General features: G+C 27.8%; 3 protein-coding genes across 4 annotated transcripts; 1 reads left to right on the top strand and 2 right to left on the bottom strand.

The window, feature by feature from the left end:
* The first annotated feature begins 17,953 nt into the window (after positions 1-17,953).
* On the top strand, positions 17,954-29,172 carry LOC119681156 (1-phosphatidylinositol 3-phosphate 5-kinase-like). Of its 2 annotated transcripts, none has more exons than XM_038094264.1 (3): positions 17,954-18,000; positions 26,579-27,289; positions 27,345-29,172. In XM_038094264.1, exons 2-3 carry the CDS (start codon positions 26,602-26,604, stop codon positions 28,859-28,861), a joined length of 2,205 nt encoding a protein of 734 aa, XP_037950192.1. In that variant the 5' UTR covers positions 17,954-18,000; positions 26,579-26,601; the 3' UTR covers positions 28,862-29,172. The 2 variants fall into 2 exon arrangements, with proteins under 2 accessions (XP_037950192.1, XP_037950191.1); XM_038094263.1 differs by lacking the exon at positions 17,954-18,000 and adding an exon at positions 23,027-23,200 and having other exon boundaries at positions 27,345-29,171.
* A 6,128-nt stretch (positions 29,173-35,300) lies between these two features.
* On the bottom strand, positions 35,301-45,402 carry LOC119681155 (cysteine-rich hydrophobic domain-containing protein 2). Its single transcript, XM_038094262.1, has 3 exons — positions 44,701-45,402; positions 36,075-36,285; positions 35,301-35,592 (listed from the first exon to the last, which is right to left on the bottom strand). Exons 1-3 carry the CDS (start codon positions 44,820-44,822, stop codon positions 35,425-35,427), a joined length of 501 nt encoding a protein of 166 aa, XP_037950190.1. The 5' UTR covers positions 44,823-45,402; the 3' UTR covers positions 35,301-35,424.
* A 5,881-nt stretch (positions 45,403-51,283) lies between these two features.
* LOC119681154 (short coiled-coil protein B-like) lies at positions 51,284-52,143 on the bottom strand. The gene is made up of 2 exons (XM_038094260.1): positions 51,920-52,143; positions 51,284-51,854 (listed from the first exon to the last, which is right to left on the bottom strand). Exons 1-2 carry the CDS (start codon positions 51,975-51,977, stop codon positions 51,511-51,513), a joined length of 402 nt encoding a protein of 133 aa, XP_037950188.1. The 5' UTR covers positions 51,978-52,143; the 3' UTR covers positions 51,284-51,510.
* Between the last annotated feature and the right edge of the window lie 2,524 nt (positions 52,144-54,667).

Raw genomic sequence — 54,667 nt, 5'->3', positions numbered from 1 at the left:
TAAACTAAGATTCAATCCACCTACATGACAACACGGTTTACTCAAAAATCATCAAACCTTTAATATTCGACAAGTTTGAATAGCTTAGGATGTACTTAGCGAAGATAATTTGTGTTTATCATACCTTTTATTCTATAATAATTCACGAAATTGCAACTTAAATTGTTGTCATTCACTTTACAAAGTATCGGGAGTTTTAATATAAAACACCAAAAAATAGTAACCAATCAAAATTTATTTAGTAAAGCAAATCTCATCAATGCAATACGACAATTTCATTGCTTAAAGCAATCCCCTACGCCATTTTCGTCGGCTGATTGAATTATAGTAGTCTTGAACTACTTCCGCAAATTTTCTATTATGTTCGCAATCGACTCGAAGTTGTAATTTCACCTTCTTGGCCAGGACGAAGTCTATCACATCTTTCTAAATTGTTTGCCAATAACTGTTACTAAGCGTTGTATTTTTATGTATGTTTAAAGAATTATAATTTCTGGATAATTCTTATATATTTATACATATATATTTTTGCACAATTTACAGCAGGTCTATAACAAACACAAATCATTTCACTTATAAATGAAATACAGTTTATAATCAGTTTATAATTTAGATATATAATTACACCAATTTGTTATTTAAATACATATGTTCCATTTTAGGAAATCTTTTGTAATTCTTTTTTAATTTTTAGGAAAACTATATATAAAGGAAAAAACATAATCTGCTTCTAAAAGATATTTTTACGCTGGATACTTTATACATTCAATAGGTTCAGCTTCACACTTATATTTGAGTACAATTCCTTCATTGTTTTCTTACCTATAACTAAACTATGTAATTTCAGCGATATAGCAATTCAAGCTAAAGGCAATAACAAGGCAATAATAAGGCAAGATATACACAAATAACCTATTACAACTCAATGATATCATTAAATATTAAAGTCTACGCAAATTCTTTCCAAAACTTATTTCAATAGAATATAATTATTTTTAAAAAGACATTATTTTTTAATAAACTATTACAAAAACGGTATTTAAGATTTAGGATACACCTATTGACAACTGTAATCACTTTAAAATTGGAAGGAAGAGCCGATATGCATTAACAAACAACTGTTATAACTTCGTGTGCTGTCCTTGTTAAGTCATTTGTTCTTTTATCCACTGATCTCCTAAAGTTAAGAAAATCCAATACGTCCACCTTCATTATATCCAGCATTTCAATGAAGAAATAGTCTCTTGACTATAGCACGTCAGTAACTACACGAACTGCAGATTTACTGAAGATGTTTAGTTTTTTTTTCCTATAAACTCGTGTAAGTGGGATTTGAATCAGATCCCAGTTTTCATGATTAATCCATTATTCATTAAATTTTTCCACAAATCTATATACAAAGAAACTTTTAATGTAAATGAACACTCATATAATGTATATATTTTAATAAAATTTCAATTTCAGAATTCATTTTATATTAAAATCTACTAAAATCAACCGATTTTATATATTTATTGACAGCCATTATCGGGACTCACACAAAGTTCCTGTGCAAACATACACGCTATTCACTCTAACAACGAAAGACTATTTTGTCGGTATTCAGAGAGACTGTTTTACTTTATTAAACTGATCATTAAGATACATGCACATATATAGTTCATATGATCTTGAATGTGTTGTCTACTCTGCGTTACAAAGATCATGCCGCATCTAATATACTCCTTGTTCTTTATTATTTGTATGAAGGGTATTAAAATAAAAAAATTTTTACAATTAGATAAGTAATTTATTAAAAAAAATACTTTATTATTATAATAGAACAAGCACAAAACTTGCTTAAATTAATAAGAGTTTGATGCAGATCAGTTAAGACCTTCATAGAGTATAGGGTATATGTATACTAAAATCGACGAAGGTTAACAACATTTTTATTTTTATGAAGTTTTTGAACTTGTGAGTTAATGAATTAAATTTTCTAGTCTCTATCTATTACCAAAATAAAATGAAAGAGATATAATTAAACTATTTATAAGAAACAATTTTTGTTCAAAAAATTGTATTGCATATAATTTTTTCTTAAATCTGCTATAGATTACATTTGAAACAATAGATTGTAAAAACATACATATCTAAGTACAGTTTCTCTATTTTTATTATTCTGCTAATTTTTGAATATTTTTAAAATATTTTATTATTCCATCAATATTAAACACAAATATCAATTATTTTAAATGAGATATTTTTATATGTGAATATATTTGATTGTCTAACTTCCAGCCGCACTTGGAGTATCTCAAACTCACATTTGGTATGAACTTTAGAACGTTCACAGCATGTGAAAAATTTTGCAATTTATTTTTGTATTTATTTATTTTGTTTCTATATTCTAATATTTAAAATGAAAACATTTAGAAACTAATATAAATTTTATAAATCGGCAAATTATATGTTTGTATAGAATTTTTGATTTCAATTTTATCAGCCCATAAAAAATAATTTGATGTTTCTGTTAAGTGCTTTTAAGTGCTAAGATATGTACAAGCCGATATTTCTATAAAATATTAACAAAAATATATTAATCAAAAATTTTTGTATTTTTTACACCAATATACAAACATTGTATGTTTCTTTTTATATATTTTTCTAATTTTTAAGTGATTACTGAAGAATGAGAAATTATTTTCATTATATTTCTTAAATTTAAACCAGCAATCTTTTAATAATTTTTATGACTGTATCTTAAAAAAATATTTTGAGATACACATACATACATCACAGTTCATTATAAATATCGTCAGTGGAATAAATTTCCAAAGTAATAAGACTTTTTTCCACAATTAAACTAAAAATTATACTATGAATCATTTTACCAATAGGAAATTATGGAAATTATATAGTAAAACCTTCAGTGGGTTTTTTTTGTATCATCAAAGAGGTTATAATTAAGTTCCCACATATTTTAAAACTAAAAGTTGAAGAGCTTGGAACTTGCCGTCCAAAACATTGACGCATCGCATCACAGTGATTTGCAACTGATAACGGCAATACACTACACTCAAATCTATAACTCTAAAATTAAAGATAACTGTATGCTAGCTCGGTTAGTTTGGAGTTTGGTATTAATGGCCTATTGGATTTTGTCCAGCAAAAGAAAATTAGACTGAAAGTTGGTATTTCCATCTAATACTACAATAATATTTCTTAACGAGAAACATTCTGATCTTTAAATAAAAGAAAGTTATTACTATAAAAGATCGGTAGATGCAGTGCATCATTTAATGGGAAGGAGCACAACACCATGTCTATTCACCTTATATTTATTGGTAACTGAACACTGGTATTGTAAACCCGGTCTTTAATTTCGTAATTTTATAAACAATAATTAATTAGCCGTTAAGATAGTACTATTATATTCCAAAAAGAACCAAATGCTTGACTAACGTAATAAAATTGCAACGCATTACTCGACATATATTTTGTTGTCGCTGCGTTGCATTTTTAATACATTACTCGGTTACCGAGCGCGTTACTCGAACTCGTGAATAACCCAATTTTAAATTTTTATTCAATTCTATAATTTTCCCTAAAATATATGTTTTTGAAAAAGAACAACGAGATGAAAGAAAAAAGAAAAGAAAAAAACCAAAAAAAAAGTTACGTTAAACTTACTACATTATCTATCTAATTATCTAACATTATCTTTATTCATAAATTTTATCTAATAAATATAAATATTTTGCTAAAAGCAAATCATTTTACGTATCTTTGTTTGGTTTTAGTAACGCTAGAGCTTGCTTTTCTCTGCAAATACTACATTGGTGATAGTTTAATACCACACACCCGGTCATGAAAATCCTAGTTTTAAAACCAACATCTGTGTTTGATAAAGGAGACTATTTATTGAAGGACTATTATTGGGAATAGCCTTTAACCTCATTAACTTGTTCACTATAGGTAAGATAGGTAAAGTGGAAAAACGAATCCTCCTCAATTATCTAAAAATACTGTTTAATTCCACATTCCTCGGAATTATGGGACGAAAGGCATTGGTAAAGTATCTGTCCAATACCAATGTACCTTAAACCTCGTTAAGTTTGGATAAATCAGATATAAACACCAAGACTTCCAGAGTGAAAGATCTTAATTTTGTCGAGCCTGTTCATTTACAAATAAAGTGTTGTTCAGTTACTTTTTTACTTTTTCTCTCTGAATGCTAACTCGAGACGCAAAAAAAATTTTTTAGAGATAATGAGTTGGAGAAACATATGTATATTATAAACTTAAAGCGCATAGAAATTAAACACCCTGTATATGTTACAGAAATGTTTACTATGTTTTTCAATTTCCAATTAATTACATATAATTTCAACTAAATTCAGACTTTTCTCCAAATAACTAGTACACCTTTATTCTAGTATCATAATAATTCTAAAAAGACAAGTAGCCATCAGTCCATATAGTTAATTAACGTAATGGTTAAAAATCTTATTTTTTGTATTGAAAATGGAGGAATTTAGCGAGGGACTTACTATTCATCACACTGATGAAACCAAACCCAAACCCAACTTAACTTAGTCCTCACTTTAACTTAAATACATATATATAAAGCGAAATTAACAACAGTCAAAGTGCCACCTAACAACACTAAAAGGCGGAAAAATAAAAACTAGTAGTTAACTGTACTAAAAACACAAAATAAAAATTTAAAATATTTTCTTTAGAAAATCAGAATGTTAGCAATTTCAATGTTAAGAGATAAAAAAGATTAACATTTATTTTCTTCGGAAATGAGTCAATGAAAAAAAAAATTTTTTACAAAAAATCTAACAAAAATAAATTGTTTCATTCGTTTTTCTTATCAATTTGTCTGCCATATCTGAGCAGTAAGAGCAACTCTCTAAATTGTTAGTTTATTTTTAAATTTCTGTAGAAATTTATGAAGTGATATTTTAGATAAAATAAATGCTATTAATCATTAAGAACTTCAAACCGACAATTTTGAGTTTTGAAGTTAGTGAGGACTTAAAATAAAATACTCACATCAATAATGATCTTTAAAGAATTGTTCCGTTCCAGTTACAAAGAAACACTTGATATAAAAGTTACATTTTTAGACGATTTATTCAAAGCACTGTATATTAATTAATTAATTCATTTTTACTATTTAATTTCAATTAATTAATGTTGTAATTACTATGATTCATCAATCATGGTAAGAACGTTAAATACAAAAGTTTTTAGAACTATTGTCTACTGACTACAGTATTTCATTTAAAAAAAACACCAAGGACAGAATAAAGTTATATTGAATAAATAAAACAGTTAATTACTTTTCACAATGAATTTTTTAATTGCAAAAAATTATTGAACTGCACTAAATTACGGTTAAATTCTGGTTTCAAGTTTCAATATTTTTCATTAAAGTCATTCGATCCATACACTTAAGAGTATATATCTTTTATAGCACAATTCTAACTATGTTCACATCTACACACACTTCAGATACTTTAGTTTGTCTAAGTTTAATTTTCGGGCATTTCGATTTACATAGCAAGAAATGCAACTATTTTATTTCGTTCAGAGAACTACGCGATAAAATCTTATCCAACACTTCATCACATGTTCACTTCAAGGAAGGAATTTTAGTTATGTGGACTCCAAGTAAGTTTTTCAAAATAGTTGCATTCGTTTGAATTTATTTGTAGTCGATATCCACATACACGCTACGCAACATGTTTGATTTGCCGCCAAGACTCGAACATGTATGGAACATGTATGAAGTGGGACATTTGTTGCATTAAAAATCCTAAAGTTTGTTGAGAAAATGTGGAAAGCGAAATAAAAAAATCCCAAACAAATTTCTGGGAATAATGCGAAAACAAATAATAAAAACAAAATACACAAGCAGCAATACGAATCGGCTACGCAGAAAATATCTTATCACATATCTGCAAAACAAAATTTTATCGTTTGCGAACAAACATATACAGGGTGTTTTCCAATCACATTAATAAAAGGTTGGATGATTTTTTGGTTAAAAAATTTTGCGCGATTTTCATGCTTAGAATTAATGGAGATACTTGATGTTAATTGAAAACATACGAAAATGTAAATAAAAGTTAAATAATGAGGAGTAAAGCACACATTGCACATTCAGTAGTAAAGACGGTAGTGAAAACAAAACTTAATTAATATATTACTATAACATTATACAATATAATATCTATAACATATATCTATAACATAGGTGTATTTCTATAAATAGGTAAATTAAGATGGTAAATTGAGGGAAATAGTAAATTATGTCTGTATGGCACCGAACGTTGGTACTTAACAGAATTTCGAGCAGGGTAAATTAGATAACAATTAGGTAAATAAGGTATTACCATTGTGAAAATTTTATAAGATGTTTAATAAATAAATAAGTAATAAATAAATAAGTAAATATTTACATAAGTGCAGTGCAAAAAATCCCTAAGAAATTTCAATTTATTTAACCTCAAATTCGCACACGACCATAATATTCCTATAACAGAATAAGATTTTCTATCATAAATCTTTCAATATCTCAAAAGACTTCAGTTTAACAACTTTCGTTATATATCAATGTTTTGCCCATATGAAAGGATTTAATGTATGATATAATCTGAGCTATCTCAATTAATAGTTTTTAAGATAATTAGATTTTTAAGAATAAAGATCTCTTTATATGAAGTTTTATGGATGCTGGATCTAAGTTAATAAGAAAAAGCATACCATGATTTTTTCATCCAATTAATTTTTTTTCTCAAACTTTACAATTATCTCTCATTTTAATATGGTTTTCATGGGACAGCATTTATGTGATCTTCAGGATAATATCGATTACTAGAAATTTTATATATCAGAAATTTTAATTTAATCATTGAATTTAAGATAAATACCATTTAGCTGTTTCTTTTCCAATTGTTTAGAAAATTTCAGTAAAAACATATATGAATTAAAAATAACTGATATATTGGATAATAATAAAAAAATAATTTAAATTAAATAAAATATGTTTTTCATATATATTACTTGATTCTATCAAAAACAATGAACATCATAATTCAGCAAAAATAATTACATATATAAGGACTTTATTTTATTATGTTTAGTTGTATTATATGTAATGCATATATATAATTAAAAGAAACTGTTAAACGTTATTGCTCATGCAAAAACTCGAATACAACTCGACTCGAACTAGAGCGGCGCCCATAAAAGCTGAGTTGTCAAGTTGTCAATTAATAGTATTTAGCTCGATATCTTTAATCATCTAAAAGTTCTAAAATTTTGACAATACAAAGTGAAGGATCCAATTTAATAGCACTTGGCACTTTTACATTGAAAAATTTACTACAAAAACCTTTTCAAGAAAATAATTTTTTGATTCAAAAGCACTTTATCATTTGTATTTACATTGAATACAATATAAACACCTTCACTTCACATAAGCAAACAGTCACTACCACTTGTGGCCCTAACAAAAATATTAAAATGCTTAAAATCAGAACGTTAAGATGCTTAAAATTACGTATTTGTCAGCAGATATATTTTTTATCTTTTTTTTTTTAATTAGCTTTAACTTTCCTATTCTATATTTCTATTAAATTTTATATTGAATGCGATTCGCACATTAAATTACAGTAAAATATTATATGTAATAAAATTTTCGGTTTTGAGTTTCTGTTGAAAGCTGAATGTAGAGGATTCAGTAAATTGAATTTTGTTCTACGTGTTACATCCATGTTTATATTGTCATAATAACACTGTTTTCAAGCACTGTCATGCTATCTAAAAGCACTTTCCTAGATTCGTAACTATAAATATAGACATTTAATGTATAAAGTGTGAATTGATACTCTTAGGAGTATTTGTCTATATATCTATATTAATATAACTTGTGGAATGTTTTTGTCATTGATCATCCATTAATGGAGTACGGTTCCTTACTATAATATAACATACTTTTTGTGCTGTAAGTAGCTGAAAGAATTAAGGCTTATTATTGCAACGTGAATCTGCGATTAATCTTTTCTCAATTGTACCACACACAAATGAGTAACAAATGAGTTTACAATATTTATGCTACAATTATTAGAAATGTATTGAAGAGATGTATCGATAAAACTAATGGAAAAACTAATTTTTTGAAATTTAAGTCCAGCAATTTGAATGCAGCTGACTCTTAAAATTGTTAATAAATTAAATTGATTGATTGGTGCTCAATGTTCATTCGATTTGTTCTTATAGAAGAATATTGGCATTGTAGTTTTGGGTGATAATACCAAACTATTAGTATTCCTTTAATAAAATCTGACTAGTTACTCGGATTAAATGTTTTTTATTCTTGTAAGTGCGAAACTATTGGCTTTACTTTTAATCGAAACATTTAAAGCTCATTCGATTCGAATCTCGATTATATATTTTATTTCGATTAGGTTAAACCGATTATTCTTTACAATATTCAAAGTTATATGTGATATATTCAAATTACATATAAAATCTATAACGTAGGTAAGTATGAATAATTAAATTGACGTTCTTAATGCATATATTTAAAATACATTTGTTTGATTTTAGAAATAAATCATCACTATCAATGTCAATGAACCGATGTAACTGATAAAAATCAATAAAACATATTGGTAAGTTAGACTTATTTATGTTATGCCTTCCAAATATAAAACAGATCAAAATTGATTGTTTAACGCTACTAGAGTTATAAGTTTTAAAAACTACTGCACCAATTAAATTCGTTGGTATAAGGAGGGCGTTAAGGCTCAGTTAGACAGTACGTACCGTAAGAACTTAAGTCAAAGCGAAATCCAGAATCAAATATACAGGAATAGTTGTTTGAGCATTTCACTTTGGCTTAAGTATCGTCTAAGTGGGCCTTTAGTCATATGAACTTAGAACTGTACGAATCATGTTAATCAATTATAAAGAAAATAAATAAGCTTTTCCCCTAATTGTTGTTTCGTTGGCAGTGAATCCGGGATTCTATCCAAAATAGGGTGTTCGTTATTTAACTTTTTGCAGACACGGATTGTTTTGAATACAAAGGTTTTAAAAAAACAGCTTTTAATTTGCAATTAAAAAATTATAAATGTTAAACCAATTCGAAAATAATCAGTTAACAACAGTTGCCATCTACAGCTTTTTTATTTACAAAATCTGTTTCTATGAATTAACTTGTTGGTGAAACATTGTCGTTAGTCTAGAAGAGCAATTTCTAAATTTCCAATTACTTTTTGAAGTAAATTGATATTAAAATTGAATGAATTTGGTTTTTAACGTACACACACTGCTCAATAATACTAAAAAGATGTGTCCCAGCTATGCATTAAAAAACTTCCGGTTGCAAAAACTATATCAATTACTTAAGTGAAACAATAATGAATTAGTAACAAATATAATTATTATAATCACATTTCATATAGTTTTTTTAATGCACTTCTATTTCGTGCTAATTATAATTATAATTAATCAAGTGACAATTTATACTGCAGCCTTAAATATCTAAGAAGCGAATCTGATATATATTTTAACTTGAAGAAGGTTAAGACAAGGTCAACTTTGAAGAAGGTTAAGACAAGCTTGATGCTTGAAACCATTTTCTGAAAGAAACACAAACCTTAGACAACAAAAAGAAAGTTGCTGCTATCTTCTATCTTAAGGGACATACACAAGCCAATAAGAATCAGGCTATATATATACATGCTGCTACATAACAATGTATTATATGACTATACAATACAAAAGAAAACAAATTTTAATAAACCACTTAACTGGGACTACAGTTACAGAGACTACAGTTTTAATTCGTTTGTTCTCATTTCAAACAGCTGATTGTTTAACTTGCCTGTTAATTTGATTTTAGGCCTATGTCAAAAAAAAGGTGCATGAAGGTTAAATATACCTTATCTTTGATTAAATACTTTTTGGGAAATAAAAGTTTTAAAAAGAGGTACATTTTGTATACAAGAAATAGCCATTGGCTTCTCATTTTCAATTTTTGACCACAATGAGCCATTTTCGGTCAGTGTAAATACCGTATTAGACTAAAATCAAAATAGCGAAAACTAAATTAAGTTGGTTGTAATAAAGAGGTTTATCGAATAATAGTGAACTACAACAACAAAAACCATTTTATATCTTAATTAATTGAATTTATGATTGATCATGCAGCTGTTTCGAGTATTGCCAAATACCCATCATCATAAAATTAACAAAAGAATGTATTTTATATTAAACTTTTGGTTAATAGTTTTTATAAGAAATATCCTGTTTATTATCCTGTGCTTAAATATATGCATAAATATAAATTTCATGTACACAAATTCGAATAAGTACTAATTATTCATTGAATGGTTTCACAGACAGACATTATGTTTTTCTTTTAAGTTCTTATATTTACTGTTTTTCAAAATTTATACAGTCATCTCTTTCTCACAATATTTGCAGATTTTTTTGTGTTGTTATTTTCGGCTGCCATGCCATTCAACATGTGTTTGTCTTCTCTCTCGCTATGCTCTCTGGACTACAAAATCAGTTGTTTCCATTGCGAAAGAAGAAATCACAACAAAAAAAAAGAAAATGTGCGAGAAAGAAAAGTAAAAACAAAACACCGGCGATAACGAGGTTGCTTGGGTTCGAAAACTGTTGCTGCTGATAAGAAAGTGTGACGTAGAATGCTCATATGATTTCTGAGAGGCTGAAAGCAACATGTTGTTGTGTATCTGCGCAAAACTTCTCATGAGCACGTACCGCAGTGTTGGGACTCTCTGACATTGATATACAAATATTATTAAATGCCATCAAAATGTGTAGTGTGTTTGAATTGAGTAAAAACTGTATTAAATTTTCTAAATAATTGTTTTTTTTTTTGATAAAAAAATTATTTTTGTAAGAATAACAGAATTTTTTCAAAGTCCAAAAAACAATTTTTAAAGAAAAATAATAAATCTTAAATGTAGATAGAATTTCTGTTTCAATACAGAGTGGAGGGTAAACTAAGCCAGCCTACTGCAAAAATAAATTAGTTTCAATTACGTAAATAGGCAGAGCAACTGTAACGATTTGCCTAGAAATAATACAATAAATGCCAATACTGAAAATAAAAATGAGCGCATTGAAGTTCAAAACTCCAAACCGGTCTTGGAAATATCTAAATGAAACTTAAGATATTAAAAATAAAGAATTCTGAATGTAAAGCAACTATTGAGAGAGAAAAATGAAAAAGACTATAAGCGATTTTCCGGTTGAATAAACTCTGCAGAAATACTAGTTTTGAACTAAATAGAGTAAAAAACTTAGGCGGACAATTTACTACTCTTTAAATCTATTAAATATTCTTATAAATTAAAAAAACACAGAATTGCGCATATAGCAGTCTTCAAAATCAAAATCAAGAAAAAAAAGTCTAATCTATTCAAAAAGAGTTGATAAAAATTTTGCAAATATTTAAAATATTAAATATATTTTAAAATAAATATTTTTAAAAATATTTTTACACGCAACCTGCATAATAAAGCAAATTTTCGAATTTTCGAACTTCCATACTTAATTGCATGAGACTTTTTAATTTTTCATTGCCTTTCATTTTCAATTTTAATTAAAAAATCAACCCTTGTACTCATCCAAATAATAAATTAAGAAATGAATTTACAAAAAATATACCTCAATGTACCTCAACCACATCGTATATAGATAGATGGAAGGTTACCTACCATGCACAGAAAAAGCATAGTACCGAGTTGAGTGTAGTAGTAGCCAACGAGGACATGAACACTTTGAAAACTTCGTGTATCCAACTGAGCAATATTTTCGAATTAGTATGAAATCGATAAAATAAAAAATTATATATACATATATATATATATATTGCATATATGTATATACTTATCTTACTATATTAATAACGTATATTTATACAAATATATGCTCATATATTTTACGAGTATTGCACAAGCGTCGAAGAAAAAACTTATCGGATTTCATTATAAAAAAATCAAACCATAAGCAGAAATAGTGCGTATCTGTTTTAATACAAATTAATTATTGAAAATTTATTTAATATTTTTTATTGAGATATTTTTCCAACAAACAGGGGTCTGTTTACTTCCAGAAGTCAAAAAACAGAAACTAAATCCAACGATTTAAAATATTATTCTAATAATGTTCCAAATTACTTTTTTATCTTAAAAATGGAATTATTTTCATTTAATCAAGGGTTTGCCAAACTATATATAACTATAGTGTGATTTTCAACAAAAGTAATTGATTAAAATTCTATCATTGAGATGACCCGTAAAGATATCAGTTTTTTAGTAGGTTTACTTATAGGTCATTATATTTTAAGTAACCATGCTAAGGGACTAAATCTCCCTTTCAACCATACCTACCGCAGTTGTATTGAGGACGATGAAAGTGTTAAGGCGGCGTACACGTCGCCGCCTTAACACATTAGGGGCTTTATTTTTTGAGAATCTTGGCGATCCTCAAATAGTAATATAAAGTTCACCAAAGTGAAGGGTTTCATCGCTTAGTTTTTAATTACACGGTATAGCGTAACCTAATTAATTAAAAGGCACACTTTTACAAAAACATACCAGAGATAACATATTATCAATAAATATAACAGCCCAGATCAGGTCTTCAACGTTTCTGGTAATCATCTCCATTCACTCCTATTTTACGCTAGTGCTCACCAATTATGAGTAACCGTCATCTATCATATTGTCCTTCCATTTTACTCTAAGTTTGCGATTTTAATCTTTTGTAAAGTATGTATATTATCACCATCAGCTCTAAACAATTATTCTGTCACAATCACAGTGCAGATATATGCTGCGCCATACAAATTATAACTTTCAGCAATATTTCGAATATACATTCACCGTTTTCACAATTTAGACCAAATAACTTCTTAAGAACTCGGCTTTTAAAGCAGTAAACTAAGATGTTTAAATGTTTATGCTTGACGATCCCTAATCTTCAAGCAAGTTTTGCAAGAAAAACTTCTTATATGTTCTTCGTTAATCTCAATGGAATGCTTTTACTGTCTGTTATGTTATCTGGTGGGCCGTATAACTAATAACTTTCGATGTTATGTCGAATATAAGTTCATCGTTTTCGCCTTTTAGATCAAACAACTTCTTAAGAATTCGTCTTTTAAAGAAAACTCTTGAACTTTTATAGTATTGTTATAGGATTATGCTCTTATAGAGAGAGAGAGAGAGAGAGAGAGAGAGAGTATTGTGTTGCTTTAAAATACAATAAAGTTTTTTTTCGATAAAATCAAACCCTAAAAAAATATGAATCACATTCCAACTTACGCTCCAAGTTGACTTCTGTGACAAACGGTTCTTTTGTAAATAAAACACATTTTAAAAGTTATAAACAAACTCATTACTTACTTTAGTTATATATGTTTCATATGTATATATGTTTGAGTTATTTCTTCTTATACCAAAGAAAACAAAACATAAGCTACGTTAACAGTATTAAATGATGAAGCAATCGACAATCCCTTTCAGAGCATTATATATTTGCTAAATAAATTTTACTATGTTTATTTAAAAATACTTTAAATTATATCCATATTGCTAGTTATAACTTGTTGATAGGTAAGTTTTGATACCGCCAGAACTTACTCTTCTGCTAGAGTAACGCATAAATGCTGTCTTGTCAATAGGCACCTGAAAATAAAATTTGAGAGAAAAAAATTTTGAAGTCAATCTGTGAGATTGATAACGAAGATTATTCATTTTATTCACACATACGCTTCTATAGCGGAATAGCTTATCTACCCCAACTAATGTATTTATGCAGGAAATATTTAATTGAATATTTTTCTTCTTCCTTCCTGCTGATTTGCAGAGATCCCTCCTTAGATTCGAAAATATATGTTACTTTTACAGTGTATGCAATAAATGTGTTTATGATTTATTGGAACAATCACTGGTCATATGAACTCTATTGAAATGTTCTTTCTTCTTTACTACAGTAGCAAAAAGTTTGCCTATTTTGCTTTGAAAAGATGAATCTATAATATTATGAAATAGCTCCTACATACCTGTAACATTGAAATTGTAAGAACTATTCCAAGTTATAAGTATACAAAAACAAATATGTTATAAAAAGTAGACATCTGCACTTTTTACGATTTCAAACACACTCTTATTAAAAATATTTGTAATGGAACTAACTGCAAGATCTTCACTTCAAAATCATACTAGATCGAAAGTTAATTTCGCATAATACAAGATACTTCTAAACGAGTACAATAAAACTCTTAAAAAATCCTTACTTATAACCTGGCATGACCACTATAGCAACACCATCAATCTTTCAGATATTGAATGCCTGCAACAGATTTTTTCTAAGAAGATAGCTTAAAGTAATGCTAATTAAATCGTTTTAGCATTAAGTACCCACAAACCAAGTTTTTAAATTGCCTTGTAGTGAACAACCTCAATACGAATATTCAACTTATAACATCGGCAATACACTGCTCTCGTGTGGAAAAATGTATTCCTCGGACCACTGAGTTCTTATTTGACCGACAATGCGAATTTCGTATACACCGAAGAGAATATGATATTATCTCTAGTTCACTTCTTTACAACATTTTTCTAGCTTGAACTGAAATCAAAGTGTCATATTCCTAAGCGAACTCATTCCCTTTCTTCTCCTTCGCGTTGTTTCGATCTTCACTTCGGCAATTAGCAAATTGTATATATATTAATTATGAAAATGATCTACACTCGGTCAAGTAAGATTTGAAAAGTTGTGATCGTCAACACATTAATGATAATTTTAACCTCATCAATATTAATACATCACAGAATTACCAATAAACAGGTCCTCAATATAGGCATCACATCCGCTTTAGATTGTATTAAGCCTCAATTCTATAGAATTATTCTTTGATGTACTTTTTGAACTTCCTGAAAGCTAAAGCTAAAGAAATGACATGGTTAGTGGTGAATTTCACTCACAGATAGCAAAACAGATTCATATATTCTTCAGAACCGCATTCGAAAGATGTAATAAAAAAGAACTTATACTTAATTCTTCAAAAATCATGTTTGTACGATTCTCAAATGAAGAGTGAGAATCGTACCTTATAGTGTTATGGTAACACTATTTAACGAAGTGAAATATCCAAATTTCTAATGTTTTGTTGTGAATAATAAACGCAGAATTATTTTAATTATAATTATTACTTCTCTTATGTGTGTATAGCAAAGCTGCCGACTCTACTATACAAAAGCTACAAGTCGCTCAAAGTCAGGCTCTCCGAAGGCTCTTCAAAATGCCTTGGTACATCTGAACAAACGACATGCTAAGAGACCTTAGAATAGACCCGATCAAAAAACGCATAAGGGACAGAGCCCTGAAGTTATATGCGAAAATTGACAGGCTATCCTACTTACCACTATCTAATCTTAGAGTAATCACTCTCCGCACGGAGAGGTACGCTGATCTTAGATCAATCGCTGAATAATCATGAAGCTTATAGGCAATACATAAATTAGTCAATGAGATGGGTGGGACCCTGCAGTACCCCCAGCTATCAAAGAGTAAAAGTGCACAGTTGCGCTGACTCGAAAAATGGGTCAACATACATACTTCTCTTACTACTCTATATCTAGTAATAATTGTTACTAATTATTATTAATTATTAATAATTATTCATAATTATTATATATTAGTAAAAAGAACCGAGAAATTATATAACGACGCTAGCGTTGACATGGAATCCACAAGGTAGTAGAAGACCTGATGCACCAGCGAAAATGTGAGTTAGCTAGAGCACGATATACATGGAACGACATCTACAGAGAAGTGCCAAATAGAGTTAGATTTAGAAGGATTATTGAGACCGTATGCTCCACTGGTGGAAGCGATTAATAGTAATAGTAGTAAAAAGAATTAGTCGTTTTAAAACTACTTCCATTCAAAATTTTATTTGACCAGTTTTATGATCGCATCGGTGTTAGACTCTTCGACAAAAAATAATCTAGTCTTTATAAGGCCACCTTAATTCTTACTTCCAGTTAGAAACATATGGAATAGTTTCCACCTCTTTTAAAATCTCCGCCTTTTATAAAATTCTATATAATTGCTCTGTTTCTCTGTGAAGTAAGGATACTGATTTCGGATGGCATCAGAAATCAAAAAATGTTTGACAAAAACCAATCTGCCGATAGTCGATTTCTCACCTTTAATTAGAATGTTATTTTTCAATACAAATGATCTATTAAAGCAATTTTTTTTTTATTTTTTGGCTTTCCGGTGATTATTATTATCTTCTTTAAATGCAAATTTTCCATATGTTTCCTTTTGCTTCATTTACGTTTCTTTTTTATAATTCTATATTTAAAATACATTATCCAAATATATTTTTAGTATTATTTAATAAACCATATTCTTATAAAATCAGAGACAAGCTACAATGTATAGTAGTACAAACTTAACTTTTTCATGACATTTAAAATTTACTATACATAAAAATATTTACTTTGTTATAGATACTCTCTGCATAATATCTTGTATTAAAAAAAAGCTCATAAATGTAGTTTTCAAACACATACAATAGTGAAAAGATATAAGTATTGAATTACATATAAATATATTTTTCGATTTACTATTTCGTTTCGGTATCTGCCGAAATCGAGCGCAAACATCCTCTCACCCATACACAACTACAAGTCAAGAATAAGGAAAATATTTCAGATACAGTTTACATTCCTTTAAGGTTCAAACGAGATATTTTCGAATTCCAACATTTTTCGACAACCATTTGTCATTCAATACTATTTTCTTCTCATTTTAGTTGCCCTCTATTCGAAACCACATAAAACTGAAATACATTTCAGTACTTTCAATACTGCGAGTAACTGAGCTCATTCATAAGTATTGAATATACGCACGTAACTAAAAATTTTCTTTGCACTGAAATGTAACTATTTCTTTTCTTATAGAAATAATATTCATTCTTTGCCAAAAACAAAAAAAAGCTTTAGTTACTCGTAATTAGATACAAAACTGCAATGTAGCCGCATGTATCTTGTATCTCAACACAAGACATTGTTCTGTATCTTTGAAAAAAATCAACTCGACTCGAGTCGACTCAACCCGACTCGACTGGAATAGAAAACAGAAAATTGTGCAAAAAATACGAAAAATACAAAAAATACAAAAAATACAAAAAAATAGTAGAAATAAATTATAATACAAAAATCTTTGATATAAAGATAGAAATTGAAAAAAGTTTGGAGTAATAAAAAAAAATGGTATCGTAAAACAGTTTTCGTATTTGATATCTCGTTACACTTCGCTATGACGACAACAGCACGACGATTTCAACTTGGATTTTCAGCTTCAAGACTTGCAAGTTTTCCTTTCCAAAATCAGTTTCGATTCGCGGGTCCGTCTCGGAAGATGTGAGTTCAGTGTTTGCATGCCTCATTTCCTCGAAATGCTGTAGCGCGCGGTACTCTTAATTTGTATTCTTGAAATCTGTATGTCAACAATAGCAACAGCAACAACAACAACAACAACAACAACAACAACAACAACACTATCGGTTAAAAGAATAAAACGACATTGAGAGGAAGTACTAAAGTATCGACAACTTGTGGCAGATACGCAAGAATCTATCTCAAAACGAATTGAATTTTGCGATACAATAAATTCTTTGCTTTGTTTAAAAAAATTTTATATCTGCGCTTTATTTGAAATTTTTTTTAATTGGCATTTTTCATTTTTCATATTTAATATATATATTTTTATATATATATATAAATATTTTTTTTTTTTGTTGTCATTTAATTTAATTGTATTTGTGATTTTGATTGTATCTGTGGCTGTGGCTGTGTGAATTTATTTGAACTTCGACGAGTTCACAATTGTAATTTGTGGAGTTACATTTCGTGTGTATTAAATTAAAATTTATTTTTGCCGGTGAGTTCAATTTTCAATTTTATTCATCTATGCAATTTTTTCTACTTTCGGTGCTCTTCTGGTGCATGCATCTTCCTCACTTTTCTACTATGATTCACTATGCTTCGTTACTTCTTACCTGTTCTGAGCTCAACATTTTCACATTGTAGCGAAATTTTTCAGAAGTTTTTCCTGTTTTCAAGTCATTTATTAATTGTTGGAATTTTTTTGCTATTTTCGAATTATTCTTGGCATTCTTACCAAACAACTTTTCACTCTACACTCAGATGAATGGAATGAATATCTACGAATTTTATCATACAATTGAATACACTAGAGTCAGTAATTAGGCACGGAACATTTCTTATTAATGTGGATTAATTCTCGGCTGAAGAGGTTGAAGACGTGCTTCACACCTTTCTTTCGTGGTACTCTGTAAGGAATTTCTTTCACACTGGCGCTGCAGCTGAGCGTTTGGCGTACTATAATTTTCTTGAAAAAATCTAGCTAATAGACTGACTACCTTGTCATCAATGAATTAATGTTAAAAAACATACAATTATTATCACAGTTAGTAGAGAAATTATTTATGTGAGTCCCGAACTCAGATTCCAACTACATTAAGTAATAAATATGAATATACATATAACGGCTAAAACTCACTCAACTGTTTATAAATCAACATGAAAATCTAGTCTGTAATGTTTAAAGCGCAGTAGAACAAATTTTAATTCTAAATTGACTTTATAGCTTATACTACATTTAAAGATTGGCAGATAATACAGTTCGCACTTTCAAGTTCTATGATAATATATAATTTATATATGACAACACAGGGCTGTCCAAAGCCCAGCTCATGCGGCCTCATGTGGCCTGCAGGAAAATTTTTTTTTGTTATATTTTAGTAACATTATATTATTTTATTTTTATGATATCCTAAATAAGTGAATTAAAATATTTTAAATAATTTATTACACTTTACGTTAATTTACTTAGTTGACAAAGACTTTAGATTATATTTCTTTGAACAACGGGTTCAAAAAACTGTGTATCCTGTGCCGCAAGTCATTACATTAAAAATAAAATATTTTTCATATGACAACAACTAAAATTTATAATACTGATATTAATAGATGAGGAATTAATAAAATTAAATTTAACATTATTGTCGCATTTTTAATTTTCTCCGGAAAAATTATAACGTATATATTTATTTCCAACCTATTAAGTGATTTGTATTAGCCCGTGATGTTATCTTGTCTGAACAGCTTTGTGATAACATATCATATATCTTGTGATAACATATCATATATCTTGTCATATCATATCATATATAAAGTAAGCCTATGAAAATATAACCGAAATATTCAATATTATTCTATATAATAAGATTGAATTTACTTAGATAAGACAGAACGAAAAAATTCACTCTCAGAAGTAATTGTAACAGAGTAGAATATTCTTTAACAGTAGATTGTCCAAATAATTTATGAATTACCATACATAGACCACAGAGTTTGAAGTGATTTCAGTTAAAACTTTAGTTAAAAGATCTACAGTGTTGGAACCCAACAAAAGAAGTCTGGAGCGTATTAAACAACTGAGTATTTAAGTAAAACTACCGCCATTAGGCCAGCTAGAAATTATCAAAGCGCCGTAAAATTAATTTTACTCTTCGTGAAAAAAAGTGCTAGTAAGTTAAATAATCTGACAGATTATCATGCATAGACCACAATGATACTAGTCAAAGAATCAGACATATAGCATGGGAACGTCTTGGGAACGTCCAGTAAGCTCCTCAAACGTTGTTTGGTTATCTTTTTCAAAGAGGTAGTGGGATCTTTCACAATAACATATTTTATTTAGGGGTACATGATATAGTCAACCAATTTCATCTAATTGTCGTGTTTATATGTCTGAATTCACAAAAAGTTTTGTTCGATTAGTTCTGCGAGACAGAGAGACCAATTTGCATTTTAAAACAGACATGCAACTGAACATCACTAAGTCATTTCATCTTTACATATTATTGAAAAAAATTATAGAATGATTCTTTAAGTGAGATAGAATTTCAAATTGAAAGAAAACAGACATTTTAGTTCGCATTATTAATAACAAGAGATTTCGATTAGTTGGCATCACAGTGTCATCATAGAAACTGCAGCTCAAATACTGACTTAAACATACATGATTTTGAAGATCCCGACATAGCTACATTTCTAAAGGTAGCACAATCTCCGTATACGTGCTTCAATAACTTATTATTTTGGTTACAATATAATAAGTAACACCATCTTATCGTTACATGAGTAATCTTATCATTATTCGGGCATACATCTTTGTGAAGATTTATTCATTTCTTTGTACTAATTTGGGATTTTAGCTTCAATGATATATGTCACGTCAAATAAGTATGTCAACCAAAATATCGTTTAATTTTGGGGTGTTTATCAATTGCTGAATGTGTTAAAATAGTTAAAATTTAATGACTATAAAAACAATATGAATTTTATAACAATTTTGCGCATCTTTTCTGATACGACTTATTTTTTGTTTTGTGAATATGTCATTTAACAGAGTCATCACATCATATTATCACACAGTAATTTCTCTCCAATAGATTTTTTTAGTGGGATTATGGATAGGGTCATGTCTATTTGGACAATATTCCAACTATTTTTAAACTTCTTGAAAACGAACATTCGTCAATTTATGGCCGAGCCTTTACCATCTATGTGCTGACAAGCCAAGAAAAATTACATCAGACAGAACTTGTATTCTAAAACATCCTATGGTAGACATTTGAATGATGTTGTTGATTACATCTAAATAATAATCTAATAATAAAATAATCTAAATAATACATTTTGTCAAAATATGTACATTTTATCAAACTTTCGAACGCAACCGTTTTTTAGTTACCCTCGGAACTCCATAAAGAATAATCTTTCATGATACCTATTTTGTCAAACATTATTTTGTTAGAAGATATTTTAGTGAACACCTTAATTATCAGTTGTTTGATTGCCAATATATTTAGAAAAATAGTTATTAATGAACAGAATTACATTAACGGGGGATCAAGAAGATAGATCCGCTGAAGAATATAATCTAAAGATTATAAAAACTGTACACTTCTGATATATTTTTGTTTTTATATTTTAGTACTAATATTAACCAATAACTTAATAACGATTAATAATAATAAAACAATTATAAAATTTGTTGATTTTTAAAAATAACTGTGAAAAAAAAAAATTAACAGAATTAGTTTTAATTGGACCGCCTTGATACCTCGATGCGTATGTACTAAAACTATGGTACAGAGAATCTGGCTTGAATCCCACCAAGGCCTGTTCTAAGAAAACGCTTAAATAAAATCTTTTAAAAATGCTTGATGACTTTGTTTTAGATATAGTGCTTTAAGCACTTTTTAAGTTCACAAAAATATCTATTAGAGAACTATTATAAAAAGTTTCTTTACGTCTGGTAAATTCAAGAACTAACAGAATTATGTGTGCCTTACTTTCAGCCAAATTATTCTAAACTAATCTATTTTTATATTTAAATAAAGTTCTAGAAAATAATACGAATTACTATTCTATATGACTATTCTATATTCTATATGACTCTTTAAATATACATATTTTTACAGATATGGATATGAATGTAATTAAAGTTGCTGCTCAGTTTTATTATAAATTAATTTAGTAAATTTCAAAAAAGCATAGTCAGAAAATATTTTCTATTATGCACCCCCTCCCTCTTCCCTTTACAAAATCCTGACTAACCCAATGATAATAAGACCCTGTATATAGTACCCGTCAATTTCTTGATTACGTTACGAACAATTTATTAAACTTAATATACTTTTTACATATTACAATATTTTAGTGAGGTGAATAAAAAAAGGCGTAAAAAAATATTATTTAAATATTTACAAAATATATTCATTGTTTACATAGTAAAATGTTGACTAATATTAAATATATTCTCTTTCCTTTCAAATTATGTGATGTGAATAAGTTATATAGGAATGTAAGAGTATATATGTAGGGATATACATACATACATATGTACATACATATGTATAATTCATGAATGTGAAATAACTACTATTATTTATTATTATATATATATGTATATATGTATGTACATATGTAAATACATATGTATATATTTTTATAATTTATAAAATTTATTTATTATTATTTATTATGTACAATGTACATACAAAAATACAATGTATTTATATTTAATAAAATAAATAATATTATATACACAAATAATATAATAAGTATATATTATGGATATAATAACAACAACACATCTCTTATAAATCAAATTTCCGCAGAACGCCCATGTCTGAATATAAATTAAAGCTATACACATACATACATACATATGTACATACATATATTGAAGAACTGTACATAATTATTATCAAAAAAATTGATTAAGAGTCCGAAAATCAATTTATGAAGCAAATTGAAATTTCGAAAATCAAAAAAAAAAATTGATGTGAATAAATTTATCGAAGTCGAGAGTATTTTCGAAATTCTGAAACTCATTTCGGAAACTGTGGCTCAAACGCTGAAAAACGGTAGAAAGTTCAGAAGAAAAGTTTTTGAAAAAGAATAAAATTGCGCCGTACTTTTTATGCGGACAACCTACGTACGGTATGTGTAGAGTCTAAATCTATATCTATATGTATATACAGATATACATATGTATATATTTATTTCATGTGAATTGAAACATCTACGAATATAGGTGAAGGGGATAAATGCGAGCACAACGACAAAAACAACCGTCCATAATCATAAAAGAAGGTTTTTTATTTGTTTATTTTTTTTTTTGTGTTTTGTTGTTTTTTACTCTGTGATTTTATACTTCAGAATTTTTTATATTTGAGTTATTTTCCAATCTTCGCAATATGAGGTTTTGAATTTGTATGTATGCGCAAGTTCATATGAGTTGTTCGTATGAAATTCTTTTCTCTGCCGCTTTTCATTCTGTTCAATTTTCGAAATTAAAAAAATTCTGGGAACACGAACAGTATTGAAATTGCCGCTGAGACGTTCAGTTGGCAGTGGCGGCGGCGGCGGTTTATCCATTTGTGTTAGCTCTCGTTGATTCGTGTGTTGTTCGTTGAAAGTTTGTGCTGTGGTTGGTGCCTTTCAACCGGCATGGAACGGGGAAGTTTTTGAGGCTTTTGTGTGTGAGTTTTTAACATTTTTTCAAATGGATTTTTTGCTTTTCGTTTTAATTTAATTGAAAGCAAACATACTTTTTTCAATATCGTTGTCTCACTACGATTAACTTTAGAAACATCAAGCATAAATGAAGTGAAGACGACGATGTTTATTTTTTAATAAAATTGGTAAAAAAGTGATTTTATTTTACTCTTCCGCACTGACCGACCCCTGATGTCGGTTACTTAATATTTTTTTAATTTGATTTGAAGAAAAAAATTGTGACGCATAAGTTATAAAATTTTCATACACATTTTTCGACACTTCGTTAGCCGCGGGTTTACGGGTTTTAAGCGCGCACCCATACGAGCTCGTGAGGCCCCGTCTTAAAAACAATTCGAAATACGTAAATGGCTTGTAGTTGGCAGCAATTAGTGAATAAGCCTATAGTCTATAGCTTAGTTTAGATATAAATTCAACAACTGAATTTAAAATTGTGCGCATTAAAATTATAAAATCTGTAGGCGTAAAGAGTAGCTATAAATGAAGGTGATAAAAATAATAAAAAGGCAAATGATAACTATCAGAACATTGTAATCTACCTTATTTTTCTTATAAGTCATTCATTATACTCGTACACAAACGTCATTAAGAAAACTATCTTACTTTTGCATTTACAGAGGTATATAAAGAATTCCTGCAAGATTGCAGTTTTCAAGGCGATGTGTTTTATAATCGGCTATTCTAAACAATTGATTTTACTATGCTATATGTGTCGATATAGCTTGATTCTCCAGATATCACAAGCCTTAAAATTGGATGATGTGTATAATTGTTACTAAACCCCGTATGTGTGATCAATGGCTGCGAATATAATATCAGAAGCGCTACAATTTGACAAAGGATTTCCTTCAAATCGGCTATTCTAAGCAACTTTTTCCACTATACTATATGTCACAACAATTTATTTCGAGATATTAAGTTATGAAGCTACAAATCAAAAAACAACTAAACTCTTGATATAAATCAGTATTTTTGGAAGTAGAACGCACCTCACAGAGAGGCAGTCATAATTAAAACGTAAATGGATGTTGTCAACTTTGGAAAGACAATGACCAAGAAGTCTCAACTTTTATCGAACAGCGTTGCATTCAGAACAAAAAAAAAAATAAAATATTAATTCTTTACTGAACTATAAAGTTCTTTGTTTGATAATATTCAACTGTAGATTTAAAAGTATAAAATTATACAATATTATTTATTATACTGATATTGTATAATAATACTATAAATTTAGTATTTACTGTATGTATATATAGATATCTACAAGTTTTTCATCTCAAAGCACGACTTATGTTGTTCTGATGTAGTCCCTTTTATGAAGGGTGAACGCGGTACATAGTCACCAAGTGCCTTGGTTTCTCCGTGGTTTATCGATAGATCATTTTCACATGTCGATAAATTTGTAAATATGATTGTTAGTGGTTACAAAATTGCATTTTTGATCAACGGTGGTAAACGCTGCATACATCATATTAATAATTTTTTTCATATGCAAAAAGCTTTTAAATGATCGATACGCCTATATAAGAATATTTACTGTATAGACTATCTAGCGTATCTATATGCGATAATCATTCAGTACAAGTTCATAACATTTTTTCAATTATGCAGATCCGAAGGGTTAACTCATTTCAGCATTTTCATAATAATTACTTTTCATGACAATTACTGAATCTTAAGCTATGTATTCCTTATCCTGCTGAGCTTAGACAGTTTTTGCTCAAACCTATTTTTGCTTCTCTGCAAGCTATATATTAACAAAAAGTTACAACATTAACTTTAGTAGTACAAAGAAAATACTTTAGATTTACTATATCTTGGTTTTTTCAAAATTTTTGCATTAACTTACAATCTCAATAGTTTGCATCTATATTATATATTATATGTTTTGGATATCCCAACCATTCTTCAAAAAACAAATATCTTTATAAATTTGCAAAAAAATATTTTCACATCTCCAATATCTTGAACAGAAAATGAGAAATTTATTTACTAACTCTTTCCTAGCAAAGTAATATTACTGTTCATATCGTCCTTTGATATAACATGTATTTGAGCGACACTTTATTGTAAATATAACGCCAACTCGTGTGATGGACTACTTTCGATTGTAGAAGACTTGTGGAAAAGTACAGGAGTTTATGTTTTGCTACGGGTATAAATTCCATGGTAATAATATAACCATGACAATTTAGTAGTCGCTACTGCAATTTATTCCATTTGTTCCCATACAGCTAAAAAAATGAGATAAGTATCTGAATAACGTCGCTTCTTAGTTCCAATCTCATATAATATTTACGGCTTATTATGTCAGCACTTATGTTAGTTTATTGCTATATATTCAGGAAATATTATTTTTTTGATCAAAATATCTGAAGTTTCAATGTAATGTATATTGTATTAACATTCTTATCTGATATAACAAATCCCTGCTTTCAACTGCGATCATATACTGTTATCATTATTAATTTTATAATATGCTTTCGTGATATTTAAACAAAATAATTATATGTCTTATATAACTGTATGACATTTTATAAATCAAAATCCTTTGGAGAAAAATATATTCTGTACATACAGAAATTATCAAGACAATTGATTACTATATATATTTTATTTTCGTATCTAAATATTTCTAACTACCATATTACATACATCATGTATTTAACATTAAAAAGATCTGTTTTTCAAAATTAACTAAATCAAGGTTTGAAAAGTAATATATTACAACATCACAGCTGTTTCTATTAGTATGAAATATCTATCATTAGTTCACATTAGAAATATTTCTTACATATAATTATTTGGAAAAAAAATCAGAAGTTAAACTCCGACAAATGACGCACCCGCCGTATTTGACTTGTTCTAACTTATAGTTTTGTCAATATTTTATTATTGGTTATCATCAAATTCACCTGCTATATTAGAACGAAAGCACAAATCACAGATATATTTTACTGAATTAAATGTTATAGTATTGTTGTCAGACATCAGTATCATTTTTTTTTTGTGGGAACAATATATTTATGCATATTTTTAATTTCTTTTATTGTGTATAGCTTTTTTCCTATAATAATTCTAAATGTGAGACTTTATTTCAGCTTCCAATCCCGTTTCAAAATCAGAATATCAGCAAATTTCTTTATTTCATGCTGTCTGCGTGCACTCTTTCGGATCCAGCAAAGCCCCTATTGAACTTTCTCAAGAACTGGTGTCTCTTATTAAAATTTTTACTTATTTCACTAATCACTAATCTTTTTATAATCTAATCTAATCTTTTCACTAATCTTTTTTATAACCTATTTAAAAACAAAAAATTTTAATGTAATTACTATTTACAGTTCCGAAAAACACTCGTTTTCAAATGTTGATGCCAAATCAGCCATATAACAGTTCAAACTTCTATGTAAACTCAAACATCAATATGCAACATCACATTAATAATTTATTAAGCACTGCAGCTAATGGGCAGCGAGATGTGGACGCGTTACTATCACCAATAAAGAAGCCCCAATCTCGTGCTGACCTAAAACCAGAACGTAATCTCTGGAGAACTGATGAAATACTGCGTATGCTAATCATTATGCAAAACATTAATGCAGTCGAACTATTAAATCACAAAAATTTAAAAAGTGAAACTGTTTTTCGCAATATTGAACAACAGATGCACGAATGCGGATATCGCAAAAAATCATATTCACAAATCTGGACAAAATGGAAGTTCTTAAAATCTACCTACACAACTTCGAAACGTAATAATACCATACCAAAAATGATAGCTATGGAAATTTATGAACAGCTGCATCAAATGTTGGATAATGTTTGCAATGAAAGCAGTAATTCGAACGCCTCGAACGATGGTGATAGTTCTAATGGTGCACATTTGACAGTATCAGGTTTGGAAAGTACATGCCCCGAGAATGATACAAATTGTAAAAAACCTAAAAGAAAGCTAGAAGAAAATTGTTCGGAAGAGGAAAATGGTCTAGATATGGCGCATCCAATATTCGGTTTTCGATTGGGTTTAGTTAAGTCCGAACCAGTAGATAATGGTAAGTCATATCTATATAGTAATGTTATAACTAATAATAAATTTTTTTATTTCAGGATATGAGACTAATACAAACAATTCAAGCACTGAAACCGATATGAATAACCAGAATAATACCGCAATGGATACAACGTCATTACCACCTAGTACAGATTTTTCAGTCAGCATAAAAAAAGAAATCGTTGAACCACAAAGTCCACCGCCATTAGTTATGTCCAATGCACCTCCTGAATTATATATCAACAAACAAATACAAATCACGCCAATACAAAAACTGATAGTATCACCAAATACTGTGCGCCCGTTGACACCTGGTGAAATTAAAAAAAATGCACCATTGCCTCCACTACGCATTGCACCATTTGCAAAATCAACAAATGCAAACGCTTTAAAACCCAGAGAGCGTTCACCACCACCTTTAACCATAAAGGCAATACCACAGCAAAAATTGAGTAGTGGCATCAGTAAAAAAAATATACATAACTCTCTGCCACCGAGACTACTACAAAAACCAGTACATGTTAGTCCAACTCCTGTGCGTCTTACCAAAGCCAATGAATTGCAAGCAAACGCATTTCGTCTCAAACCACATATTAAAGACAGTGAGATACCTGACTTTGGCGCCACAACACCAACCATACCACAACAACAATTTTTTTCCATTTATCAAGATGAACCATCGACAAGCCAACAAGCTATGCTGAATGCTAAACAAACTAAAAGTCGGAAGAGACGCTTAGAAATACCTCCTCCACCAGCACCATGTAAAAAAATAATAATTACACCTGCGACCTCAAAGAGTACCGAGAACAAAAATATTGTTTATAATACAGCCCAAAGGATGAAACTCAAAGATTTATTCGAAGAAGAGAAGCAGACATCCAGTGCACAAGAACAAAAAGACTTATTTGAGAATGAATTAATCGAACTGAACAACTCACTTCTGCAAGTACAACGAGAAGTCTTGTCCGAATTCTTCAAACAGCAAATGGAGATAGCACGCAGTGAACACGAATTTCAGCTTAAACAGGATCAAATGATTATGGAAACGTTTCAAGCACAGTCGAACTATCTAATGGAAGCCGCTAAAAAACTTATCGACGTAGACTTAAAAACATTTCTTCAAACGGGAAAATCCACAAAAAATAAAGTTGAAAATAATCAGCAGATTAATGGAGAGGTATATGAAAATAAGCCACAACGAAAAAAGAAAGAAAACCATTTGGAAGAGCAAAAAGAAATGCCACAATCCAAAATTTCGCAGGAGCTACAAGACGAGCAGCAATCTAACAAATTTATACGAGTGCGATTGCAGCAAGAACCACTTCCACCCAATGTGATGGTGGATGATACTGTAGATTATGAAGACAGTGATTATCTCAATGAAACCCAATGTCAAGAGAGTAACACTAATAATTGCACGGAGAAGAGTTCAGAAACAAATGAAAATAGTGATAGTGAGTACGAAGATGAAAGCACTGGCTCAAGTAATAGCGATTATAACGATGACGATGATAATGGAAATGATAGTGATGGTGAATATAATGAGAGCAATACGACTGAACCAATGTAATTGGTAAACAGTGCATATGTGAATGACATAGTTAAACGCAAAAGGCATATAAATATTTAAAAGAAAACGATAGTATTTACAGAGATCTAAGAGACGTATTCTACTTTGCATATTAGTAGTAAGAACATTCCAGTTTACCTATTTATACAGCTTTACCGCTTAAGTATTTATCATTCCTGCTCAATTACCTTGAGATGTCGGTACTGTTAATCTTTTTTGTTAATTGTTTCCTTAATTTTATACTACAAAAGAGACACTTTAAAGACTTGATAATAATTAAGAGTTCCATTTCTAGTATTTATGATTTATAATTAAAATATGTATATGATATATAGTAGTACTATTTATTTCTGTTTATTAAATTTACTTTACGAATAAAATTGTAAAAAGAAATAGAATAACTCTAAATTCAGATGTTTTTTTGTTACAAAAAAATTTTAAAAGATGGGTTTCGAAAAGTAGTGAGCTACGATAACAAAAATCTTTTTATATTATTTTAATTAATTGAATTTTTGACTGACCATACTGCTGTTTTGACTGATCATACTGATCAGTAATCTTAAAATTACAAACCACTTATAGGAGAATTATAGGAGGTGCATCTTATATTTAATTATTCGTAAATAATTTTTTTAGGATAGCAAGATCCAAGAATTTTTGTTGTTGCAAAATCTCTCTATCAAATACAATATTTTCTATTTAGTAAAATAGTCACTACCGTTATAACTGACGTTTAAATTACAATTTAAGAAAATTTTAAATTTTTTATCAATAAGTTAACAGGCTTAAGTGCTCATAAATAAAAAATACTATATATATATTTATATATATTACCATATAAATATTTATTTATTTAATTGGCAAACATTGTATACTTAACATCACATTATGTACTACAGGTAATATTTTCTTGTTTCTTTAGAACGCAGAATTTTATCCCTTGCATCTCAAAAGAGATCCAACTCTAACTAAATTTGTATAACTGAAAGCAACAGCGCACCGAGTTTCGTAGGTGACCGCCAATTATCAGTACAGAATATCAAGTACTATAATTGATATTCGCAAAACACATAAATATCTCCTGCACAGAGTTTGAACTGAAGCCCAAGGAAAAACAAGTTCCATAACTAATCTATAATAAATGTAACGATCTCCAGAAAGTTTTTGGATTGTTTTCAATTCAAAATTCAATCGTTCATATTTTTATTTAATAGTGCACTAGAACAGTATGTTTAAAAATTTTATTGCCGTTCCAAAGTAGCTAGTGCAAGTGCCTCTTATCTACTCTGTTTTTTCCCAGTTCGACTCAACACTTTTGGAGCCCATTTCTTTAGGATCTTGATCAATTACAAGACCTCCAAATAGACAGTATTCTAAGCTTCGCCAAAGGTTCTAGGTGGTTTTAAAACCTGAGTTTCCTCTGTATACGGTAACACAATGGGCCAATAGGCCTAAATGGATCCCCTAGAGATCGTCGATATAACCTAACCTAAAGCAGTCAATAGAATATACACACTTCTAAAAAGAATTTTGGAATTATATCTCCTCAAGAGAGTACATACTCGGTGATTGTTGCGAAGAACGTAAGTTTAGATATAATGGGAACTATTGGAATATTAATATTTCCTACTAATCTGTACTTATTGTCATCCCACTAACTCTATCCCGTCTTCATTTTTAATTCCAATAAAGACGAATTTTGTTCTATACAAATTTTCAAGATTCGGTGTTGTCTATGTAGGAAATTTGTTTCCTGTTTGGGGAAAGTGCATTCTATAAGTCGAATTTTTGTTTTAAGTATAAATGCATTTTGCTGTTAAGGGAAGTCCCTTTTTCCAAACCAAATGTTTAGTTTTATTTCTTATGTTGCTTCTTTGTGGAAATTGCAACCGCTGGCAGCGTGGTGTAAAGTAAATAAAATAACTTCCAATGCTACTCTTAACGATTATATTGATTATATCAAGCTTTCCTACAGATGACGATCTTATTGAGCACTATAGCTCTAAATTACTGGATCCAATTCTAAACGCAATGGAAAGTGATGATGAGGGTTCGGTGGATGTGATTATTCATCAGCCTTCCAAGAATGAAATAGACTACTCATTCATAATTCTGAATTTATATTTGCAAACGCAAGATACTATAAGGGTTTGAATAAAGTGGAATCTCTTTTTACTGAAAATAAGAAAAAATTAAAGTCCCAAACCTTAATTTCGGAATATTTTACTTCACTGTAACTTCTATGCTTTATTTGATTGCGATGTGATTCTAAAAAAATTTTCTAACTCGAAGTCTCCATAAGTCGAACCTTTTCTTTGCAAAATTGGACTTCGACTTATGGAAATTTGAGTGTATATTTAAAATGAGTACTACGCGAAATAATAAACAACTAACTAAAATTTATGGAAATATAATAAAAATAAGGCGATAGAGTTTATACATTTCCAATCGGTAAATATTATCTTAAAATTGAATGAAGCTATTAGTCTAGACCTTGGGCATTTCTCGAAATTTATCGATGTTAAAAATTAAACTCCAATCTTACAATCATTTTGTTAGGTTTTTATTTAGTTAACTTAATATTACATAAATATACTACAATACCTATTAAATTTTTTGTTTTTATAAATTTAGTTTTACTTTAGTAAATTTTTTAATTTTTTTTTTTTAATTTTATTTTTATCTTATAGCGATTTACTGCAACATTACAGAGTGCATATGCAAAAAAAAATATTTTTTATATATAATCACAATTGTTTTTCATTAATTATTTACAAATTTCACGTTTTTAAATATTGTATTTAAAAGTACATAAGTTTTTTTTTTCATTAAACCAAGGATCTTTGTATATTTTTGCAGGTTTGCATCAAATTTTCAGTTGATAATTATATTATTTAAAATTGAATAATTATTACAATAACATTGCATTTACCATTTTTTACAAGATTTAAAAATGGTATATATAATAATATATACTCAAAGCAAATATCTTTCTTTTTAATACTGCAAATTTTTAAAGTGATCAACCAATTATTCTTTAAATATATGTAGTTTTCTTTCAAAAAAATTTTATATGCTATAAAATATATATTTCCACAAACACGCTATGCTAGACTATATATTTTAATAATTTATTTCTTTCACGACAAAAACAATTCCAGCCTTAATGTATTCATACTACCTACTACTGTATGCCGCAGCAGGTCCTCTAAATAAACAAATAAATCAATTCTTTCTCACTTCAGATATAAATTTTTTTCTTTTAACATACTTAAACTCATCATCATCAGATATCAGAAAGTATATATCATTTATGCAATATAAATACCGTGGAATTAAGCAGTGTTCTTGTGCCAACCTACATGCCTGGAGAGCTTCATTTACTATGTAAGCACTTATATAGTTGATATGTCTTTGATTATGAGCTCTCCAACAAAATTTCAAAACCTATATTCTTCAAACAAATTATTGAAAATTACTTTTGGAAGACTTAATATGAAAGTTTATTACATTGAATAAATACATTAAAAACATTTATTCCTCAATTTTAGTAATAGTTCTATAAAATTATAAGAACCAAGCAGGTACTTAAAAGTCTGAAAATATAATAAACTTAATAACAAATATTTTAACAATAAAATATTACGATTTCGAACTAAATTTATAATTAAATGAAATCAGTTTTAAACTACCTCATTCCGGACCACCTTGAATTCTTTGTGATCTTAGTTTATTGTAGAAAGCAAGATCCATCTCTTCTCTTATCGACACTACTTATACATACTCTACATATATGGTATTCTACATATGTATAAAGCAATTCAAAATTATTTTTCTTATTTTTCTTATTATTTTATGCATTTTTTATAAATGGTTATAAGCTCATCTTATAGTGTAAATTTAAAAAGTGTTAGTAATAGCCATTAAATCTAAAAAAACCTCCAAATTCTGTTGAATACATCTATGCAGCATTTACAAACTAAGCTTAGTCTGATTTAATAGTGAACATATACATATATTTTATGAGTTCCGTTTCAATCTATTATATATGGACTTATATCGTTTATCTTTTTAAACTACACAGCAAATATTTTCTTTGTGCTATTTTTTTTTTTATTTACAATGATTTCTGTATTTAAAACTATAAAAAACTTATACAATAAAAACCTATCGTAAGCAATATTGTATAGCAATATTATTTAAATAAAATAAGTTATAAGTTTTTTAAATTTTAATATGCTTTTTTTTGAAAACTGACTTCCAGATCGTTCTAAATTTATGAGGTTTTTCAAGTGCATATAATTAAACGAGAATTTTAGACCATGTGTCCAAAGCATCAGTTGATAATCCCAGTACATCTGAACCTAACCACAATCAAATTTAACAAAGACATTACATATTATTTTTGCACACCATATGTCTTAATTGAAGAAATTATGAAGAATAGTCAGTTGCTATTTTTAACAGCGATAAGAAAGAGTCTATCTATACCTTGATTCAGGTGGTAAATATTCAGTGCCCTTAGAGAAAATTCCTTTCTCCAACTAACAAGTTACATATAAAGTAAGTGTTAATATTCGCAGCAACAGGTGATCTTTAAACCTAACAAATTAAATGAATAAATCTTTGCCGAGCACAAAGATACGAATATATAAATTTCATTTTGTAAAGTCCATACAAAATTTTCAGGCTATATACGAAAAGTGTAAGATCAGCTGATAAGAAAAGAATTAGCTCCTTTCGAATGCTAGTCTAAAGGACAGATATGACTTAGTAAAGGAGTATTTCGATTCTAATATAGTTGAATAAATAGTGATCAGCAGTTTAATAATAACATATAAAGTTATTGATTTGTATATAAGAGTATAGAAAAACAATAATAAATATTAGCTTTTAACTTTACCACTATACCCTGCACACAAATGTATTAAAACTCAATTATTTACTATTAGCATCTTTAGCTAAATATTTAATTATGGTTCTAATTTTATAGCTTACATCCGAAAGTCAATGCGAACATATTATTAAAAATGCATATATATTTTAAGTATTTATTTGGAATTGTGTATCAAACAGTGTTATTAATGTGTCGACCTAATCTGTAAGGATTTACAAAAAGTTCCAACTCAATGTTTATTTGATTAGCTGGAAAACAGAGAGAGACACTAGTTCGTACGTTAATAGGCAGACTTACGAACAGCGTTAAAACAATGCATCGCGTCTGGGTTTGCTGATCAACATTATGTTTTAAAATATTTCAGACACATTTTTCACTGTCTTTATAAACTTAAAATATCCTCTTTACCCTAGTCGAATAGAATAACAAAGTGTGTACATTTCTTGAAATAAATTTTCTAGGAGAATATCTTTTTAGGAAGTAGTATCATTTTTAAGGTAGCAATAAACATTGTTATGTTAAGCTCTATAGACATTAAGCGAATATTTTGCTAGTGAGTTGGGTACTGTGCTCTTTTTACAATGAAAAAACAATAAAACAATATTTAATAATTTTTACTCTAAGTAACGTTGTCAACTTGATGAGCACTACTAGTCTTTTTGACACAATAAAATTTACATTCAAAATAGCTTGTTATTATTGTTGTAGCCCGTGATCTATAGAGCAAGAAACATGAAGTGAATTTTAAGACATATATATAAATAGGATAGCTGTTAGAAAAGGTAGACAAACCTGATATGAACGGAATTGTAAACAGCGTTAGTACAAGTAGGCGGAGAAGACAAAGAAAGGTAGTATGGGACAAGGAAGAGATATAGGTGTGAATGGATGCTACTTGAAATATAAATGCATAAAATATCTAATTAATAATAAATAAATAATTAATTTAATTAATAAATAACAATTAATTAATAATGCTATACAATTGCTTTATATTTAAACTATCTACTCATATTTTTGCAGAAATATTTAAATTATATTAAAACAAATCATATACATACATTTTACATAAACTTTAACTAATGAAGCACAAAAACATATATATTTATATTTTAGTGTATACAATTATGAGAACCATGTTTTTATAAATATTAACAAAAAGATTTTAGAGCGCATTTTTGCAAAATTTTGCAACATTTCAGTATTAACTTTACAATTACATTTTTGTAAATATTAAAACTAAACTATAATTATTATTATTAAAAATTTACAAATTAATTTAAATACTTTTTACATATATTAGTTTCTCATTTAATTCAAAAGCAATACTAAAAAATTACATTATCTAATAAACTATTAATTTGTTTAATAAAAACAATGCGCTGCTGATTTTCTTAAGCAAAAATTATGATTTACGTTTTGTTTTTATTGTATTTACTTCATTTCATTTTTCAATCTAATATTTTACATTAATACTATTTGAATATATATTTATAAGTTAGTTCATCACACATAATTTTTTCCAGAGAAAAAATATAATTTATAGATACTTTTTTTTATTTTAATTCTTTTTCTATGCTAACAAAGTTATTAATTTAAATTAATTACACCAAAGCTACGCACTGCGTTAGAGCTTGACATAATTTTCACTGCTCCATATTTTGCTCTAATCTGGACGATAAATCGGTGTTTTTGGTATAAATTCAATTAAGACAACATATTCCATCATTGAGTTGGAGTCACATTGTTGTTTATGCAGTCGCCAATGTAAACCGAGCTTATGGTAGAGGTGACTATTCTCCCATTCTAATAATTTGTCAAGAGTTATTTGAGTCTGAAAATAATTATAAAATATTATTCCAATTTTATGTCCATTATAATCTATTCTTCAACTAGTTTTTTGGTATGAGTGAATTAAAAAAAATAAGAAAATTAATATCGAAATATCATATATCAGAATATTGTTGGAAATAACATAGTTGTGACTTCAAGAGTAACCAAATCGATGTCGTGAAGTTACATGTATAAGATTACCAATCACAACTTATTTCCTATTTCTCCCAAGTGTATTTTAGTTTTTCTAAGAAAAGTATTTCAAATATGTTGTCCTCTATGCCAATGAGACATGGTGATCTACCTACAAGACCAACCAACTTGTTATAAGCAGTTTATAATGGTTACACTAGTAAGATCCAACAACATTCCACAATCCTGTGTTTATCATTAATAGCATATGATTGCCTCATGAAAACTATTCAACTCTAAACCAATCTACAAAAAGGCTGGTCTCCCTTGCAAATTCTATTTTATACTCACCCGTTTACTTAAGCAAATCACAGGCCAAAGTGAACAACCCAAGGTGCAGCAACAACAAACGCAACCACAAAACAACCATTTTACATTTACGGGTAAGGTTTTCTTCAAAATGCTATTGATACGTCCTAGAGTTGCCTTAAACTCTTCCGGCGCAACACGCGACATTAAACCAGATGGAAATTCTGTATTAAACCGATTACTAAGACCAAACCTGTAAAGACAAATATGTTTTTTATTAAACAATAAAAATTTAATTTATAAAAAGAAATAAAATAATAATTTATAAATTAATTTGTGATATATGTAAAAATAATATATAAATATAATTAATACTTAATAATAATAATATATTACTCGCTCAAAGTGTTCGAAAATTATGATGTTCGAACAGTATGATGTTCGAGTTTTTTAATGTTCGAATATTACGATCTGTGAGCCTCACAATGTGTGAGCTTTACAATTTTCGAGCATTACAATGTTCGAGTAAAACTGAATGGTAGATACTAACCTAGATACCTAGGGACCATCGCAGCTTTCGTTACCAATTATAGAAGATTTTAGAAGCTAATTTACTTGCTCTTTATTTATTATATATTACAACTTTCAATAATTCATTATTCTTTAAGAAATTATATAAATATGGATGGATGTTTTTGGTCCAAAATTCATACATTCAATTTTTAATAATGTTTATAAAAAGTGTAAATTCACATAATATACGTGTTTCCAAAGTATTTTTATATAATCTAATGCATTATGTGCCTTTTTTTAATTTAAAAAATTATAAAAAAAAATTTTTTTTATAAGTGGATAGCACCACATTGTGTTACCATGCAAAATTGTATAATTATAGTTTTGAGTGTTTTGCAAACCAACCCAAGAATTTTTGTCAAAAAACTCTAAAGAATGTGATCGACCAAACATTGAAACAAGGGCAGCTCTACTCCCCATGACGTCGCCTATCTGTTCTCCTGTCTTACAACGCACACAAACCTCTGTTTAATTGATCTTTGGACCCACCCCATTGAAGTGGGCAGGTTTCTCTATCTGGACCCAGGTTAATGTTTAATTGAATACCACCCATCCATTCTACCCCTTCTCATTTCCCCTTCCATCACCTGCTATCACTAACCACTCACTTCCCCACCCATATCATCGTCTTGTTTGTCCTTTTATGTTATCTGCGGGTTATTACAACAACATCATATTTACCTGATATTCCAAGTGTGAATTTTTTCTGTTGGCGAATCCAAAAGTAAAACTTTGAAAAAGAGTTTTTGAATCTATTGCGGCCATGAAAGAAAATACACTAAAGGAGCTAAAGAAGCTCCTTAATCTATTTATAAAAAATGTATTGAATATTGGGTCAAATGCATGCCATATTTGTATTACACTGTACGGGATCTACTTTGAAGACGATAAAATAAATATTGATTATTAATACTGTGTAGAAAGTATCCGGAATAATTTCATTTTTTTCTTATTTCAGCATAAAATACCGAAAAATAAACTTAGTCCAAATACCTATACTAGTTTTTAAATATTATAATTGACATATTGATTTATTCAAATTGTTTTGGTAGTTCTCTCGTTCTTGAAAAGTACTGTTTGGTTTGCCTTCCTTGTAAACTGTTAAACTGCTATGGAAATTGTTAGAGGTACTTAAACATCACTATGTGTTGTGAACACAGCCGCTCATCGAACCAATACTAATAATAAAAACCAATATTTTACTAGAGTTCGGACTAAACCGCGTCAATTCGTTACTAATAATATCAAATTTAGCTAAAATTTATCTGATATATTTTTACAATTTGAACTGCTTTATTAATAATTCTGTATTCCAGAAGTTATTACAAGCATTTCAACTAAAATAATTATCGTATAAATTTCCTGACTTATGAACCCCAGAAAATAAGAAATGAATTCTAAAGTATTTCTCTACAGATTGAACTAGATCAATAGTACTATAATAATTGAAAAATATATCTAACAACCTTATGTTCTTGATAGGGATATAAAATAAGCAATAATCATAAAATAATAAATTATCTTTTAATGTAAATAAATTGAACTTTGTCCTAATAATAAATAAATCTACATCTATTAAATATTTTTAGACATCTATTCACATTACCATACTTTTACTTAAAAACGCTTTAAATAATCTATAATATATTTAATAAATTTATTTATAATTTTCACAATGCACCTTTGTAACTAAATAAATTGATAGAAAGCAGATTTCAAATAAACAAAACTCATCTTTAATTTCGTTGCATCATTCAATACAATAATTACATCTGAATCACCACAAATCACAGATACTACATTGCGGTCGACAGCAACTGCATGGGAAGATACTGGTGTTATGAGGAACAAAAGTAAATTAATTATAATATTTATAATGAAATGATTTTTGTGAAACACGTATTTCAAGTGAATATTGAATATTTAGGTATGGACATTCAAAGTTCATATTATTTTTAGTCATGCAGTTTTTTCATTTATTTTTCATCTGACAACAGAAGAAATTTTAAACACTTTTCGCCTTTATATCCTCAACCTAACTACAGAGATAAACAATATCTTAAGTTTACCTTAAATATAAATATGAAGTTATATATTGAATTTTATTATTTTATGGAACTTGTTTAAGGCAAAGATTCAATGAAGGTAAAAAATGAGAGATTTCCAAATTTTAATGCGTTCCGCAAATCGCTATAAAGTATTTCTTGAGAACGTTTAAAAGATTTCGATATAATTCCTTGGTCTTAGAAAAAATCAATCATATTAATTCTTATCTAAAGTCTCAACAGTTAAAGTAAGGAACGAACTAGTTCTTTAACTGAAACAACAATTCTAGAAGTTGGCCAACAAAAGTAACAAAATCTGAAAGGTTTCTAAACAATTATGCTAAAAGATTAATAGTTGTGTTAGAACAATAATAGTATTTTGAAATAATAAGGTCTGAACTTGCTAACAAGATAAACCTATTAAATGCAAATAAATAAATATCTATATCATGGATAATAGTGATATGATAATTTATATCATATTAAACTCTGTCATGCATGCATCATTTATCATATAATACATCATATAATATCAGAACAGTATAAATACAGTATAACTTTCATAATTCGAATTGGCAAAGTTCGAAATTTCTCAACTTCATCATAATTGTTTGTTCCCTTCCCTAATGGAGACATTAGCGTCCACAATTTCTGTTATAAACCTATTATAATTTTTGATTAATTATTTTATTGAAAGATACCAACTATAAAAGTATTAAAATTTCTTGTTTTAGCTTCTGAGACTATAATAATTCAACTACTTTAATAAAGTGAAAAAGTAGAGGTCTGGACGCATATCGAAAATCTCAAAACCTTGGCTTGAAATGATAACATAAAAGAGACCCTCCTCGAAGTAATAAGTCTCGCCGAAGAGAGAATGTTTTAGTCCTTATACTACATATAAATGTTAGGAAGTCGGGCACACCATTCCGACGACATTCGATTTGACGGTGCATAAAGCATTTCACCTCCTCTCCACAAAACAAAAAAAAAATCTACTTTAATATAAACTATTTGAAAGAAGACCTAATAAAAAATGTTTCCTATGAATAATGTGTATGTGCATTTATTGACAATTAAGCCCAATTTATATATAATAAAAACATAAATTTTTATTTGTCCTTGTACAATTAAATTGGAACCAAGCATTTTGTAATAAAATAATTAACACAAAATTTAAAAGATGAATTATAAAAACGTAAAAGATTGGTTTTTAATTTTTGATGAATTTTGTTTTCTTGTAAAAATATATAAATATATATTCAATATATGATAATTGTACTGATAGTACGATTATATACTTTGAAATATTTCAGAATCAAATATTAATCGCAGTTATATAGTATGACTCTAGATGGTTTTAAACCCTGAGTTATTCGTATATATACGGTAACACAATGGGCCAATAGGCTTAAGTGGATCCTCTAGGGAACCTAACCTAACCTTAATAATATGACAAATCGCGTATGCAATTAAGAAGAATTTTTATGAGATGAATCCTAAATAAAGATTTTATAAAATTTTAGAACTATTAGATATGAAAAATATAGTTTTGAAAAACAATTTTTAAAAGTGAATTAATAAGTATAAAGTATAATTAAAGTATAATTAATTTAACTGAACAAATTAAATGTTTTAAAATATTTTTAAGGCAAGGAAGAAGACCATAAAAGTAGTATAATGTAGAATAATTTCAAAAAGATGTAATATCTGTCCGTTTATATATTAATTTGTTTCATCACAAATTCTTCTTACATTTTTAAAATAATTAAATGAAATCTTCTAGATTTTCTAGTAAGAATCTTTAGAAATTTTAAAAATGACCATAGCTAATTGACAATATTCCATAGCTGCAATTAAACAAAACGCGTTTTTAAGTATTAGTTATTTAAAAAGGTACTATATAAATATTTGATATATAATAGTAGTTCAAAGTACTCTAGATTTACAATTCTAGTGAAGTTCGATTTACTTAAATACGAACATTTGAAACGGACACGTCAAATGTTCAAAAATCCTCGAAATGCTCCAAGATATTCAGATTACTCGAATATCTTTGTTTTATACAAATATATATAAGAGCTAATACTGGAGCATAATATACTGTTTGAACATTCGAGCATAAACTTAATCAAACATCAAAATGTTCGAAGGTTCGAAAGGCTCAAATAATATTAGAAACACTAATATATAATTATAGTATCTAATACTATTATAGAATTTTATTTAGATAAGATCAGATTTATAGCCAACCTACAATTAAACAACAGGCGATGGCTACAGTAACTAGCGACTTTGACCAATTATACTGACTACAGTAACTCAATCATACTCAGCAATACTGGATTGCAAATGCTCAATTATACTTTTAACATCACTTTTTTTAACATTTTTAATCACTGTTATCAGCGATTGTTACTCAATTGTAAGATCGGTATTAGATGTAGATAACATAAAAACGAAATGTTTAGGTATATATTTTTATTGGAAAAGTTCTATTATTTTTCAAATTAGTTTCATCAAATTAGAACTTAAAGATTGGAACCTTTTAAACATACCATCATTAATGATATATGATAAATCGATAGAAATCTAGTGGTTCATATACAAATGATAAACTCTAGTACCTATCAATGCATTACCACAAACTTTGATATTTAAACAATATTATGTGGTTATTACTGTACAGGCAAATGTTTTATATATATGTTTTTATAAGAAAATAGTTTTTATTATACTTAATACGAGAATATATAGTTCCCTAATTCCGACGTTTATCTAATTATTTTATAAACATACTTTTGACTAAAAAGTATAAAAAGGAATATCAATCTATTAATAGTATAAATCAATTTGAACGGTAGTTCCCTTCTCTGCTCACTCATATGTACTCAGGACCCAAATGATATACCATTTAAACTAAGTGGATAACGAACTACTCAGTAGAAACACTGATTACTGCTAGGCCGTGTGCGAGTTCGAGTAAATTGATTGATGGTGAATTGAAGGAAATAGTAAATTATGTCGGTATGGCAGCGAATATTGGTATTTACCAGAATTTCGAATAAGGTAAATTAGATAAAAATAAGATAAATTAGGTGTTACCATTGTGAAAATTTTATAGATGTTTAATAAATAAATTTGAAAACTTTTAATCAAAAATAATAAATAAGTGCAATAAATAAATAAATAAATATTTACATAAGAGCTGTGCAAAAAATCCCTAGGAAATTTCAATTTACTTTACCTCAATTGACTCGAACTCGTACACGGCCATAATGTGTTAATATAAATGATACGGCAGGGGATTAATTATTTAAAGACCTTTTAATAAGAAATCTAGCTAATCATTGAATACTGCTTCTATACTTCTAATCATTGAATACTATAATTTGCGTATTACATATTCAACTCTTTATTGTAAATATATAGATAAGAATTTTAATTTTACTAAAAAATTTTCTTATTTTTAGTTTTAATCTTATGTTTATTTAATGCAAGAGAATGTGTCACTTTTATTATTAAAACTGCTAAAATGACGACATGTGATAAGCTCTTCAAGCTTTCAAAATGCTACATTGGAAAGATTTTGTTTGTAAAAACATTTCAATTTTGTAAATATTTGCTCTGATCATTTGTTTAGCATTTATTAAGTATCTAAATGAGTATATATTCAAATATGAATAGAACGAACGCCCAAACGAATAGGTTAAATGGACGATTGCAAGAAAAGGGGTTCAACGACGTTCGTTCACATGAACGTAAATTCAAATCTTGTCAAATATTTTTTTATTATTTTGATAAATTTAATTTTAGAATTTAATTCGCTAAATATTCCAAGAAATTACTCAGAATTGAACTTAATCTACCATAATTTCAAACAAGTAAAATTTTGATAAACAATTGCCAACTACACTATATGTATCTTTGTACATTTAAGAAATATTTTATAGGCGAGAATCGTCAAGCCCATAAATTTAAACTGACAAACTTTAGATAAGGATGTCAAATCGAGGGAACATTTCAAGTATTAAAAGTTACATTATATAACCTTATTTTAATAATCATCTACAACGAATCTTTTCACCGATTTTAAATGCCAAATAACGACATATCTAACGCGACTAATAACTCTATAGCAAATGACCTAGAAAAACAACGATGATATACTATTAATAAGGTATAAAATAGCAATAATCTTCGATGGGGGAGTTAAATCTTTTAGAATTATAATAGAATACAATTTAATCCATATATCAGGGCTGTCCAAAGCACTGCCCACGGGTATCATACAGCCCCTGACTAATAGGCAAATTTTTTTTTGTTAAATTTTAGTAACATTATATTATTTTATTTTTATGGTATCCCAAATAAGTGAATTATACTATTATAATTTAGTATATACTATGAATTATACTAAATAATTTATTACACTTGACGTTAATTAACTTAGTTGACAAAGACTTTAGTATATATTTCTTTGTACAACGGGTTCAAAAAACTGTGTATCCTGTGCCGTAAATCATTACATATAATAATATAATATTTATAATGCTGATATTGATAGATGAGGAATTATTAAAATTAAGTTTAATATTATTGCCGCATTTTTATTTTTCTCCGGAAAAATTATGAACGTAAGTATTTATTTCTGCGACCCTCCCACCTATTCAGTGATTTGAATAAACCCGCGGTCTTATCTGGTCTGGACAGCCCTACCATATAGGATTCAAATTATTGATGTTTTTACGAATGTAGAGGTAACCAGTTTTTAGTTTTGATGAGATAATCTTCTTATGTCTTGTTTTAAATATTAAAAGACAGAGTTTTAAAATGTTTTTGAATTACCTTATCCAAAAACTTATGAAAAAAAATAAATATGAATTAAAAAAATATCTATCTCAAACACAAACAAATCTATACTAAAGAATTCTCTAACGCACATTCAAAATTAATAGACAACTGCAAGAAAAAGAATTCAGCGACATTCGGTATATTGAAATCAAATCTTATCAATAATATTTTTCATACTAACAGTTTTTCTTATAGGAAAAGCTTTTCTTTAATTATTAGTTGGAATATTGTCTATAACTATAATGCTTAGGGTTCAGGTATCCAACATCCAATATCCATCATCTATCATACTATTATCATTATTATTATTATGACATATTCTTCAATATAAAATTAAATATAGAACTTAGTCTATTCACAGATTTGTTGTTATAAAATTTTCCATTCGTCTCTGTTTCTGGCAGAGTTATTCAAAAAATATTCTCTTTAAAGAATATCTCTTTAACACAATATATTCTAACATCGTGTTGAAACAAACAAGCTTTATGAATCAACAGGGCTCGATCGATACATTTCGTAATTAGAATATAGCGACTTCAAAAGGTCAGATATATCTTTTACTACGTTAGAAATATCTTTTAAAACCGTAATGTCTCTTTAACACAAGAAGTGCAATGACATATAAAAACCACTCATTTTAATTAAAAAATGAAATAAGTAGATTGCTTGTCTTGCAAATTATTTAAACGGCATGATGCCACAAATTGATATTCTAAAAGTACCAAGAGAAGCACAGTCTCGGAAACAAACATCTCGGATATAGAACACTTCCAGAACAGGTTCGTCATAGTTATCAAGAAGGTAAGCACATTTGTTAACAAAAGCTTGTGTACGGGAAAGAAAACATTTGGGTTAGAAACAAAAAATATTTATATATGAATCAGAAAAAAATATTTGAGTTTTTAATCAAAACTTTTCTTTAGCATACACAACCTTCACGATTAGTTCACTATAGCATTATTTCTGCATTTTCTGTAGTCTGTGTCTGTTAATTCTGCACATTTACAATATGCACCTAAAAAGCGTATAAAATTTAAATTTACCTTGAAACGAATTTTGTGCATTAAATTACGTCAAAAGACCAACAAAAAAATTGCAGCAATTAAAATTTAAAAAAATAAAATTATTTAATGGATACATTTAAATATTTGCCGATTCCAATTCGAATTTTGTGAAGTATGAGAAAATACACTTACACTGTCATGTTACCAGCACCTCGTATTACTATAGGATCCGGAACTGGAGCCACAGTTTGATCCTCGAAATGTTCCTCCAGCTGTTCATCTTCATAAATTGCATCGAAGTCTGCCATTGACATTGGTAAATTACGAAGCGTAATTTTTGCAAAATTTAATTTTTCTCAAAAATATGTAATAACGCTTCAGCAAACAATTACGCGCTGTCGAGTTAGATCAACACATATTTTGCATAGTTTAACAATTTTATTATTATAATTTTTATTTTAAAATATTGCATTGATTTCGAGGTTGACTTTGTTGTATTTTCTGTTACAATTTTTTCTCACTACTCTTATTTCAAAAAGCATATTATAATAAAAAATGTATTCAATTATATTGACATATATCTTTTGATTGCTCGAAATGTTATAGCATCACTTCCACTGTTCCATGTAAATATGTTGTAATAAAAATATTTATTTTATAAAATTTTAACAAAAGGAATACAAATATTGTTAGACCTGCTGGCGCAGGAGAGTGACAGTTTAAAAAGAAACAAAAATAAGAGTTTCATTGAAAATAACAGAGAGTATGTAAATAGAACACTATTGTGAATTATTAATTAGTTGTGTTATTTTGTTGTTGCTACACCAAAAGCAATAGTTCCCGTCCAACAAAGAAAACTTATGATGCACAATCTATTTTGTACATACTTATATATATTTTTATAGAAATTTAATTTATTTAAGCAATGTAATGTAGATATTAAATATATTTTTATATATAGAACACTTAAAACTTATGCATGATTGCAAACTTTTCCACACTTTATTCTTGTGTAACGCATTATTTCGCAATCGACATTTTTTGAGGTAAGAATTTACAATACAATTTATCTCAATTAAATTATATTATTTACGTTTTAGATATCAAGGTTTTAAAATTTAATTATATTATATAAGCATTATACACCACACAATGTAACACAACAAACTTTTAAAGTTTTTTTATTAAAACTAATTTCGTGGAAATCTTTAGTGCTGGTCGATTTTGTAATTTAACATATCTGCACAGCAAATGCAGAAAGTAAACCATGAGAGCTGCTTGTTTTACTCTCTCTTTATTATTCTTTTTTTTAATAACGTGACGACAATGCACGTTCACAATAGTATTATTTTAAATTTCAATATTTCAAATTTTTCATTTTCAAAATGGACCTTTCATTGTAATAGCATTTATTATAATAAATGAATAATACTATGTTCAGACAGCCAAATTTCCTTAATTTCGTTAAAATGAAATTAGGTTTATTTGAAAAGTGTTCATACTTTCCCAAAATAAGAAAATCATATATTTTTTGTTTGCAAATCTTATGTTACATGCTCAAAACATCATTCAAATGTACGAAATTTTAAAAGTGGTTATTATAACTACAAAGAATAGCAATCAGTTGTTTTATTAGCTTTAGTAGTTTTCCGGTAATAACAGTTACAGTTTTGTTCGCTAATTATTTGCACTACCTTCAAAATAATTTCCCCGTTTTATTAAAGTTAGTTGTTTTAAAAAATAAATGTCACTTTTTCGTTATCTCAACTCAACTTTTGCTTAAAATTTATCTGTCGCACAGTATCATTTCAAATTTCCCCAAAAGAAGCCTGAAATTCTTTTCTAATTAAGACAATTTTCTTTAATTTTGTTCTAACCTTATAATTAAATTTTGTATGGAAAAATAACAGTTTCGCTAAAACGAAGCCGAAATTAAGATTTATGCGAAATTTAAGTGTGTCTGATTATAGTACAAGATATAATTAATTTATTAAGTTGTAAACAATTGCAGCTGAAATAAGAATTTCAATTAATTACAATAAAACGCATCAATTGCTGCAACACGATAAGGAATAATTTATTTTTTTTACTGAAGAATTTTCAATCGCTCTTATTTAAAACCTATCAGTAAGTTTTAAAATCTTAAACACTAATAACATAAAATTACAAATTATTTTATATAAACATATTACAATGAATTCTAAAATGAATTCTTTATTATTTTAAGGGGCCTCTGTAGCCAGAGCTAATTTACACAATTGGTATGACGGCGCATAAGTAATAAATGATGCGCAATTGTTCTTGCAGATTTATTGTAATTCTAGATTTTTTTCTAGTTGAATTGAACACGGAAGGTATTAAGCAAATCTAATTAATATATTGAGTTGTTTTAATCTTTGAAATTTTTGTTTACGTTTTGCAAAATTTGTGGTGTTTTCGATTTCTTCTTTTTCGCGGTTACTAACGATAGACGCATTAGTATATATATAAAGATATATGTCATGGAGGTGTTTTTTTTATATAAATGGAGTATTCAAGAATGTGTACCAAAAGAGGCTACTTTAAGCTGTCTTGGAACTTAAGAATTGATAATGCTGTTTTACTTTAGATTACAAGTCTTCTTAGCTGTAGAAAGATGAAGAAACTTCCCAAAGAGGTGTTCTACCATTACTAAATTTAATGGCAAATCTCCAAAACCAGTAAAGTGCTATTTTACCTATTAGGTTTATTAACCACTAGTTTGGGTTTGAATTTGATATAATTTATTTTTTGGCATTTACACAGTCCAAAAATTATATGTGCACAATTAAAACAAGAGATCTTTACAAAATACACTGCTGTTTGAACAAGCTTAATGATTTTTTCGAAAATTCACTTCAATTTAAAAATTTCCTCAATATTGCTCCTTTTCTAGTCAAAATAGATTTCTTATCATAGAACATAAAAATTTTAATTAAAATTATTTATGCAAAATGTTATTATTTTAAAAATATATACAAGTTATTACTGATATATATAAAAATAAAAAATAATATATATAAATGTAAAATAATCAATAATAAATATTGTATTTTTTACGTCAATAAGGAAATCAAAAGTATATAATATTAATTATATTTATTAATTATATATTTAATTATTTGCCGACCATCAACCACAAATGTTAAAGTTAATGTTAAAATGTTAAAAATAACAGTTTTTTAACAGCTATTAGATCTGTTGAATAATCTCAATGGCTCTGAATATACGAGATTAAGCGCGAGTGTTACCAACTTTATATAATATTTTGTGTGAATAAAAATATTTTCGTATGCACAAAATACTCCTCTATTTGTTAGTGACGTATCAAAATTTAAAAACAAAAAATATTACATTGCAGACAAAATAAAAATTATATTAGCATTGTTATTGTATTTGTTTTTATTTCATAACATTAGATGTATAAATATTTTCTTATATTTTTTAATTATTTATAAAACACAAACACTGATTCTACTTACCATTCCTTCCGGTTTACTAGTCAAAACACAAATAATAAACTGATATAAAAATTTTGTATGTACATATGTATATTGTTCATGCTCGAACATTTATCTACGTCTCGCGAATTTACCAGGTGAAATAATTCTCACTTTTTACTTTTGTTCTACAAATATTTTGCGCTTAGGCAAAACTAAACTAAACTACAAACCCACGTTTAAATTGCGATAAATTTAATATTAAGATTAAGATTATAGTAAAATAACATAGAAAATATAATGAAGAGTCCGATTAGCGCTGAAATGTTTTGTTCTTGTCATCAGTGCATAGCTATATAATAATTATGGTATGAATTATAAAAATTTAATGCCAGAATATCACAATGGAGTCGAAATACCAAATTTCTTATATATGACATACAGGGTTATACCGAAAAGTTTTTACAGTCCTATAAAGGTTATTAAAATCATTTAGAAGATACCAACTGACGTAAAGCAACTCCTCTTGACAAAAATGTTGTAATTTCCATATATACATTAGGATCGTCGGGCAAATATAAAATAGTTTGTTAGTTATTCGTTATTGGCAAATTAAATATACGCACTATTGAATTGGAGCTCTCCAATCTTATATATGGCACTCAAAAATATGAAAAATATCCATTAACACAGAAAACAGTAACAGTTTTTCATAACGTTTAGAAGTTCTTGCTATCTTGTTAATATATAAAGATAGTTAAAAAATAATTAATTAATTAAATTTAGATGTATGTTATGTTATATTGTATTAGATGTTACATTGGCGAAAATCTTTCTAAAAGTATTGGTGTTGACGACATTGGCAATAATTTTTTGAGACCATGTTAGCAATAAGCACACTGATAAAGGACTTTTTAGTATTGTTGGTGATAAACATTGACAGGATTTTTTATCAATGTTGACAGAGGTGATACTGGCCGTACATCGGCATAAGTTTGCATTTCCTTTTTCAGATAATCCCTATAAGAATTTATATGTAAAATGTTAAAAAAACTGTTTAACAATTATAAACATACCAAAAATATTTACCATCGATGCTTTTTACTCGTCACTGTTCAAGAATGATCCTGCCAATGGGGTACGCAATATTTTTTTAATCATATATTTCTGAGAAATACTTCAGAATTTAATGCTAAACGTTTATTCGGATATATGTCCAATAAAAGCGGGCGTTCCACAGGGTAGCATTCTTGGCTCGTTATTATATCTTTTGTATACAAACGATATTCATGGTTTAAATAATACAATAGTTGCAACTTTTGCAGACGATACGGCTCTACAGTCCGTGGAAGACACCGAAACAATTGCAACAAGGAACCTTCAAGCCGCTCTCAACCACGTGCTAGAGGTGGGTTAATATATAGAAAATAAAATTGAATACCTTAAAAACTGTACATGTTGCGTTTACATACAAGCAAATTAAAAATATACCTCTGTATATTGTTGGTCAACAAATTCCATACGCAAATACAGCTAAATACTTGGGCATGACGTCAAAAAAAAAAATATCATGAACTAAATCTTAAGTTTAACTCAATTAAGTGGCTATTTGGACGACATTCCGTTATGTCAATCGAAAATAAGCTAATAATATACAAGCAGGTACTGCGTAAAATTTGGCCCTACGGATCTCAACTCTGGGGTTGCACATCTGAGTCAAATAGGCAAATAATACAGCGATATCAAAACAACATCCTAAGAAGAATTACCAATGCTCTATGGTATATCCGTAACAGCGACCTTCATTGTGACTTGCATGTTCCGAGTTCCTGAAATAATCACGCTTCAGGCCGAAGCATATAAAAAAAGACTTGAAGTTCACTGCAACACATAAGCTTCATCACTCCTTCAAATAGAAGAACTCGTACGACGGCTTACGAGAACCAAACCGTCTAATTTAATTAATTATATTAAATATTGATCATTATTATAATAATTTGTTATCGGGCTAAATTTAAATAGAAATAAAAAAGACACTAATTTATTATTTATATTTAAAAATCGTTTATACTTTATTAAAAATAATTCTTCCAATATTTCGACTATCTTCGATAGTCATCTGCAGGGAAAACTAAACAAAATATACGATGTTCCATTTTTATAGCGAAACCATTAATTAATCATTATACTATAATATTATAGATAAGGATTAATATCGACAATTTTAAATCCCCGATATAAAACCATTGCTAATTAGTTTTTTTTAATGTAATGACATTTAAATCCTCCAATGGCTTGTTTTGCACTATTATAGTACACTCACGCAGATGGGGAACCACTGGAATGACTTTTTGGTGCAAGTAAGAGTTTACTTCATTTAAAGCTAATTTAAAATAAATTAATTTTATCTTCATTTGTTTTGGAATGAAATGAACTTGTGTATAGAAAAAACTTATATTTAGCGCAAATGAAGGAGAAATTGAGATTTTGAAGCTGTGTCTGAACATATAGAATCGATAGTATTATATAAGTATATTAATGCATCATATATAACCGATTTAATAAAGTTCTTTAAAGTTTTAAAGTATTAAAATTTCATAATTAATAATTGAAATATTTTAAAGAACTCTTTTAATAGTTTAATAAGAAATGTGTGCGCCACTCAGTTTTCAGAGTTATATTCAAAAGTATATATAAACAAATCATAAGCCATAATGTGAGTTATGAAACAAATCTTCCCGAATTCTTCTGTGTGTTACCCTTTTATCACGTATAATAGTGTAAATAAGTCAAGCTGTGTTAAAAAGCAGTAATATTGCAAATTGTACTTTCATGAATATGGTTTGAAAATGATAAAACATTTAAGATATTTTTAAAAATGATTAATGTTAACTGTACCAATAGGAACTGGAAGACTGAATCAACTCATCGCCCCCATGATTCTAAAGGACAATTAATTCTTCCACTTTTACACTTGATATCAAAAGGTACGCTGTTGGTATCCCTTTCTGAGAAGCATTCATATCTACCTTTTATATTTAAATCGTTTTTGAAATAGTGTAGTAAATAAATTTAAAGATAAATATATAAGGCTTACAATAAATATTTTGGTCACTGTATAATATAGATAACACATAAAACTTTTTTAAATAAAGCTTATATTTATTATTGCAATTAAAATTTAATAAATACATATATTTGCATTAAAATCGATTAAATTCACATACAAGTTCTGAAGGCATTAAATTTGGTAGCATTAGTAAATAAAAACATTGAGGTAAAAAATACAAATCATATACAAATCACTTCAATTAACTAATATATATGAGCATTTATAAATTGTCATAAACATTAAACAAATGCTTTGTAAAATATGTCAATGATAGCTTATACTAAATTTAATAACTACACATGACAAAAATTGTGCATTATTTATAAATATATATATGTATGTATATATATGTATAAAGCAACTTAAACATTTACAAGTCTGAATGCATAACATTGTCTTAATATCATTATTTGTTTTTAAATTCTCACAAATTTACTTTTTCTTGCCATTTGGTGTAGTTGACTGAAATACGGATGATGCTGACATTAAGTTTTCAATGTACTGCCCAAGTACTTGGTTCTCTGAGCGCAATTTCAGATTTTCTTCTTTTACGGAATCGACTCGTTGTGACAAGTCATCTAAAGTATTTTGCAATTCTAATACTTGAGTTATGAGTCGCGCCTTTTCCTCTTTCTCGTCAGGACTTATTTCTGCTTCCATTGAGTTGTGCGAAGAATCTGGTGTTGAGCTCCTATTAGTAAATGAAGATCGTAAAGAATCCATGGAACAACCGTTGGGCATATTGTTTTGACGAATATCGTCATCATTAATAATCACTAAATATAACATTGAACATTAAAATTAATATAAAACAATACAGAATGTTTTTTTAGTAACTCACCCTGCGGATCTGCATCTGCTAAGGGTATGTTGTCATCCAATTTATCGATTAACGACATAACTTCAAAAATATATGTTCACGAATATTAATTTGAAATATAACAGAATGCTGAGCTATAATTTATTTAAATAATCTAAAACACTTTCAGAATATTATTATTTTGTGGTATTATTTTTTATCAATCACCACTTCAGTTAATTACTTTCTCTGCTGCTTCTTACTAGTATGTGTCATATTATTCACAATAAATGTAATGAATGTGCACGAATCAATGTTATTACATCTGTAAACAATATATTTATGCATCATGTAATAATAATACCATTATCCTTTAGATTATAGAAGAAATATTTTTAATAGTTTATTATTTTGTTAATACATATTTAATTTAAATATTGATTTAAGTGTTCAAATATTTTTAATATATTAAAACAATTAAAATTTACTACTTTTTCCACAAATTTATAGATTATGCCATTTGGTAACACTCAATTAAGTACTTTAAAAGTATTTAATTTTTGTTTTATCAAAACTAATTAATTATAAATTTAAATCGGAAAACTTTTAAAATAAGTATTAATAATTAAAATTAAATGTTTTATGAGCTCTTCTACTACCAAAATACTTTATTTGGACATTTTGGTTATTACAATAATATATATAACTCCTTAGATAGATAATTATAAAAATATATAATAAAATGTTTATTCTATAATTATTCTTATTATTACGCCTTATAAATTTGACAAAATTCATTTAATTAGACTTTTTATTGTATATTTTTTAATTATCTAACTATGGATTTATATAAATTCATTGGCACAAAAATGTACCAACGAAATATTTTGATTTACTTAAATTCTAATAAATTTATTTATGCCAATTTTGTTTTTCTAATTAAAAAATTATATTGAAAGATTTCTTTAATACTTCTTAAAAAATCCAAAATCATTTCTTTTAATTTATTGATATATCAATTTAGAACTATAAAATTATTTCATAATATATTTACATATGCAACCGATGTTTAACTAAAAAAACTTCATTTTTTGAAAATAGCATATATACGAATACGACTCTTGGATTCAATGAATATTTTACCTTTATAACAAACTCGTGCTTGTTGAAAAACGCTGATTAAATTAAATTAATTCCTGCATATATTCCTACTTTTTTCTTTATTTCCAAACTTGTAGTAAAATCTGGAAAGGTCTGAGAAAATTGTTTATTAATTTAGTCTTGATAAGTTTGTAATGCATACACTACCATTATTTTTTGAATATACTTTTTAAATATAACTAAGTAAATTGAATGCGTGCACAAAGCACTATGAAAGCAAATCAGACGAATCATATAGAATATTCCATGCGAGGGAGCATAAAATCATACATATGTATGTATATTTGAGACACTACCATTATTTTGTAATTGACTTTAATTTTTAAATATACCTAAGTAAATTGAATGCATGCACAAAACACTATGAAAACAAATCGGTAGAATCATATAGAATATACCATACGAGGGAACATGATATCATACATATATTTCAAACACTACCATTATTTTTTAAATGATTTTATTTTTTATATATAACTAAATAACTGAATGATTCGCGCAAAAGACTATGAAAGCAAATCGGAAGAATCATATAGAGTTCTGAGTTCTAATTTATTTTTACTTTTAATTCTTGCCAACTATCGCATACTAAATTATTATAAATTATTTTGTTTATAATTATAATGAAATGTTTTTAATGCTAAATAATTGTATTCTAAATCAGTTTTTACTTCTCCTGAAAGAACAACCATAGACTTCGTTTCTGTATTTTTTATTTAAAAATACCTGTAGTTTTAATAAGATTTATATTTTTATATATATATACAAATATCGTTTATATACTTATAAATAATGCATTATTCATTTGCAAAATGCTTGCCGATTCAAACTTCCAAAATATTACCGTTGCATCTAAATTGCTTATGTTTCAGATGCAAAAATACCGTCCTGGCATTGGTTTGTTTCGTTTTGTATATTCGATTATATGGAGTTCTTGAATTATATCCTTTTTTGATTAATTTTTTTCAGAAATGCATTATACGTATACATTTATTACTAAACTATCCTTGTATACACATCCACACAAGCCGATCTATGTTATGTATGTATCAATGTTACAAGTACACATTTTTTTATTAACTATTGTTCAACTAAATAAATATATAGTAAATAATATTATTAAATATGTACATCAGTTTATTTCTTTATATTTCAATATTTCCACTACTTAATTATACAGCACTTGTCCAAAACTACCACGCAACGTGACGTTCGCCATTTTGTATTCTAAGTACAAATATGTATCAATGCTTTAAAATTGTTATGAAAATATTTTATTTTTTTATTTTCATTTCCATAATACATGTTTTGTTATATGTTTTGCTGTTTTTTAACATATACTTCTTTTAACAACAACAAGTAAATAATAACCAACTTTTTAAATATCTTATGCTACAAACTGGTGAGGTTTTGTGAAAAATATGACTGTTTCAAGGTTTCAGATTTATATTTATATTAATATAAAATGTATTATAAATATATAAAATGTATTATAAATATATAAAATGTATTATAAATAATTCATCTAACACATTTATATTTCTTTAATAGATATAATAAGTCAAATTGAATCTTTAAAAACGCCCTCTGCTATAAATTTCTCCCTTTTCTGCTAAGGAAAACTTTTGT

Source organism: Teleopsis dalmanni, chromosome 2, assembly GCF_002237135.1.
Source record: "Teleopsis dalmanni isolate 2A chromosome 2, ASM223713v2, whole genome shotgun sequence".
Lineage (NCBI taxonomy): Eukaryota > Metazoa > Arthropoda > Insecta > Diptera > Diopsidae > Teleopsis > Teleopsis dalmanni.
This window is presented reverse-complemented; position numbering and strand designations above follow the sequence as displayed.

Coding starts and splice junctions, on each gene's coding strand:
- LOC119681156 (XM_038094264.1), top strand. CDS start 26,602: ATGTTGATGCCAAATCAGCCATATAACAGTTCAAACTTCTATGTAAAC. Junction 27,290..27,344: donor GTCCGAACCAGTAGATAATG/GTAAGTCATATC, acceptor TTTTTATTTCAG/GATATGAGACTAATACAAAC.
- LOC119681155 (XM_038094262.1), bottom strand. CDS start 44,822: ATGTCAATGGCAGACTTCGATGCAATTTATGAAGATGAACAGCTGGAG. Junction 36,286..44,700: donor GGTGCTGGTAACATGACAGT/GTAAGTGTATTT, acceptor TTGTCTTTACAG/GTTTGGTCTTAGTAATCGGT. Junction 35,593..36,074: donor TGATTTGCTTAAGTAAACGG/GTGAGTATAAAA, acceptor AATTATTTTCAG/ACTCAAATAACTCTTGACAA.
- LOC119681154 (XM_038094260.1), bottom strand. CDS start 51,977: ATGTCGTTAATCGATAAATTGGATGACAACATACCCTTAGCAGATGCA. Junction 51,855..51,919: donor AGCAGATGCAGATCCGCAGG/GTGAGTTACTAA, acceptor TGTTATATTTAG/TGATTATTAATGATGACGAT.